Source organism: Lytechinus variegatus, chromosome 18, assembly GCF_018143015.1.
Source record: "Lytechinus variegatus isolate NC3 chromosome 18, Lvar_3.0, whole genome shotgun sequence".
Lineage (NCBI taxonomy): Eukaryota > Metazoa > Echinodermata > Echinoidea > Temnopleuroida > Toxopneustidae > Lytechinus > Lytechinus variegatus.
This window is the reverse complement of record NC_054757.1, coordinates 11,360,409-11,416,326: the sequence shown is the minus strand read 5'-3', so window position 1 is coordinate 11,416,326 and position 55,918 is coordinate 11,360,409. Positions and strand designations below refer to the sequence as shown.

The following is a 55,918-nucleotide window of genomic DNA, read 5'->3' as shown; positions in this document are numbered from 1 at the left end:
ATATCCATAGCTGGATGGAGCTGTTATGGATGCATGCTCACTCTTTGAGGCAGAGGAATGACAGTGACATTTTAGGACCAAATAGACAAAGGTGATTTTGACAACCCCTTCGGTTGAAACCCTTGTAATATGCTTAAATACGGCATATATAAACAAAGTAATCTATGCTGTTTTGCGCTTTTGCCACAAAACTGACAAATTCATGCCTGTCGCCATGGTAAAGCACCCTATTTGAATTATGAGTCCAGAGTTTGAAGAGTGTACTTTCAACCATGGCAACAGGCGCCAACTTGGCGCACACTGATCTCTTATTGATAAAATTAGCTTAAACCATGGGTTCAACCGATGGTTTTCAAAACAACCTTTGTGAATTCGGGCCTTAAAGAACTTTTATTGTAGTCTTGCATGTGGAAGCTCTATCCATGGATCTACATATATGATTATCAACCTTGATTTTCTTATAAAGCATTGTTTGCTGCAGCTAAGATCAAATCATTGTTTGCATTTGTAGGTGTTGATGAGAGATAGCCAAGGAGCCCCTGGGAGATTTCTCGAAGGTTGTCAAGTGAAGGTAAGATTCATGTATGTAGTTATACTCTGTAAGGACTGGAAATAAATTCACATGGCTTGGTGTATAGATTGTTCTATTTACATCTTGTCAAACTGTACTTTTGTTGATAAAAATAAAATTCCGCCAGCTTGCTGTGAGAGGCATTTAGTAAAAAATATCCGGACGTAATTATATTTCAAATGATTATCTGGAAATATTGACAGGTAATCAAAATGTTTTCATGGCATGATGTTGGAACCTTCCAAAGACCAAACCATGTGACTTTTATTTGTCCCCATATGGATGGAAAAAATTACAGTTTCACTTAATTTCCTATTCAAATTAGAAATATATTGTTAATCCATAATTTTAGGTATAGGTTTTGCCAAAATAGTTTAAACCAGGTTATAAAGATTAGATGAAATATGCGGTGTCCGGGTCATCTACAGTTGAGGCCAAAAGTTTTCATACACCCATGGAATCGAGTGAAATTTGATCGCTTTCCAAACATTGCAAAATTTACTAGATCTCCAGAAATATAAATACTACCATGACAAATTCGGTATCAAATCACAGAGCATTTTAAGCTCTTTCACATAAGGTGGAATTTTCTTTGAATAAAAAAGCAATATTCGTGCAAAATGTATTCTATCATTATTTTTACTTGTTAACCCGTTCGCGACGGCATAGTAGAATAGGTTCTACCACCCCAAACGAGATTAATCAGCCGGCCATGTCAAGTTCGAACAGCTCCATTGTTCCGTGCGTGCGAGCTGGATCGTTGATTACAAAAGCGTGTGTGCGATCCACGATGAGTGAATTGATCGATCGATAGTTTTCGCGCATGCGTAGTTCATTTCCTGTTTTGGCTGCACGGAGTTCAGAGCTCACCTGTCGCTCCAGTGCTATAATTATGTCCGTACAGAGTGACTTCTTTGAGAATGTATTGTTGGTGATGTGGGTTTTGAAGTTCTTCTTGGACTTCTTCTTTTTCGATATTACTATTATCATAATATTCTCATAATGTTACTATTATCATAATATTCTCCCTTCCTTTCTTCTTCCTTTTCTTCTTTTTCGATCTTCTTATTATTATCAAAATTATTATTCTCATTTCTTTTCTTCTCATATTCTTCTTTTTCGATATTCTTCTTATCTTATCATCCTCATTTCCTTTCTTCTTTTGTTCGATCTCTGTCTCATCTTTTTGTTCTTATACTTCCTATTTATAGACCCCCCCCCCCCCCCTCTCCCTTGATATAGTCTTGCTTTGTTTCCTCTTGCAAATGAAATCCTTGTTTTTTTCTTCCTTTTTTATAATGCTCCCTTTTCATTTTCTCCTTCTTCTTCACTGATAATTGTGTAATCCTACACCTCCTCCATCTCCTAAGTTTTCTCTTTCTATTTCCCTTCTATTTATTCTTGTTATGAATTTGCTTGTGCTTCTTTTTTTCGCCTTTTTTCTTCGTCGTCTTATCTTCTCTTTATACCTATTCTCATTCTTTTACTCCCGTCGTCCTATTTTGCTTACTTTTGTTCTCTCTGTTTTTCTCTTCATGCAAAATGAAAAAAATGAAGAATATGATATTTCCTTTTAAAAGTATGCCCCCCAAAACATGAATCTTCAAAATATCGTTATATGCATACAAGTAATAATTTCTGAACAAGAAATCATAATCTTCTCGATTAAAATTTGCAAGGTGGTATACGACAATTATTATGAAGATTATTTATCATTTATCATCCAATTACTTAAGTTAGCCCACCCCATCCCCCATGATCACCATTATCTTCTCCCTTCATCTTTTTTTCTGTTTCGTCTGCTTTTTTATTTTATTTTATCTTTTTCTTTGTCTTATCATTATTATATTCATAATCTTAACCATTGTTGTTATTATTATCAATATTATTATTATTTTTTTTTATTATCCGATTGTTATATTTTCTTTTATTATTTGTTATTATCATTGTTAGTGTTGATAGTAATGTTTATAATTGTTATCATTGATATTATGTAAACATTTGAATATTTTACATGTAAAGAATAAAAAAAAATAGTTTAATTCGATTGAAAATATTATTGTTATTGTCATGAATGCCATCCCCTCTACTCTCTCTAATCCCCTTACCTCTAGTCAACCTCTACTTATATTCTCTCTCTCCTCTATTTTCCCTTTACTTTTTTCCCTTCTATTCAATCAGTAGCTTACGCAGGGGGGGGGAGAGGGTTCAATTTCATACGAGGCGCTTTTAATCGAAAAAAATGTACTACAACACTGCGCAGACAAGTGGGTTATGCTCTCTCTCTCTTCTTCATCTCCCGTTCCGTGCCCCCCGGCCCTCTCTCTATTTTTTCCCTTCTGAGTATATTCTCGTCATCACAGAAATATGTCCAAACCCGGCCCTCCAAGCCCAACCCATACTAAAAAATAGAACCTACATTAGGATAGGTGCCCGGCATATTCGACCCATAATCAATTTCAAATGATTTCTAGATTTTATACGTCGTCGAGAAATGTTAAACAAAAACCTCCAAATTATTTCCTTAATTCAAAATCCAACGGAGACGTTGGCCGGGACGTTGCCATGTATTTGTGTAAAAAAATGAATATTATGTATCAAATGATTCTAGTAATTAAAATTGTATTAAAAACAAGACATTGTGCCTTTCATTATCCAAGAATATACAATAAGTCCCTGCAAACCGTTTTATTTATTGTGAACTTACTCAATTCTCAGTTTATTTCACTAGTTTAGAACGTGTGTGGTTATTTTTCTTGACATTTATGTGCAAAGGATTTAATGGTCAACAAATGATTAGTAATTCATGCAAAATGCAAGAAAAAATAACTTAAGTATATGTTGGACAATTTAAAATGGAAAAACATGAGTGTGACCAGAAAGACATTTTCGGTTTTGCTGGTAATCTAGTTGTCAGAGATCGGCGGTGAACCAAGGAATATTTGGTGGAGGGGACTACAAATGCGCTACTTTTTCTTTACTTTTTTCTGACAAGCAAAATAACTGAATGGACGTATATGGAATCACAATATGCTTTATGCCGTTTTTCTCGCACCCTTCTAACAAGCAATTAACAAAAATTAAACGAGCCGCATGATGATAATGATTAATAATTTATATAATATCCACTAAACATTGTGATCAAGGCGCTCTACTTATTCATTACCCGGCTTACATAATTTGCTCCGTGAAAAGCATTATAGGCCTGTTTGCAGACATAAACATAAATATTTTATTTTAAATAAATTCTGCTTTTCATTCCCTCTATCTTCTCGAATAATATATCCATGGAATGCATATTTACTCCATGCTCTGGATTCCTATCGCATCACATTTTTTTTATATGCAGGTCAAACCAAACCACGATAACATACTCAGTCAGAATAAAATCAATTGGGGAAACCTTTGATTTTTTTTCGAAAATTCATATGAGATTACTGATATGGATAAAACATGCTTCATATACTTTGCACATCGTAAATAACACATATTAGTCTTCATTAGCATGATTATGCCTATGTCACGGCGTTTATCACTCTTTGGTGTTAAACCAAACTGACAAAGTGTGAATTCATCCGTACATCCTTCCCTTTCAAGTCACTCTTTTACATTGTTAGTAAGTGGCAACTTTATTGACCTTCGCTGGATGCCCTTTTGTGATTTTCAAAGGAAAGGGGGCCATGCCTCCATCAATTACCACATCCGTATCGTTAGAACAAAATAGAGTGTACGTACGATCCGAGGTATTCTCAATAGCCAGCTGTATACACTTTTTGTTTAGGATTATAGAAATCGATATCAACTTAAAGTCGTGTACTCTCTTCTAGTTTGATCTAGCTTGATCAGTTCATGAAGTTGAATATTATGACAGCCATTTTCAAGAGGCAAAATAATGCACCTAAATGAAAGAAGAAAACAAAAATCGATGTGTTATAAACTGAAACCATGATTTTTCTTCCTATATTTTATCAACGGCGCCATTTTTTTAAAAAGAAGTGCACACCTAGTTAGCAGTAATGCATATAGCATTTTCATTTATTTGAAAGCAGGATAAAAGAGCATTGTAGATTAAATGCCTTGCTCACGGGCATAGGTGCCGCGGCCGGGATCGAACCCCGGACTTTTTGAAACCTCACAAGCAATCTTATAAAGTATCGATCGTTTTCGATCTATCGTTGATCATATCAGCGCACGCACGCAGCTCTGCGTGCGTTTTGGGTTGCATTTCGCTGCTCCCATTGTTTTCCCTCACTTTTATTGATTACGGTATATACGTGGTTCTGCGAAACTGAAAATCGTTGAAATCAAGCTTCCATCGCGGCAATGCCCACTGTACGCCAATATTGGACTCTCTTCGAAGCATAACTCGTTTTATAATGCTTTATAAACTATAGAAACAAAAGGTAAAAACGTATGACTTTCTGGAATGTGTAGTTTAATTAATGGACATTGTAATTATAACACAGAAAAGGCAGAAACATAGTATGAAATTGTATTTTTAAAGCCTGCAAATGGATGCGAGTAATAGCCTTTGGGGAACCGACTATATACGGCTCCCGTACATGAATAAGTTTTAGGGAACCGTATATATCCGGCTCCCGTTGGCAACGGGTTAATGATTGGAAAATTGCCAAATATTAGTAATAAAAAAAGTTTTAAAAATCTGTACTAAGGGGAGGGGGGCCTATGATCTGGGCCGTCGATTGCGGGATCACAACAAAAATTTTGCATAAATTCCATTGCTAAATTTACCGTATTTTCCGGAATATAAACCGCGGCCGTGTATTAACCGCACCCCCAAAATCAGGAGACTGTAAAAAAAAAAATTTGGCAAACCTAGTTTAATAATTATTTAGGTGAGCAAATTCTACTGATGGATTATGATAGACCAAAAGATATATTACTAATTTTTGTGTTAAAAAAATGGTTACTTTATTCTTAATATAATAAAGAAAAAAAGATCATGAAATGGCAGTATTGTATACCAAACCTATATTCTAACAAGGGGAAAAGGAAACAAAAATGTTGAAAGTGAGGGGGAAAAAATGAATAGAGGACATTTTTTATTGCCTAATTTCTAACCGATTCCGATCGATTACATGCCTATTGTAAAGCATTTTCAATGCACTTTTTAGGTGTAAAAAAAATTATGGTATAAAAAGGGAAAGGACATTATTTATTGCCTTTTTAATAACCGATTACGATCACATGCCTATTAAAGAGCATTTCCCATGCAATTTTAGTTGAAAACTTTTCATCACAAAACAAATCACATTTTTTTATTGATAGTAGTTAAAGAACATTTCGCAAAACAACAAATAATTATACATTAAATAGAATATTTAATTGTTGGTTCTAATTATTATATAATTGTTGGTTTGGAGTAAATTTATGTTATTGACAAAACATAGTCAATTTTCTGACAAAATTTTGTTGTTTCTGGGTATAAACCGCACCCAATATTTCAAGATTATAAAGCGGGAAAAAAGGCGTGGTTTATACACCAGAAAATATGGTATGCGTAATATCAAAAGTTTGCTCTTATTAACTAAATAATGCCCCTGAAATGATTATTTTTAGTTCACAGACTCTTTATAGGAATCTGTTCAAATGTCCTTTCAAATATTTCAACATCACATTTATTTTCTTAGGAAATAGTCAGGGACTATATATTTTGACCATAAACAAGGTCATTAGATTTGTACACAAATCCACGTTTTTGTGGAATCTTGGGTCTGCATGCACTTACAAAATGTGTCATTTCAGAACCGCATACCAGGGGGTTGCAAAAAAGGAAAGTCTGTGAGTGACGCGTTAAAATAAAATATGCAGTGAATCTATCACAAAAAATGACAAGTGGGGCTGAATGAGCCCCCTCCCAGTCTTATGAGGGTAAAAAACATTCTATATGCCTACTGATTGTTTCTAAATATATTTGATCATAATTCTTGAATTAATAAAAGTGTAGTTCAAGAGCTTTACTTAAATCTTTTGCATTTCATGCACTAAAATTGGTATAATTGATTTACAGAAAATTGCTATAATTGATTTACAGAAAATTGCATCATTCGTTGGAAAAAAAACGTTTTAATACGGTAGCTATACTATTGTAGTGGGCGTACAGACAGTATTCACTGTAGTATCATTGCAAATTATAGGCAATGTTTTTACAGATCGATATATACATTGAGCATACCTCGAAAGAAAGAGAGTCGATGAAACTGATGGCGCTGTCTGTATTGAGGCCTATTAATTATGCCTAGTTTCCTTTGGTGAGATAATTTCATGAAAAATATTTTTTGTAGGTTGAGTATATTACGTATAGGATTGCGTTTAGATTGAAATTTTCGGCAAGTGTGCGTCCGGATAATAGAGAGGTCGGACTGTACCTTGAAAGTAATTCTGAGATAGGACAGCTAAGAGACATTTTGTTCAGGATATTTGAGTTGGTAGTATGAATTAAATGTGAGGATGATTAGAGGCCTGTAACACATAGCTTAGCAATCATCGTAGTATTACCATCAATCATGAAAACCAAGTCACTAATCTTCTGATCTAGCCCTGTAAAATTTATGCCAGAGAATAATTTAATTCTGGCTACTGCGGTGTGATGTGGTTATACCATTTCTCTTTAGTTGTCTTCCTTTTTTTTTCAGCTTCAACCAGATGACAACTGGCAAAGAGCCGAGGTCAGATCTTCTCAGGAAGAAAGAAGCAACTGATGCATACAAGCAAGATACTATTCGCCTTGCTAAACATTCTTTACTTAAGCAGTATAATGGATTTCCAATGTTTACAATATACTTTTGCAGCTCACATGGGGGGGGGGAGACAAGATCTTACAAATAGCAGGTGGGTATTTATCCAAAGCACCTTACCATCACGTATGCCATTTTCAAGGAAGCAAGTATATATTAGTGTTCATTAAATTATTCTGATAATTGAAATGCACTATTTTAACCTCCTCATTTATGAATTGTTTTTGTGGATCATGAGAGACAGGAAATATGACGCTACTCAGGGGAGTGTTTCATTTACATTGTTAGATCTGATAACTCCTCGATTCTGATTGGCTTAGGAGCACTGTTATACTGTCAGATCAATCTCTTTCTTGAAACACTCCCTTGGATATAATGATATACTATACACCATAAAGTATATTTTCAATAATATATTTTCAACCCACAGCTGACACAAACGAAAATTAGTAAAAGCTTGTTTTGATACAAACACTCTTTGAATCCACATGTGTTGAAGCAATAGTCATAAAAAAAAATTATATGGCAAGTTACATGAATTTTTCAGTACAACCAATGCTTTAATATCCAACTTTACTTCAAGCTTAATAAAGTCCTTTATAAATGCCAGTCGTGGTAATGATCTCAAAATGACTTACAGTATCCAATATAATGACCACCCAATTGCTGAGAAATAAGTGCTGAACTGTGTTGGCAATCTTGATCACATTTTTAAGCTTAAAATTTTATGATTTCACAAAGTTCAGTTTATGTAACTGTACGAGATCTAGATAACTTTGGTTTTACTGCAACTGCTTTCATTTAGCTTTAATCTAAAAATCATTCACCCACACATTTTGTTGAGCTGCGGAATATAGGACAAAATATCATATGTGATGCTGAACGATTTACAAATGTGACAATTCTTTGTGATGTGAATTTTCTGGACAGTCATAACAAGATTGTAATACTGAATTTATTCTCTTTTAGCCCCCTCCCCCCAAAAAAAAAAAAAAAAGGAAAAATAAAGCTGCCTTGCTCAGATAACAAGTGTTCAAAAGTAAGACAATTCACAATTGTTGTGCAACATGTGTGTTGTAGACTTCTTAGAAAAGATAATATGGAATTCCATTATGATTGGATGAGGGTGTGCACAAAAAATTGTAACTTTTCAAAAGGGGTATGTAATTCATTGTTGCCTTGCAAGAACAAATAATGCCTCAAACACATTTTTGCTTGATGCCTCATATCCTGTTCACTTAGTACAGAAATATCACAATGATGAGCTTTCTCATGCCATTCCTGAGCGAGAGCATTAACAAGACCATAATGAAACATCAACTCACAACCATTATTTTGCTGGACATGGCATGGTTTTTAAAGAAGAACACTTACTTTGGATAGCAAAAACTGGAGTATTTACAAAACAGGTACATAAAATCACCAGTTACTTACTTCAATCTGAAATTTACAATATGTACATTTCAATCTCTCTTCGGCCATTTGCTGTACCATTGAAACTGGTTGGATTTAGCTTTCTAATTGCAAACATGCATTGAATTCCATGTGGAAAAATAGGAGAAAATTCGCAAAATGTCTCTTGTAAACAAAGGAAAACACAGCGAACTGTCCATTGATCCGATCAATCATAACTCTTTGCTTGAATTAAAACCTAAGTTAAGAACATGGGCAGATGACCTTAAAGTTGCATAATGATGGTAAATTACAGATGCTACATTTTTTCAACATAATACTTCAAAGTTCATGACAACAGATCAAAAGGAATATAACCATTAATCTTTGGTTTTTCGACACAGTAATTGTTAAATATTTAACATTCAATATCTATCAGGATGATGAGATTTTTTTCCACTTTCACTCCTGAAATATGACCAGAAAATTCACAATGATATTATATAGTATATTTATGCAGAAAACCTCAGGAATACCTAAAAAATTTTGGTATTTACATGTTACTTTTGCCTTTCCTTCAAATAAATTGTATTTCAAATCTGTTCTACTTTCAAGCTCATGATGTGTGAGTAAAATTACTGTATATACCATACAGATAGCATACAATTTTTTGCCTTGTTTTCTACTAGGTGGGACAGTTTGTGCCTGTATAATTTCACAAGATGTTAGAATTTCTGTGAGTATATATATATATGCCAACAGTTGAGGATAAAACATGAAATTACTAGCATAGTACCGGTACATATCAGGTATTTATACATGTACATAACATTCTCATAGGAACATTGATGGATTCATGTTTTATTAGTAATGATTAATACATAAAGGGTGAAGAGTTTTCTTTTCATTTTGAAATTGGTTGAAATCTGGGGCCCATTTGTTGAAATAAATCTGTACTGACAGGTTAAAGTTAATGAAATCATTTGCTGATAGTATGTAGGCATGTAGAATTTGTGTATCTGTTAAAAGAAGTCTTCAGGACACGGGATGCTGATGTAGGATCTAAACTCTCTTTCGAGTTCACACTACCTTCAAACTCTTCATATGTTGGTTTTGTGTCATCCAAAAACTGCTTCCATTATTGAAAGAGGGGGAATGGGAGAGGTGGTAGGACAGAAAGATACAGTGAATTAGAGGATGAGGAAGAGATTTTAAGAAAGAGGGAAAGGGAAGGCGGGTGAAAAAAAAAATGGCATGATAGAAAAGAACGACAATGGAGAGATATACAGTTCCTGATTATACATTAACGTTCACACAACCAAGTATGTATATTTATCATACATTACACATTCTCTGATATATAAAACAAATTCAACCAATACAAAAATATCTTCTCATTGAAACCATTTCCTATCCTGATACATATTCAATGCTTTGTTGACTATGCCATACTTCATACACTCTACTGCATCAATAATATAATCTGCTGCTCTTATAAGTCCATCTATATAGCGCAGCTGAAATATCCATATTCTCTGTGCTTTAATTCTTGGTATCATATTATACCAGGCTGTGGCTGAGCTGCCATATAGGTGCTGAAGCATACAAGGAGTAAATCCTACCAGGTACACATTCACCTCACCAGGGTTGAGTGCAGCCAATACGGATAAGTTTCTTGCTGAAGAAAAATAACGCCTGGAGTGGGATTTGAACCCATGAGTAAAGGCGAGAGACAGAACCACTACACCATGGTGCTTCTGCATTGTCACTCCTGTGAAATATTTCTTTCGCTTTCAAAAAACCTTTCCTCTCACTTTGCTACACAATCATGAAAAGGACTTCCAATCATCTTTCTCTTTTTCCGACCGTGTGCAAACATAAAATGATGAATAAAACTGGGTAAAATCATACAATGTGAGAGATAATCGATACTAGACCTTAATACAAAAATGCACTAACCCTAAGTTTGATGAGATATGGAGAAAGGTGTCTGCAACTGTACACAGATCACAATATACATCACAGAGACATGGGGGAAATCCCCTAAATCATTAGGGGGATTTCCCTTTGAGAAGAGTAATGACATCATAGTAGAATCACATGCATTAGTGATATTTCTTATCTAAAAAGAAGTGCCTCGACGCACTTACGAAAGGTTATGAATATACATGCCAGATACAGCTGATGGTACGGTCTGCATTGTGCAATGAATCTCAACTGCAAACTTATTCAATGCCTTCACCGTAATCCTCAAATTGGCAACTCGGTGCTGCTATTCCACTGATCCCGTACAGCTACGAATTAATCCTTGGTGATGCCAAGCCCGACGGTGCATCGAATGTTCATACAGAGCCAATCAGGATAAATACACATAGGTGCAAAAGGCATACATGGGTTGGATGACATCACCTCCTCTTGTTACGAACTCAAGTGCAGACATTTGAAGCGGCGACTACGAGTTGCTGGTCGGCGTGCTGGTGTAGGTTGGGTTGGTTGGCTTTACGAAGCGGTCATGGTGGCCGGATGGTGAAGGACCTTGCGGCCTCATTCTCTGTTTTGGTTTATAAGGTAGAAATAATGTCAAAATGAAGCGAGTGATTCTAACTTTACGATGAAATATTCTTTGATGTTACATAAAAGGCCTGTGGATTTGTTCTAAACTGCCAATCAAATTCTTCTCACCAGGTAATTGTATCCCTGATTCTTTTCTTTTCTATTCACTTTTCTTTCTTCATCTTTCATGTTTTGTGTGCAACAATATTTCCTTCTTTCTTTAACATCTCATTTCATCCCCCATCTCTCTTACTCCCCCTCCCTTAGCAACCTCTAGTAGATCGACTACTTGTAGACAAAATAAATATCAAATGTGACCAGCCACCCCAAACCAAAAATAACTTACCACAGAAGTTTCTCTGTAAATAACCAAAATAGTAAGATACAAGAATTTTCTTTGACACTATTTTTGCGAACTGCTTTTAAGTTTCAACGAGACTGCACGGTGTGAACATCTCATGCTTGGGTGAACTTCAAACCTTGTTTTCTCCCCTTATTTTATCAAACTCGTGCTGAATTTCATCTGAATTCAATTGAGTATTTGTGTGGGTTATTGTGTATCAATGTTGACAAGTTGTATATCATTTTAAAGCTTAGAACATCTTCTTGGAGCAGAATAAAATCTGAAAATTCATAATTTGTGGCTGCGTAGTTTTGGTTTGGGGTGGCTGGTCACAAATCATCTCCGTAGTACAACAGGTCATCCGTCCTGCATAACTTTACAAGCAGCTTTATAAAACAGCCACCACAGCCCGGAACTCACCATATGAGGGTTGAGTGGTGCTGGTCCCACTGGTGGTGAAGTGCCAAAAGGACTAATAGGTGATGGGTGACTGGCCGTCGAGCTGGCGAATGAGGCACCCCGGGTGGCTGGGGACGGGGGAGTCAAGGCCGGGTACGCTGTTGGAAAAAAAAAATTTTTTTTTCTCGAAAATGATGCAGTTATGTGAACAATTATCAATAGTAATCTGTTTAATGATGAGGACATATTTAGTGCGCTGGTGTGGACATGTGCTGAGGAGGGATGACGGGCAAGTTCTGAAGGGGATTTTGTGTTCAAGAAAAGGATGGCCAAAGAAGAACTGGACAAAACTATCCATATTGCTGGATTCAAGATTAGGGTATGTCACCCCTGGTCAGGCTGGATTAGGCAAAAATGGGAATGTGGATGATATTGCCTTTGACCTCAGAACCACAGCAGTCTCATTCAAATATCTCTAACCATTTACACTGACCAAAATCATTTTCAACAGGTGGGTGTTTCATAAACCTGATCAAAAGTTACAACGGACTTTACAAATGACTGGTGATCCCTTCTTCAGTGCTAATTCAACATCAATGAAAATTTGGTGTGTATCATTTACCACTAGAAAGTATCACCACTTCGTAAAGTCATTCACAACTAATGAAGAGCTTAATAAAACACCAACCAGTGGGATAGGCTTGGTTGGTTTTGTGACCATCAGTCAAGGATTGGTATATAAAATTGTTCCAGGTCTTGAGACTTTTAGCCATCTCTCTAGTATCAACACTCATAACGAAGAAGGGCCAATAAGGCACCCTGTCATAAGTCAGAGATTTTTTCCTGCATGTATCTTTCCAGTGGCTTTTTACTAATAATCCTCACAATTTGGTGGATTCACAATACGGTGCACCACGTATCGGTTGCAGCGGACAGGCCAAAATTTGCAATGCCTCATGGGAAAAAATTAACATCTGCTACGCATGCTAGTGCATTATGCTGTATGACCCAGCATAATGACCCAGCATAATGGCTCAGCTGTTTTGCATAAAATTACGCTGTTTACTAGGGTCTAGGAGGTGGGAGAGAAATATGCTGCAAATTTCTTTGGTAAATTTCGACCATTTTCGGTGAATTCTTTCTCCGTTTATTATAATTATGGTTTTCATTTTTTAGGCATCTTTACACTGCGCCGGCTGAACCTGGCTCGCATGTGATGCCGACCCAAGAGTTAGAAATTGGCCTGTCCGCTACCAACCGATAGAATGCACACCGTAATGTAAATCCTCCGAATTCATGGAAGACAGAATAATAGGGAATGCAGGAAAGTCACAATATAAAGAGCAATAGCACCTTCATAGCGGAATTACTGCCAAAAAATGCACAACCGACTTGTGACAAGTTGCCTAACAGTTTTTGCCATGTGAGACATGCCTAGAGCTTCTCACTACACTACCTTTAATCTTCTACATCACTAATACTGGGGCATGTTACAAAAAGATTTGCAATCAAGAACCAAGCCCGAAATTTATATGCAACCTACAATTTAACCAATCAGATGCACCCATTTGGGGTTTACGTTTGATTTTATAGTTGCATTCAAATGCATATGTTCCTGCAACAGGCCCTTGTTCTCTTACCAGGGGAGATAGGCCTGGCTGGGTTTGGTGAGTAAGGGATCGGTGATGATATCGTCCTTGGTCTGAGTCCTTGAGCCATCTCGTTGAACTGCCTCTCGTCATCCATCTCCAGACTTGACTCACTTTCTGACAGGTGTCTGCTTAGGGCTTCTCTCCTCTCCTGCTCCAGGAGGAGCTTGCGCTGGAGACGGATGTTCTCCTCACGGACCTCCCTCTCGTCCTGCTGAATATGGACAATTCTCTCTTGGTCTAGAAAACAAAAAGGAGACAAGAATAATGAGTTCTACAACTAGAAAACTTTGAAATTTTTCACACGAAGATACAGTGCATAACCTCTCTACTGCTCCAAAAGGAGCTAGCGCTGGAGACGGATGTTCCCCTCCTGGACCTCCCTCTCATCCTGCTGAATATTGACAATCTTATCTTGATCTAGTAAACAACAAGGAGACAAACATAATGGCCCGAATTCACAAAGGTGGTTTTGAACCCACGGTTAAATCCATGGTTTATGCAGATTTCCTGTATAAATTAGGCTTAATTTAGCGCGTATCAGGCGCGTGTATAAAAATATGTCTACTGCTGATGTGCGCTTTTGTCACAGTGCGCCAAATTGAGGCATGTTACCATGGTTAGATACGCTATTTTACTTATGGGTCCACTGATTAAAGTGAACTTAGGAACAAAATAGTGTGGATAACCAAGGCAACAGGTATCAATTTGGCGCACTGTGACAAAAGCGTGCATCAGCATTGGACATTTTGTAATATACACGGTAAAATGAGCGTAATTTATAGGAAAGCTGCATAAACCATGGACTGAACTGTGGGTTTTCAAAACCACCTTTGTGAATTCGGGCCTATGAGTACTGCATATGTCACAGCCTGAGCACAAGTCCGTAGAGTGTGTACATCTGAGCCCCCATGTGAAAGACCTTCCTGAAATGATTTGTCTCAATTTTCCAGTTCAAATGAAAAATTGGAATACCCTCAAAATATCAAGTGTTGGGCAGTTCATAAAAAGAGGGAAAACTTGACAATAAATAGGTCAAACAGACCAAAAGGTTGTTACAACAAATTGCCCTGGTAGATATCATTCGCTGTGTGAACAAAGACCTTTATTAAATGGGACTGCATGATGCTTTTGTTCACATGACCTCCTATACATTGTAAAACACATTCATCTGATTTTGAAGGTGATGATCAAGGGTCTATTGAAGACCTTTCCCGATCACCTCGCCCAACCTCTCTTCCCCTTTTTATTCTTCCTTCATCTTTGTGCAGTGCATCTCCAAAGAACAGTAGCCAAGTGCAGTTATAAAAGATGGAAACCTGAACTCACGTTCCATCTGCGTAGAAAGGAGCTGGTTCTTGAGCTTGCGGACCTCGTTCCTGAGCTGTTCCACATAGCGGGAGAGCGTTTCCGTTGTCTCGCCATTCTTGATCTCACGAGGGGATGGCGGTGCTGACACGGGCTCGTCCAACTTTTCCTGTAGATTTCTGTAAGGGTAATATTAAGCAATAATAATCAGTCTTTAGTGTCTTTGTATAGTCATTTTTAACGTGTAAAACCATGTACCATCCAGGCGTCATACTTCTCAAAACCCTTTATGATAGGTAATCATAAAATGGAAAATAAGGATTATTTCACAAATCAACAAAATTTTCCACTAGTGATGACCCATCATTGAATTTGTACACCCTCCTATAAAGAACAGTATTGACTGCAAACAGTGACGTGAATGGAAGAATGGATTGGTGAAGAACGGAACACTGTTAGGTCTGGGGGGTGTCGCAAGAAAATATTTGCAATCAATCGCAAATGTTCTGTTGCAATTTTACAATTGACTGATCGCTTTCAACTGTAGAGCAAATCATATTACACTCCTTGTTTCATAGAGCAGATTAGCAATCAATCGTAAATTTACAATTAATTACACAGCATATGCTTGATTTCGTGAACGGAAATTGACTTGCAATTAATCGCAAGTTTCTAGCAACGCCCCATTACTCCAGACGCGCAATCTCTTGAATCTGTTCGAACAATATGAACAGGGTCATGCGAAAAATGTCATTGTCTACAGCTTGTCAAGTCCATCACCATATAAGAATATTCTCTCCATATCTACTCAGCATATTAAAGTCAGTAAAGCAATTAAAGTTTGATTGTTTATTCTTCGACTTCAATGGCAGACATGCGCGCCAATGTCAACAGAATAGATATCACATGAAGGTTCACATCCAAATACACAGCGGGTGTCCACTGATTACATGCACTGCTGTATGGTTTCAAGTTCATGTAATGGGTGACTTAAGATATTGTAACAGAATACACAGACACCTTATAACACCAGGGGGTGTTTCACAAAGCTCTTTGTCAGTTAAGAGCAACAGTATAAGAATGACTGGTGAACCTTTCTTATACTCTATATACCAATGAACATTTAATGGTGAATATCATTAACTACAAGAAAGGATCACATGTCGTTTTTAAAGTCGCACTTAATACAAACAATTTTATGAAACACCCTCGGGGCCACATACAGTATTATACCTGGCCCACATAACACATAGAGATAGAATTGATATTTACAATTTATTGTAATCTTTTGCAAATAGTTTGCCATAGAGTTACATGTACAATTAATTGCATTTTGCAGGGCTCCACACCTACCCTTTCTTAACTACTGGTCCAATCAGTTCATGTCAGACCAGTAGATACCCAAAATTTCTTACTGGTCCGAACCTAACATATACTGGTCACCCAAAATAAAGAAAACATTAACAAAAGTTTAGTTTATAATTTCACTCTCTTTTTTTTTTGCCCCCCCCCCCAAAAAAAAAGAAAATCAGTACACTCAACACAATATATTTCAATGTTGGAGAGCCATTCTTTAAGATAACAGACCCAATTTTTGATTCACAAAAAGAGGAGAAAATATCATTTGTATCAGTTTTATATATTTTTACTTGTTATGTTGGACCAGTAAATCTGGCTATATCTGAAAAGTTACTGGCCCGACAGCAATTTTCAATGATATGGGACCGTCGGACCAGTGCCAGTGTCGTGCACTGCATAATAATGCCTTCCTCACTGGTTTATTAGGTGGTTTCAAACCGCCTCGATCACAAGAATCCCCGTTAAATTACGGGAACTGTTTTCGGCTAAAAAATACCCATTAATTATTCCTGCATTCACACCGCCCCGAAACATACCCTTAGGGATAAGTTCCTGAAGTTACGAGCATGCGCATAGTATGGTCTGATAAGCAGGCAAGGCGCGAGATTAAAAATCAATAGCCCAATCAATCAATAAAAATCAATATCGGGGTAAACTTCCCGATCAGAGAATACCTGGAACTGACGAACTTCGAGGCGGTCTGAAACCACCTATTGTCAGCCTCAGCATGAAAGGTCATAATACACCCATTTGTCTGTGCTCATCAGTGACATTAAAGATGACCTCCAATCATAATACAGAATTGTCAACAAAATATCCCTTTTTTTCAAAATCATGATTTTATGAGTTTGTTTTTGCAACTTTCGACTAAAATGTGTAATGCCAGATCTTTGTAATCAGAATATTGTACGTGATAAAACTGTTCATGTCTGAAACTATGACAAGCCTTGCTGAGCATTGTCATCATATCTGAGCAAGATTATATGGTATGCGTGGTGTACAGGGTGGAACCATCTGGACCACATGCTACATGGCATAATGATTGATCACTCGACTGATTTTGACGATTGATTGCATTGACTATTGTGTATGATCAATCGTAAAAATCATCCCTACGATCAATCGCTATGTTATACGTCACAGGGTCCTGAAATGACTGTCATTTACTATTTATCATGGCCTCACAATCAATCTGTCATGATCATAATTCTCACAAATTCAACCAAGGTAACTCCTTACCTCAACTAACAAACCTGCCTTTCAAAGTGTTTAGGAACGCTGTACAAACACACATGAGGTGGTTTCAAACCGCCTCGATCACAAGAATCCCCGTTAAATTACGAGAACTTTTTAAGGCTAGAAAATACCCGTTAATTATTCCAGCATTTACACCGCCCCGAAACACATCCTTCGGGATAAGTTCCCGAAGTTACGAGCATGCGCAGTGTGGTCTGATAAGCAGGCAAGGCGGGAGATACAAAATCACTAGCCCAGCAGCCACCCACGCCGCCGCGCCCAACGACACGCTGGGATAAAAGTTCCCGTAATTTGCTTTCACATCACCAAAATACCTGCGACCTTGGAAAAATCCCCACGAAAGTTCTCGTAATTTCGCCAAGTACCTACTATTTAGCGGGTATTTTCTTTCGGGGATATTACGCGTAGTTTGCTTTCACATTACCAAAATACCTGGTATTTTCTGATCGGGGTAAATTTCCCGATCAGAGAATACCTGGAACTGGCGAACTTCGAGGCGGTCTGAAACCACCTATGTATGTATATAAAGCAGGAGAAATTATAGGGGGCTCATGATGATGCTCAAAAGAGCCCTGGAAAATTAAAAATAGAGCTTGAAAATTCTAACCAACTGCAAAGTTAAAGCTTATCCAATGTTGCATAATGAGGCACATAAGTTTTGAAATTGAAAAGCAGCCCACCCTCCCCCCCCCTCCACTTTTTCACCATCTGATATAAGGCAAATGATGCTGGAAATTCCTTCTACCAACGCACGTCCCTGACTTCTTTTATAATTGATTATAATCACCATTCAAGCATTTTATTCTCTCTTTCTTTTTTTGTTGGGGGGGTCTAAAATGCATCCCCTCTGAAAGTGCCATAGGAGCAAACACCTACAAAAAGATACTTTGCTCAATAATAATCCAAAAAACTAGTACAAAACACCAAAAAAGGTCAGAATTATCAAGCTGCTCTAAATATGTGTGTAAAAATACAAAGGAAAATGGATAGAAATGAATGATAACAATATATTAGCAATGTATGTGAGCTCGACAGTATATGGACAACTATATCAAAGTGAACAAATTAGAACAGATGGAAAAATAGACCAAAGGTGGATTTTAGTAATATTCACAATATATCATAAAAAGACAGTCTCATATCAACATGTCTTCAACTTGTCTGATGAGTAGTTTATGAGCATTACAATATCCATATGTAAAAAATATTGTTAAGAAAGTCATGAAATAGTATTTGCATTTAGATTACCATCATCAATCATGGCACTATGACAATGAAACTTGAAAACAAGTAAAAGCATTCTATAATAATGTTATAAAGGATCTCCAATAACATCGATGTGATTTTCTTACATACATGTATCTCATTTCTAATCTGATAAAAAAAAACTTCTTGAAAAACTTGATCATTTCAGGAGATTGGGGATAAAAGAATTAATATACGCACAACAAAATACATCAAAAGGGTCTCTTCTTTTAGGTTTATATGGTCTTTTTTCTTATCAATCGATCAACACGATGCAACTTACTAGGGCTTCAACATCCACAATCTGAAGAAATGAAAACATATCAAAAATTTCTTCAATTTCTTGCCGATTTATCTAGATATCTACTTCCTCAGAAAACATCATTTGGAAAAAGGGATAAGACCGATTCAGTTATCAAAAGTGAGATTTTAATATATTTTACATATTTAATAACTTAAGTTTCAATAAATCTTGGTATGATGGTAAACTGAATCTTAAAAATGTATAGCAGTTCTATTAGTCTATTTCTTCTTCGATCATATTTATTTTCTAATATATCAAGGGCATGCTTCACCAAGACTTTCGCTTTCTACGACTACCCTACGAATGTTTGGATCTACTCTCAAACAGGGGATCATGGTAGAGGTTGTGGCGTGTTGTGCTAGACCGTCAAGCATGATATTTACTACAGACTTGCGCTTTGTCCTTTTTTGCCGAAAATGTTTGGATCTAATGACTGACAAAGGAAGACCTGCGGTAACCACAGCAACTCCAGATTTTTGGTAGGTGTAAATGGGCTAATAGCATGATCTGAACCTAAGACGAAAAAAAATGTTGTTTAATGTGCCTCCTAAACAGAGAGCAAATAGTAGATTTCGATGGTCTACCGAAACCGGGAATTGAACTTTAAAAGAACATGATACCAGGTTGGGGCCCTACTACCTTGTTAACAAACATACGCTATCACAAGATTAGCCCATGGTCGCAAGACAGCAGCATTGTATTACATTAAATGCCTCCAGCATGTGGTTTTAAATGACTCTCAACCTTTTACACATGATAGCCTCTCCAACATCTCCTTCAGTGTGTGCATGTATTTAAAGGGGAAAATAACCAACTATCAAAGCTTGATAATTACTTTATACCCAGGGCAATGGAATGAAATCATGGCTGTATGCAGAATAGGGGAGGGGGGGGCAAGGGGCAATTGCCCCCTCCCCAAGAAAGTTTGAAAACTTATAGTTCCACCAAAAGTGTGCAAAATCCTTCAATTTCACTTGAATAGAAAATGCAAAAGTGCCCCAGATAAGCTCGGTCGCTTCACTTCCTCGCTGTTTTAGTTTTTTTCAAAATTGTTTGTGTTTTGTCACCCAAGGAAACATTACTGCATACAGCCATTTATGAACTATGTAATGAATGAAAATGAACAGAAATTATTTTTTATAAATGAAATTAAATGGGATTAATCAACAAATTAGTGGACAGTAATGATAAAATCAATGGATAATGACACACAAAAGAATGAAAACAAAAGATAAATGAATAAAAAAAACACAATTGAATGAATGAATAAATATGAAGATAAATTGATTAAAAGGGGTGAGTTGAACTGACTGTACAATATTCAGCATTGTAGCAAATATGTAAGCAGTAAATATTTCCAATTCAAGACTATGCAGACATTAAAAAACTTCGACTTAAATGAAATTGACAGATGAACATTTGTTTTAAAACAACAAGTGAAACACTTTACCTCTTTTCAGCTTCTAGTTTCTCCATTCTCTTCCACAACCTATTGACAAGGGCTTCTTGTTCTTGTTCTAAAGCATTCTCCAGGTCAATCTTTTCTCTTTTCAGCTATTAAAAGGAGGTGGGTATGAGAGAGAGAGAGATAAAGATTCTTATTTACAGATGATGTACATGAGATGTTATTCAACAAACTGAATGTGATATCCATTTTAGGGGGGGTATTCTGCTTTTACAGCCCCTATCATGATGGAACAAAAAATTTTATTCACTTTTACATAAAATCTGGCCTTAGGATTCTGGCTGTCCACATAAAGTGTGTATACATGCACAATCTCCACTCCCTATGGAGTATTCCTGCAATGAGCATACAAGTGCTCAGCCTAACAACAATGATGTACTCGCATCCTACCAGGTACCCTTCAACTCCTGGGGCCCGTTGCAGAAAGAGTTCCAATCAATCGTAACTCTAAGAATCATGCGTAACTCTAAGAATCATGCGTAACTCTAAAAATCAGGCGCAACTTGATTTTCAACCAATCAACAGCGCGCATTTGGGACTTGCGATTGATTTTCTGACTTGCGTTTAAACGCAACTCTTTCTGCAACAGGCCCCTGGGTAGAGAGTGGCAAAGTGCAGACCGATGCCTTAACTGAAGTTGGAGTCCAACCCGCAACTCTTTGATAACGCAGCAGAGAATCAGAACCACTATGCCACAACACTCGTTTTTCATAACATGGTAATGGAGATTCAAAGTAAATATACATGTAGCACTATCTTCATTTATTTTGAAATGCCACAACACAACCAAAATATGTTTATCTTCAGAGGTAATGCAGGCATGAACTTTGTATCCAGCAGTCTTGATTGCTTCCTGACACAAAGGTGCTTCCAGACTCATCCTATCAAAAAAATACATGTAACCCAACCTATCACAAAAAAATACATGTATCTTAGAGTTTGCCAGTGGGAAAGCAAAGTACTTGTAAGATCCCTTTAAATTGTAAAGTAGGTATTTTTCAAAATTCTCAAAATTACAGGAGTTATCGCAGGGACTTATCCAAAGACACAGAAATATCAGAATTTTTTGTGAAGAAAATTACAAGACCTTTAGATGCAAGGCAAGACTTTGAGTCTTTTTGCCCGCTTAAATGCTTTTCACACTGCATTTTTTCTTAACCCCATACTCTTCCTTAGCCCGGACTATCCTTAACCCCTGACTATCCCACAGCTCATGAATATTGATGAATACCATACAGATCGTGATTAATGTGCAATTTCAACTTCTGTGATTGACTAATGCTTAGCCCCCTTTTCCTTTAATAGCCCAGTTTCGTTTCACACTGCATCTCTTAGCACCACAATTGTGCTCGCACCACAATAAGCCGGCTTACCCTGCTTTTTTGCAGGGCCAGATAGTACTGTACTATTTACAGTGCTAGCCCACTTTGCTAAAACGTAGTGCAAAAACGAAGTGGGCTGAGCTTAACCCTGGGAAATTGGTGGGGCTAAGGGGGGGGGGGGGTCCTTAGCCCCACAATTTCCCAGGGTTAAGGGAAAAAAGTACAATGTGAAAAATATATCATAAGCATGTACACTGTACACAGTAAAAGCGCTGTTTAAAAATTTATACAATGCTGTTTACTATCATTAACCTTACAGTAGTTGTTTACAGTTTAATCAACTATGCTTGAGAATCAAATATTAAGAATTAAATTTTGTTGTTAAAAAATGTTAAACACTTGTTTAAACAACTACAGCATGGTTCAAAGAGTAAACAATATTGTATACAAATATCAAAACATAATTTTTACTGTGTAGTAATTGATGCAAAATGTAACTTTTATCTTTTTTTTTATGTGAAAGTGAAATATATACTATTAGGTATTATGATGTATGAGCAATCCCCACATTTCCCACAAGTTACAGGTATTTTTAGGACAGGGTGGGTGTGAAGGCAACTCAAGTGCCAGACACATGTGTGCGAGAAAAGAAGGAAAATAACAATTAACTCTTACAATACAGGGACGTGAACACAAATAGACCACAACATTGTCAGCTTCCTTATATATATCATTTACCATGTCACCCAGCTCCTTGTTTTGAAAAATGATTTTAAAAACAATCGTTGGAAGCTGTGGTTTATGAATCAGTGGGTGAAGAATATCAGCAGTTTATCTGTTTTGCTCACTATTTCTAAACCAACCAAGTGCTTGCTTGTAGCAGGTCCATGCTTGTAGAAACTGATTGCCACCCCACCTGAACTATTCAAAGTCTATTAAATGTAATGTATCTTTATTATGGTAAATTTCAGGTCTCATGCTTTCATGGGTAACCAAAATAATAAACTGAACTTATTAATCATTCAAAGCTTTTATACTTTTGATTAGTGACAAATTTTTAGCACAATGAAGAAATAAGCCAACCAGAACAAGAACAATTCAGTACTAGTATTTTAAAAGCTGGAAATCAATATTTTGGTGACCATATAAGTATTTTTATAGAAATTGCAAAAGGACAACATAAACATGTATAAGTTTTAACTGAAAATTTAGAAATCAGTATTTGCATGCAACCATCAGTATTCTTCTCATTATTCAGCATTAAATACTAAAACCACTTCTTGGCAGCTCAGACTACTAATCTAAGTTTAATAATTGTTACTAGACACATTTTCAGAAGATCACTTCTCAATGAATTCAATACCTCTTCTAGTTTTCGTTGCTTTCCTCCCGTATCGTTTTCCAATCTTTCTATCTTCCTCATGAGTTTGTTGACCTGATACTCTTGTTCCTGTTCCAACGTTCTCTCCAGCTGAAGCTTTTCATGTCTCAACTGAATGCAAAAAGACAAAAACAAAGAACATTCTGAAAACATGCTAAAAACCTTTAAAATACTAAAAACTTTTAAAATAATCAAAACATATAATAGACATACTGTACTACATGTGTAAGTTGCTAACAGTAACACATACTAAAGTCACATTAAAAAGCATACCAAAATATACCTTAAAATTATGAATAAAATGATATGAATTCTTTTCCATATTTTTCATAAAAACAAGTTGTCATTTTTCATCCCTACAAATTGCAGAAAATTTCTTTTGTCCATTTTCAACCGGCTAACATATCCTTGGGAAAGGTCATTTCTAAGAAAGATATAATCCAGCTTTATAAAATCTCATTTGGTCTAATTTGAGCCAAAAATACACAAGGTTGTTTATGCATGCATCCATCATATCAACAGCTTTGAATGTTCAAACAAACAAAAGACCCTTGTTTATAAAATCATTAATGGATTTTCCAATCTAATTACATTGTATCGTGCTTCTCATATTTGCTTGTTACAATCATTTGTTCTGGAGTTGCTCCATACACAAAACACAATGATAAACCCAAGTAAATAATTTACATGTGTACCGTACAGACTTTTTGTCATAACTACATGTGCATGTTGATAATTCGAATCGAAAAAACAAACGCCATGGCAACCTATTGACTGTCTTTTGTAAAATCAGGTCATACTGCTCTGATTTAAAGCAAGCGAGGGCCTCAAGATATTTTTCATTAAAAATGCATTTCTTGAAGTATGTCTTTGTTTATCTCAAGAGTACATCATGCTTCCGCTTCCTCTGCGCTTCTTCTTGCCTTGATCTAGGTCACGATGTGAGGGATCAAATAGAAATATATCCTTTTCACATTAAAGATGAATGTTAACTTGACATGCGTCATTCAAAAGACATCATTTGAATGATGACATTAAAAAAAAACATCTGAGCATACGTATGGTCTGTAATACAGCAGTTGCGAAATCAGAGAATTTGCAGAAAATTTTACATATGCATGTACACATATTTGGAGGAAAAAAAAATCAAATAATAAAACCTTTCATTGTTAACGTCCAAAGGCAGATCATTGTTTCTAAACAGTAGTCAGGAAACAAAGTTGAATGTTTATTTCTACTTTCTAATAAATATGTTTCATTCACATATGACTAGTCACCACTACTAGTCACCACTCTAGTCACTACTGGTGAGTGACTAAGGTACCGTTCTCACTACCTTTCTAAAAATAGTTTCCTAGATACTAGTTTAACGTGTACATGTAGTGAGAACGGTCGAAGCGATCTTCCAAACCGATTCAAAATAACCACCTCACGATGTAGTTTTCAAGATCGCTTTGCCTCATTTAACTGGTTTGAAAACCACTTTCGTGTGATCAAATGGGAGCGCTAGCAAAGCGATCTTCCAAACTGGTTTCCTGAATCGGTTTTCAGTAAACTAGTTTTAGAAAGCGTAATGAGAACGGTGTCTTATTTCCCTTTATAGTGTGATTATGTAGCCCCCTTCTTCACCGGCTACCTCACGATCACACTCATTCTGATCACGTCGTTATTAAAGTAGAACAGTCTATTCGGACACTCTTACAATGCAAAGGCAATACCTGTATGTATCCTTATTTTGCTATGCCCAGAATAATTCATGATGGCAAACCCACATAATCCTCAAAAACAGCCAACACCATTCCCAACTCACTTTTGGCTTCCGCTCCAATTTCACCATATATTCAATTTATGTTTATACTGATACATGATTATAAACATGCTTTGCTCCATCTACATGAGTTGAATATGAAAGAAAATTGGTTACATGAGGCCTGTACTCCCTCAAGGAGTGAATATGAATAATGGATTTTGTTACATACATATCTTTATGTCTCTCTCTTTTACTCAACATTTGAAAAGTGTATGGTTTTGTCTTATCATGCAACTTTTGCATATCACAGATTAATTTATTTTATATTATATCGAGCTTGTCTACAATGACACTTTTAATTATGGGACAGGTGTGACTGCTCCATTTTGATAATTCAAAAGTTTGATTTCTTTTATCTATAAAATCATACATGATAACCATAAGAGATTAGAGCTGATGTAAGATTGGATATAAAAAGGCTGCCTCTTCATTTTTCATTTTTATTTCTTTTATTTCCTCTTTTGTTTTGTTTAATGATACAATATTTTGTAAATGTTTTGATTGCTTGTGATTGTTTGTCATTTGTTTTGATTTGTTCAATACAAAAAATATAAAAAAGTCACCAATCCCAATACCCATAATCTATTTTTACTATCATGTGTCTCTGATCAATTTAATTATCTCATTAATTAATGTTGTGTTGATATTTTTTGTTCTCAAGTGCTGTTTTCTGTATTGGGGGCACCTAGTCTCACAAGCATAACCTTCTTGAGGTGCCACCCATTTTATAACCTTTGTACATTTTATATCATAACATCTGAAATAAATAAATGAATTTAAATTAAATTGAATCATACACACGCAAATAAAGAAAGAGTTCAGATTCAAGTTAAGTACAAGAAATTTTGTCCTCTTCAGCGGCATACTGAATGCTTTCGGCCAATGTACGACAAAGAAGTTGAAGTAATTTGCACAAATTGCTTTTTTTTCAACCAATCCTTTGTTTTTGCCCTCAGGTGATACAAAGGAAGACAAGTAACAAAATGAATTAATAATTTCAATCAGATTGTCTGTTTGCACAGTCCAGTACGGAAAACAACCAGTCGCATATATCCTCAGGACAACATCTTCAAAGTTGGTTCACACTGCTAATATCACATACATGTTGGCCTACATGTACAGTAACAAGTAAACCCAAGTAATCCCTCATCATCACCCCCCCCCCCCCTTCCCTGAATCTAGAGAGCAATACATGGCAATGCATATTGGCCTACCGGTCAGACAACATAAAAATGAAATAATTTTTAAAAGCTTTTATCAAGATGCAGTGAATCTTCACAATCAGATGGATCACAACCTGAGCAAGATGAACATCTTCAAACTGAAAGATGAAATGTAAAGAGCACTTCTTCCGAGCTCGTTTTAGATATCTATAATGTAGTCAATTAGCTATATAGCCCTAGTCTACAAGCACAGACCCTGACTGAAACTTTAATCAACAAGTGTGTCTCCACACAAAGGCTAACACATAGCGAGAGGATCTTCAGTACGCAAGGCATGAGTAGGCTGCACATTCAGACCCTTAACTCGAGTGAAGGGTTTGCACGGCAGACTAGTATACATGTACATAACCCCAAGGTTACAGTTACAAGTCATATTGTATCAAAACAATTCAAAGAAATGTGTTTTGGAAACAATGCTCATGTATGAAAGCCTAGAGATATTCAGACTAGCACAATTAATTGGAGCATATTAACCATGCGTACACGTGAACATTTGAAAGTATAAAATGCACACTCTCCCTGATATAAATGCAGAGGAAACTTTTGCCAAGAGAAGATAGAGCCACAGGAATACATTTTTTATTCTGTCTTTATTGGTATGAACAGAGGCGAGGTATTCTGACCTTGCGATCAAAATGGAGCCCAAGCCCGGCAGGTGAACATCTGCCAATTCACACTTGGTCAGTACGCAGCAACCCTGGGAAAACAGTAGGAAATTAGGGAGGAGAAGAGGGACCCCTGGGCATCGCAGTTTCTTTGAGATTTTCCAGACTCGAGGAAACAATCAAAATATTGATTAACATCTTATGCAAGGGTAGCTACTGCAGCCTATCTACATGTAAGCTTAAACTCTCCCCAGAGCTTTCTATCAAGGGACATGGGCATTTTGATAGGAATGATTCTAATACTTAAAATGCTAACTGTTTATATTACTGACAATAATGAAGATGGTGATGATGATCATGATAGTGACGATTATCTGTGCTGGAATAGTATCACGGGCCTATTCTCAACACCTATCAACCCCTCGAGCCATCCACATTGTCCCTTCTATGTTTCTACATTGACTGTCAGCTTCACAATCTATCCACCATGTTTGTATTATTGGAAAATCAACCTTCTGTCTTGAACATCAGATAGACAATTGGACCGGGTGAGGCAAATGAACCTCGGCACGATCCTCTCATTACAGCCCACAGGTCATCTGTCTTCTAAGAAGACCTTATCAATAGATATTACATCTTGGATCGGTGGGCAAAGGCTTTCCTCTGGTCACAATGATCATCACTCCTGGGACTCCATGAACTGTACCATTTGTCTGGAGACACAACGACCGACCGCAATGTCTTTAATATGTATTCTTGTTCAGAATTAATGCTGTTTGTGATCAGGAAGGATATCATTCCCTTTGGGTGATGACATTTGAAATAGAGCATGATCTATGTACATGTATGTGCATGTATTAATAGAATTGTGCTCACTTGCAATTTTATACACTAAAGGAAAATAAATTATGTTTCTATTGCCACTGACATAATGTAAGTTATGTACAAGTTGCTATTTTAAAGATAAATGCCAGTTGTGGTAATGATCTCAAAATAAGTTTTAATAGAATCCAACTACCCAAGTGTATGGATGTATTAAAAAAAAATGTGCCAAATGACTTAGAAAAATAACCACCATCAGACAAGTATCCAACAATGGCGTGCTCCAAGCAGACAGCTCGCAAAACTACCGGAGGTATTAAAGGCTCCCCGAAAGCAGTTTAAGAATAATTGCTGAGAAATGAGCAAAATAAGCACAGAATTCCATTAAATGTCAGGTATTTCTCCAAGTTGTATTATTGAATGCACTGTCCCACTCCCACATCCATGCCTTTTGCATTTAGTGATCATCAGAATTAGAGGTTTTCAATAAAAGGACAAGTCCAACCTGACAAAAACTTGATTTTATTTAATAAAAAGAGAAAAATCCAACAAGCACAACACTGAAAATTTCATCAAAATCGGATGTAAGATAAAAAAGTTATGACATTTTAAAGTTTCGCGTTATTTCACAAACAGTCATATGAACATCCTGCTCGGTATGCAAATGAGGAGACTGATGATGTAATCCACTCACTATTTCTTTTGTATTTTATTATACGATATATGAAATATTCTAATTTCTTCCTCATTGTCAAGTGAAACAGTGATTAATTCTTCCCTGAACATGTGGAATTAGCATTGTTTAATACTATATGGTTCAGTCAAGTCGGTCCCTATGGTCAAATCTGTAAAAAAAATGAAATATTTGTATCATTCAAACAATAAAAACAAAATAGCGAGTGATGGACATCATTGACTGACTCATTTGCATGTCACTGAGTTGTGCATACCACTACTTTGTGAACCGAAACTTTAAAATGCCATGACTTTCTTATTTTACATCCAATATTGATGAAATTTGCAGTGTCACGCTAGTTTGATTTTTCTCTACTTATTCACATGAATATTTTGCTGGGGTAGACCTGACCTTTAAGATATTATTATTTCAGAAAGATAATATGGTGGCCATCAACCTTGATTTCAAATAGACTTTCTCATGAAATAATTGTTTGCTGCAACCACTTTCTTTTACCTTGAAGATCCATACTTGAATATTTCAGTCTTTTATTGTACATTGAACTAAAATTCTGAAAGAATAAACTCTTGTGCTCATTTGATATGGCTTTCAATACATTTTGCTGAAGGAAAACCTTGTAACTTCCCTTATCACTACCATGCTTTTGTTTCACCCTTTCTACTATGCTTTTCTCACTGCACTTTTTTCCTTAAACCCAGGAAATTGGTGGGGCTAAGGGGGGGGTCTTAGCCCCACCAATTTCCCGGGGTTAAGCTTAGCCCACTTCATTTTCACACTACGTTTTAGCAAAGTGGGCTAGCATGGTAAATAGTACGGTACTATCTGGCCCTGCAAAAAAGCAGGGTTAGCCGGCTTATTGTGGTGCTAGCACCACAATTGCGGTGCTAAGAGATGCAGTGTGAAAACCAAACAGGGCTGGGGCTAAGCATTAGCCAATCACAGAAGTCGAATTGCACATTAATCACGCTCTGTATGGTAAAATCATCAATATTCATGAGCTGAGGGGTAGTCTGGGGTTAAGGCATTAACCCCCGGCTGAGCAGATAGTATGGGGTTAAGAAAGACAGTGCGAATCAAAAAAAAGATAGTATGGGGTTAAGGATAGTATGGGGTAAAGGAAATGCAATGTGAAAAGCATATATTTTACACATGTAATATTGTCTTTGATAATTGTCAAATTTGTTTTATTCGTGAAAGCAAATTGTCTGCACTTTCGATTTGTAGTAAGGTTTATACATGTAGTCCCATGGCATACATGTACACACAAGACCCACATGGACATGAACTTTGATGAACTCCCTGGATCGAGTATACTTAATACTGACATGGGAGTCGCGATTACACAAGGATTAAAGACACTCTGAAAATAATTCCAAGAGAGTTCAAGCCAAGTGCAACCGTGTCTCGTCTCCATTCGATCTTTACAGTTTATACTAGGCCTATACACTCATTTCACCATTGACACCAACTCCTGCACAGAGTCTTCACGATCGATCCCATCAATCACAACTATGGAAGGCCAACAAGGTCAACATCTATTATTCATGTTATTTTATGTATATTTAATTTATACACCCGATGTTTTCTTTAAAATTCAGTGTGCTTCCTTTTGTTTACAAAGGACTATGTGCAAATTTCCTATGACAAAATTATGACATTGATGGATTTCCATATAGTTGAGGTTGATCAGGTCGTTCATAAATCTTTGTACAGTCAGGGTCAAAGGCTCTGTAATACAAAGGTTTGCGATTAATTGCCAAATTCTAACGACCAATTAAGATCATTGCTACACGTGCATTTAGTTTAAATTTCCGAACACAGATTAGCACCAAGCAGGATTTATCAATTTTCTTGCTTGAATTTCATGTCGGTCCATAAATTTTACGATCCCAGTGCACGGGTGCAGCCATTTAGTTCTATTTGCGACATCTAGTTTAAACCATACTCTGCACAAGTGCAGCTTTTCTGCGGTGGACGGACTATTAAAGACAAGTCACAAACAAGTGAAACGACCTTGTCAAGCCCCTGCAAAATGATCACAACATCACTGGACGATAAATATCCTTTTCTTGATCAGTTCGGTGCGAAAGCACCTTCTAATGACGATAATATTGTGAAGTCTTCCTGGCTTGCAAAAACAACCATCGTTACATATACATGGAGGTAATTAGCAATTATCCATGTAAAGGATTCACACCTGGAATGCAGTCTGTTCAAGCTATTACAGTCTAGACACAACAGCACCATGGAATCTTATTCTACTACCAGGAGCCCGTTTCATAAAGGAGTTACAACTGTTGTAACTTTGCCATTATGGCAACTACCATGGTAACAGGGCTCAGCAGCCAATCAAAATCAAGGTGGCATAATGGCAAAGTTACAGCAGTTTAAAGTCCTTAATGAAACAGGGCCCCAGGACTAGGATTATGGAGGATCAAAACAAAATTCTTCTTCCAATCTTCTTTGACAACAGCAAGATGAGAACCAGCAAGGAAAAAGGGCACCAGATACCCTGCAAGCTGATCAAGAGCTCTGTAATATCTAAAAAAAAAAAGGTCAATAAAAATATAGGCCTATATACAGTAGGCAGGACTACCATCCATTTCACAGGTGAAACCAGCAAAAAAAAATTAAATACTTGAAGTTGAGGGGTTATTATTGTGATTTGCCTCCAAATTGTGAAAAATAGACACCATTAATTGCCATTGGCTTCAATACTGTTCAGACCCGGGGGGGGGGGGGGGGGGGGGCCACTTCCATTCACGAGTGGATACCATGCGCGACCATGGGGTCTCGAAAAGCACCCTAAAGACGTAATTTCCATATTCTGAAAATGCACCCCTTAACAAGTATTGGCGTGTGAAACCCTACCCTTAACAAGTATTGGAAACAAAACGATATACTCTTGGCAAATATTCCCAGAAATGAACCCCTAAACAAGTACAGGAATGTTTTATTGTTACGGGTCCTTCGGTCGTCGGCTTTACCTTATTTGGTTTAGTACGACCCCACCTTCTACACCTCGCGCAAATAGGACTCTAAACACGTAGTATTATTGGGGCAAAAGGACATCCTTTATAAAACATTTTAATTTTGTTTTATCATCCCCGCAAATTCGACCCTAAACACGTAATTTTCCTAGCGAAATAGATACCCTTTTTTCCTTATTTTTGTGTTTTTGACACCCTTATCACGTTACGTACGTAACGTGCCCTATCGTGAAAAGGACATCCTTTTTACGTGTTTTTTTGGTCGCGCATGGTATCCACTCGTCAATGTAAGTGGCCCCCCGGGTGTTCAAAGTATCTTCTGGAAAGAACAAAGTACATGTAGTATATATGTAAGAAACCTTCTGTTGGTCATGCAACATGTACATTTACATGAAGGTAAATTGAAAGCGTCCTCTGTATTGTTGTTTTGGGTTTTAGACATGCACCAATCATCAATATTTAGCCCTACATTGGAACTTACTTGTACTTCTCTCCAGACCACTTTTAGGGTCTGTGCTTATAGACTAGCCATCGTCTGTCTACAATTACATGTAAGTACCAAATATGGCCAAGATATTACCGTTTAGAAGCCATTTGAACTAAAAATCTGAGTCTGAAAACAGCAAACTACACAATTAATTATGAAGGCCTATACAGTGCGTCCCACAAAAAACCAAAACAAGATTTATCGATGATTTATCATAACTTAATCACAAATAAAATAGACAAATGACCTACTGTTGTAAAGCTTAGAATCTCCTCTTTCATCTGAAATAACTTAGATTATTTCTCATTCACGCATGAGTGAGCAAAAATAATTTGAAGAGGGGATACCAAAAAGTCATTTGGTGGGCTGTATCTGGGTTTAAAAAACCCCACATTTTCAAAAAGTTCAATATCTGCTCTTTAATTGATACCTCAATTACAGAAAATGGTCAAGAAATAACAAAGTTCTGGTTATTTGAAATAAGGCTTGAATTTCAATAATTTCATAAAATCAAGAGGTTCTACAGGTTAGCGTTCAAACTCACTTGACACTCAGTTTTGTTGACGATCAGCCATGAATTCAGTCTTTTGTTAACCATGCGACCATTTTTTGTGATTAAGGTACATCAAATAAAAGAGCAGATATTGAACTTTTAAGGCATGTGATTTTCTTTTTAAACTTCAGATACCCCCGCCAAATGAGTTTTTGGTATCCTTTCTTCAAATTGTTTTTGCTCACCCATGCGTGAATGGGGAATAATCTAAGTAATATCAGCTGAAAGAAGAGATTCTAAGCTTTACATTGGTAGGTCAAATGTCTAGTGTATTTTTGATTAAGTTATGATAATTCATCGCTTAATCTCGGTTTTGTTTTTTCTGGGACGCACTGTATAATTCAGAAGATAATTCATATCAGGACAATAGAATAGACTACATGTATGCTATGCAATACAGTACTTGCTGAGTGGGCTACTTTTGCCCCTGTTGGACCTCAAAGTAGTTATAAAAATGATAGCTCTTTAATATCTATATGATGGATTATTCTTGGAAGCAGTACTCCTTGATGCGAGGAACACCCGGTCACTGACATCCCCTCTGTAGCTCCATGGAACAACCCCCATCCTGCCCCTTACAATGTAAAATGAATATGGGTAAGTACATGTACATGGTGGCATTTTCAACATCCCATTGGCTCAATATAGTAACTGTAGGCCTATCAAGTAAACAGGAAAATGTAGGCCATACATTGTAGTACATGTGAAAGTTACATAAATATGGAACATGCATACAAGATTCTATCTGGGGCCATCTAGCAAATTTATTTCAATCAATAAATAGAAGATATCAAAATTAGCAAAAAACATTAAAAATTTCAGCAAAAACAGACATAAAGGTAATTGATATCATTTTCAATACCAATAATTTATTCTAAAACAAAGTAATGTCGTCATGGCCAATTGATCTGCTGTGCAAACCCTTCACTAGAGTTCAGGGTCTGAATGTGCAGCCTAATCATTATGTGTACCAAAGGCCCTCTCGCTCACATCAAGTTTTGTATGCGTTAGTCTTTGCGTGGATATCAAGACCTTGATTGAGACTTTGTTGATCAAAGTTTCAATCAGGGTCTGGGCCTGCAGACTATTGGCCAATAGCCAATGATCTCACACACTCACTACTTGTTACAAGAAATTTCAAATGCTTTCAATTTTTATTATTAAACAGAATATCAGGCTGATATGAAAGCTCTCCAATCTTTCACAAATTATAATGATAAAGTCTTTATAAATGAACAAATTCTGATAAAGGAATTAAAGTATGATTGATAAAAACGTGCGGCTGGGAAAGAGTGCTGAATCTGACTACTAAAGTGAACTTTGACATTTCACATACAACCATACAGTATAATGATAACAGTGAGAAAAATGCAAAATATAAAGTACTGTTCGTACAAAAGCAATTTGTAGTGAAATTATTGAACCTAAACCAACACCAAGTTTCATTATGTACATACATGTATGGTAGTGACAATATTGATCTGTATTTGTGGTAAATATTCCATGTTTACATACAGCCCTGGAAATTACACTGTGCATGCATGTTTTTTACATTAAATTTTCCCTTTGGCTTTGACCATAAAAAAAGAAACAATATGCAATCATGTGTTTCAGACTACACATTGATCCGTATAACGAGAGGTGACAGTTGGCTCCTATCCGGCTATTTTTCTGTTCAATGTCATCCAACAAGCCGTGTGGCAAATCATATAGAAAGTTCCCCTGGGCCAAATTATCATAATTCATAATCATCTAGGAATTACAATAATACCTCCTGCCCTCTGCCAAAGCATGTATACAACAATTTGTATGAAAAATTCTGGCAATATCTTTTCTACTTCTAATGAAGTATAAAATTATATAGAAAATTGTATACAACTGTACATTTCTAGATCAAGGTGTTTTGTATTGCTTTTGGGTTCTCCTTCTCTTTTTTGTATCTAACATCGCAGCATTTTATTTTACATTTTGCTCTTTTGCATAAAATTCATTCAAATGGAAGTCCACCACTGCATGGCATTTTGATATCGTTTATCATTAATATGATTGGGCGATTTCAGTAACAATAAATCTGACAGAATGGGCTGAATGCTTGTCATGTTTGGGTCAGTGCCCTTGAATTCTCTACCAATGGTGATTGAATATAAATAAGGATTTTAAAACCATTATCTTATGATTTCATTGCCAGATTGAATTGAAAATTCTCTCCCAGCTCAAACTAAAAAGGTACACGGGTACGACTCTGCTGGGCAGACCGAAACAGGTTCAATGCACAGATACCGCAATTACAGCACTAGATCGGGCTATCTTATCAAGGAGAATGAGGTCTGCCTGTATCAGAACAGGAGCTTGTTGCAAGAAGAGTTTATTTTAAATGTAAACTCCCTAAATAAGTACTAGTGCGCCTTTGATCGGTTGAAAGTCAAATTGTGTTTCATTTTTGGATTTACATTTGATCTCAAGTTCTCAACTCCCTCTCTTTCTCTGCAACGAGGCCTCTAGCGATGCAGTCCGAAGCAAAAATTGCAAGCATGATGATAGAGACTCAAACACAAAGGGTGGATGGTCACTGGTGAATGTTCACTAATTTTTAATGTAATTTTTTCCCCATCAGTCTAATATCATATTTCAAGCCCACCCACTGTACTGTTTGACCCAGGATGTAAAGGTCAACTTGGAGTGTAGACCCAGACAATTCATATCATACATGTATGGCCCTTAGCTTTGGAGAATCCCAATAACAATCTCTGCTGCATTCAATTGAATTACAATGTAGTATTCCGCAGTATGGAGATTCCAAACTGACATTTTGTGCTTCATGCTTGCATTTTGAAAGATATTGGTCTTTATGATGGACAAAAAATTGATTAGACACAAACATGATTTGAAATAAATGTCTCTGAAAAAAAAACATGTTATTGTTACAGGGTCAAATACTGTTTGTAGTTTGGATTGAACACAGCCTATCTCCGTCTGAGCCTGTTATTCCAATTGATACAGAGTGTATTGTTTCATTCCTGGGTTATAATATCAGCATCGTGGTTGCCAATAATACATGGTAACATCTGTTGACACTGTCAACTGACCTCATTATCCAACAATTATATGTAGAGGCATATGAAACATAGGTAATAGGTTAATGGCCTGTCATACAATCCAAAGATATTGGTTGTACAGGTATATGTTCACCAGATGTAAATACATGAAGTCAACTAAAAGTATATTAGCAGGGTCAATCCACGTCAAATCAACCAATTTTCAGACAATTTGTCACCCGACCCCCTTCGTTTTTCTTTAAACTCGCAACAAATGTTCCCCCAAGTGTCTGACGGAAAAATCTGAAATATTTTGCCCCAAGGTCAAACGGTTGCTAAGGGAGGCCCTATCTTAGCAACCAATGCGTGGCCAAACAACCAAGTTTTAAAAAAATTTGCTATTTTTGATCGACTGCTGCAACCAAGTTTGATGAGGTAGAGTGCTTATTTTCTGGAAATTGGAAGAACTTTTTAGTCTTAACATGCACAGTATATTATGGCACGGATCTGACCAGCCGTTATTGCGCACGAGGTCGCCGAAAATGGTGTTAAGCATCCAAGTCAGTGATTTCGGGTGCATGTTTGGAAGCTCATAACTTCCAAATTCAATTAGCTTCTAGCCCAATATCATGCATATTTGAAGACTATCACTTGCTCAACAGACCTACAAAAAATTGGCCCAAACGTGCACGTCGATTTCTTGTAGGGCGCCCTCAAAGTTGGATTTTTTCTAAAAGTTGCCAAGTTCAAGGTCACAGATCACCCCTCGTCCCATCGAGGAACAACACCAATTTCTGTATACTGATAGACAATTACCTATATTTTCATTGGATACTTAAAATTGTTTGTGACCGAAATGTTTAATAGCTCGTTTACGCATTCGAAAATGGTCGTAAACACCCCAAGACCAATGCAAAACGATACATACAGGTTTATCAGCACAGTTGACATTGCAATAAATCAGAAATGAAAACCCAACAAACACTGGTATTGACTGTAATGGTAGTCTGTAATTAGTACTAAAAGGATATGCATCACAAATAGTTTGACTTATTGGCAATGACCTTGAAAAATACAGCTGAAAATCATTATAAACAATAAATCAGGTCAATTTTCCATGATGATAGGGCACTAAACTGTATTTACACGTACTTTCACTTGTGTGTCATTTCAAAACAAATGATGATTTCAAGCTGATAATTGCAAATCCTGTTCCTTTCAGGTTGTATTTTAATATCCAAATAATACATAAAGTCACATCTTTATCTTTTGACCTTGACATTGATCTAAAAATAGCTGAAAATGCCTTAAAATTAGCATATTCACAACACCTGTGAGTTTTACAACACATTTCAGAATTGATTTTCTCACAGACTAAAAGTCTGATCATGTTGATATTTGCAGTACTTACTGATAGTCCATAATGAGTACTTGGATGATCTTTTATTAATTCATTCTTTTTCACACCACAATGACCTTGAAAAAATGGCTGAAATTCACCAAAAATCTTTAATCCGCCAATATCCCACCATTAAAGGTTGTTTACACCGACTTTCACTTATGTGTCATTTCAACACAAATGATGATTTTAGGCTGATAATTGCAAATCTTGTTCCTTTTAGGTTGTATTTTAATATCTAAATGATACATAAAGTCACATCTTTATCTTTTGACCTTGACATTGATCTAAAAATAGCTGTATATGCCTTAAAATTAGCATATTTACAACACCCGTGAGTTTTACAACACATTTCAGAATTGATTTTCTCGCAGACTAAAAGCCTGATCATGCTGATAATGCAGTATTGGTAGTCCATAATGAGTACTTGGATGATCTAATATTAATTAATTTTTTTTACAACACAATGACCTTGAAAAGATGGCTGAAATTCACCCAAAATCTTTAATCTGCCAATATCCCACCATTAAAGGTTGTTTACACCGACTTTCACTTATGTGTCATTTCAACACAAATGATGATTTCAAGCTGATAATTGCAAATCTTATTCCTTTGAGGTTGTATTTTTAATATCCAAATAATACATAAAGTCATATCAGTCACAGGCTTTTAGTCTGTGAGAAAATCAATTCTGAAATGTGTTGTAAAACTCACGGGTTTGTGAATATGCTAATTTTAAGGCATTTTCAGCTATTTTTAGATCAATGTCAAGGTCAAAAGATAAAGATGTGACTTTATGTATCATTTGGATATTAAAATACAACCTAAAAGGAACAAGATTTGCAATTATCAGCCTAAAATCATCATTTGTGTTGAAATGACACATAAGTGAAAGTCGGTGTAAACAACCTTTAATGGTGGGATATTGGCAGATTAAAGATTTTGGGTGAATTTCAGCCATCTTTTCAAGGTCATTGTGTTGTAAAAAAAATTAATTAATATTAGATCATCCAAGTACTCATTATGGACTACCAATACTGCATTATCAGCATGATCAGGCTTTTAGTCTGCGAGAAAATCAATTCTGAAATGTGTTGTAAAACTCACGGGTGTTGTGAATATGCTAATTTTAAGGCATACAGCTATTTTTAGATCAATGTCAAGGTCAAAAGATAAAGATGTGACTTTATGTATCATTTGGATATTAAAATACAACCTAAAAGGAACAAGATTTGCAATTATCAGCCTAAAATCATCATTTGTGTTGAAATGACACATAAGTGAAAGTCGGTGTAAACAACCTTTAATGGTGGGATATTGGCAGATTAAAGATTTTGGGTGAATTTCAGCCATTTTTTCAAGGTCATTGTGGTGTGAAAAAGAATGAATTAATAAAAGATCATCCAAGTATGCATTATGGACTATCAGTACTGCAAATATCAACATGATCAGGCTTTTAGTCTGTGAGAAAATCAATTCTGAAATGTGTTGTAAAACTCACAGGTGTTGTGAATATGCTAATTTTAAGGCATTTTCAGCTATTTTTAGATCAATGTCAAGGTCAAAAGATAAAGATGTGACTTTATGTATTATTTGGATATTAAAATACAACCTGAAAGGAACAGGATTAGCAATCATCAGCTTAAAATCATCATTTGTTTTGAAATGACACACAAGTGAAAGTACGTGTAAATACAGTTTAGTGCCCTATAATCACGGAAAATTGACCTGATTTATTGTTTATAATGATTTTCAGCTGTATTTTTCAAGGTCATTGCCAATAAGTCAAACTATTTGTGATGCATATCCTTTTAGTACTTATTACAGCCTACCATTACAGACAATACCAGTGTTTGTTGGCTTTTCATTTCTGATTTATTGCAATGTGAAGTGTGCTGATAAACCTGTATGTATCGTTTTGCATTGGTTTTGGAGTGTTTACGACCATTTTCAAATGCGTAAACGAGCTATTAAACATTTCGGTCATTAAAAATTTTAAGTATCCCATGAAAATATAGGTAATTGTTTATCAGTATACAGAAATTGGTGTTGTTCCTCGATGGGACGAGGGGTGATCCGTGACCTTGAACTTGGCAACTTTTAGAAAAAATCCAACTTTGAGGGCGCCCTACAAGAAATCGACATGCACGTTTGGGCCAATTTTTTGTAGGTCTGTTGAGCAAGTGATAGTCTTCAAATATGCATGATATTGGGCTAGAAGCTAATTGAATTTGGAAGTTATGAGCTTCCAAACATGCACCCGAAATCACTGACTTGGATGCTTAACACCATTTTCGGCGACCTCGTGCGCAAAAACGGCTGGTCAGATCCGTGCCATAATATACTGTGCATGTTAAGACTAAAAAGTTCTTCCAATTTCCAGAAAATAAGCACTCTACCTCATCAAACTTGGTTGCAGCAGTCGATCAAAAATAGCAAATTTTTTTAAAACTTGGTTGTTTGGCCACGCATTGGTTGCTAAGATACGGCCTCCCTTAGCAACCGTTTGACCTTGGGGCAAAATATTTCAGATTTTTCCGTCAGACACTTGGGGGAACATTTGTTGCGAGTTTAAAGAAAAACGAAGGGGGTCGGGTGACAAGCATTTGTTGATTTGACATGGATTGACCCAGCAGCATTAAATAGGCTGTCCAAGAACACTGTAGTCTATTCCCTTTATAACTATTTTCACAATTTGTGAATTATGGTTACGGTAATTCATCCATGAGTTGTTAATTTATCATAGGAAATAGGAATACCGGTACCACTGACTGAGATTTGTGATTGCTTTTTTAGACAGAAGTAGTTTTATTCAAATCTTATAGAACATTCCTAGCCAAAGACAATTTTGTATTAAAGGGGAAGTTCACCCTGACGATAAAGACATAATTTGATAGAGAGTAGTGAAGTTTTCAAGATTAACTGCAAATGTACATGGATACGTAGGCTACTTTCTATAAAAAGTATTTTTAAAAAAAGTAGACTAGTATTATGATAATAATCAGTCTATACAGCAGCAATGAAAATAGAAAACTTTAAAAAAAAATTAAAGTTTTCTTAATACTCTGATGATTTGAATTGTTCAACAAACTTCAAGTCAAGTTGAAATGTACATTTCACCGACACCGAAAGCCAAATCTATGAAACAAATGTAGCACTTTAACAGTGAACTTGAAATTATACTTTAAAGTCTACACGCTGTAAATTCCATTCCAGGATATGACGCAGTAAAATTCATCATATTCAGAATTCAGAAGAGTATATATTCCTGCCTGATGCATTTCCAAGAAATTTCAACGGTGAAGAGTACCGCTAAATAAAAAAAAACACAGGAAAACATATTGACGATCCAGAAATCCCCTCCATACCCTATTTATTTGATGGGGTGCACTTTAAATATGCGCATTGACAATAAGTATCTGGTTCAAGAAACATTAATCTAACGATGCTGATAATAATTGCTTGAAACAAATGTCAGGGGAGTACATGTAGTATGCGAGTGTGGATGGCCAAAAGGTTAACAGGCAAGGGCCAGACAGGCATGTCAGGCTATGTTTTAGCATACAATGTAGGCAACATTTATGTTCAAGTTATGTTCAGAGCCTATTCTCTATCTTCATCCATATGATTACTATTCAGAGAGTCCGTTAATCTGGATAAATTCAAAGTTTCCAAGCAATTTTTCAAAAACTTATCGACTTGTGGGACAATGAACACCGAGCAAAATTTCATTTCAATTCCTTCTAGTCTGTGATGTCACAAAGTCAAAATTTTAAAAATTCATGACAGTCCCATTCTTTGACAGATTTTCATCAAAGCTTCACCAATGCTTCACCAAAGCTTTCATCAAAGCTTTCATCAAAGCTTCATATATTTCTCTATTTTTTCACCTGTAAATTATCGTCAGTGTGATCCACCCTCAACAGAAAGCTGATTTGAATAAAAAGAGAAAAATCCAACAAGCAGAACGCTGACAATTTCATCAAAATTGGATGAAAAATATTAAAGAAAGTTATGATATTTTAAAGTTTTGCTTAATTTCACAAAGCAGTTAGGCCTATATGCACAGATATCCTGGTCAGTATGCAAATGAGGAGACTGATGACGTCAATTCTTTTGTATTTTATTATCTAAAATATGAAATATTCTGATTTTCTCCTCATTGTCAAGTGACACAACAATTAACTCCTCCCTGAACATGTGGAATTGGCATTGTTTAATACTGTATGGTTCAGTAAAGTTGGTCCCTATTGTCAAATCTGTAAAAAATGAAATATTGTGTAATTCAAACAATAAAAATCAAAAAGATATCGTGAGTGAGTGACATTATTGACTGTCTCATTTGCATTTCACAGAATTGTGCATATCACTGTTTTGTGAAAAATAAGCAAAACTTTTCAATGTCATAACTTTCATATTTTACATGTACACCCGTTTAGATGAAACATTCAGCGTTATGCTATTTTGATTTTTCTTTATTTATTCAAATCAACTATTTTCTGGGGTGAACTTCACCTTTAAGTATTCAGGATGGTAGGGATGGTCTGCCTCCCAGACATTCCCCATGCCATCCTCATGGATGAGCAGCAATCATATAGACAGATCATTTACAGGTGTCTTCACATATATATCTGCAACTCTAGATCACTGTTTAAAAGACAACCAGGGGCAGGGGCCCTGTTGCAGAAATCTTGGACCTTTTATGCAGAAACAGTATGGCAAGTTCCCCCAACTCTGCGCAGTCCCCTTGTCTGCGCACACGCGTATCTGCGCGATTCTAGTAAAAGAAGATACGCAACGAGCACGAACTTTACACATGCAATAAATAGACATGTATTCATAAAAAAATCTGACTCAGAATGGTAGAAAAAAAATGATAGGGCATTTAATGTGACGGCCTCAAAATGCAGCATTTCTCATCAAAATCACTGAATCGTGGGCAAAGTGAATGAGTTTTTTTTTTCAACCTGAAAATGACTTCCCAAGGTTTTTCAAGAAAATCCTATATTTTCTTTCATTTTTTAATGAGAGATTTGGTACACTTACTCTTAATAATATAAGGAACATTATTAATTGAAAGATGTTGTGAAACAAGAAGAAATTCATGTTAAACCTTAACTCAAATTGTTAGGTCACAGACTTGGGGCCCACCATCATACATCTCAGAAATTCAAAGGCAACTCCTGGTTGAAGCTGTTTGTATAAAGTTAAGGGTGACTTTAAGAACGACTGTTGATCCTTTCTTCTGGTACTGATATGCACCATTCAATGTTCATTGGTGATAGTTTAGCATGTAAGAAAGGTTCTCCAGTCGTTCTAAAAATCGCTCTTAACTTACGTGTACGAACAGCTTTATGAAACATCCACCAGAATGCCTGTTTTTGATTGGGGGGGGGACAGAGGGTGAACATTTTCAATGAAATTAGATTTTGATGAAAGATTTTGACACAAAACAATGTTCTGCCAAATCTTTTCTTCAGAACAGAACATCCCTTTTATTCAACTCAACCCAACACAATGAATGCATAATTTGAAAGAATTTGGGTTTCTAAATACAAATAATTATTTCTCTCTCTTCCTACTACCGATCAAAGAATGTGTTATCATCATATTTTTTAAAGCAATAGTGATTCAACCACATGGATCAAATTAAGGTATTATTATTGTAAACAATGATGGCACTGGCAGGCGAGTGTGCTAATGTTTTGAGAAGGCGTGGACCCAATTTTAACACTGAAATACACATGACCATTACTCATTCCATCCAAGTTGAGTCATCAAAATTCTAGCACAATGAGTAAAAGGGTATTTCCCTTTCCTTGAACTTGTAGTAGGCGATCATAGCCTTGTTTCACAAAATCAATCAGTGTTCTACATAATATGTAGATCACTGATTGATTTTAGATTGAGTTATATTATAACTTGCTCTTGACCAATCCTATTTCACCATTTCAGTAGCTTATAATAAGAGTTGGTTCTTTTTTTCCACTAATAACAAGTTTTATTAAATTACTCACATCAAGAAAACTAGTGTATGCATTCCAGAAAGAACTCTACTTCATTTTATTGACAAGATGAAAGAATTCTTGTTTTAATTCTTGCATTGTGTAGGTCAAGTACGTGTTTTATTCAAAGAACCTTCTATCAATAAATTAGATCCTACACGTATTATTTATATAATCAAGCTTTATCAGGGTTTTGTTACCAGATTGCTTCAAATTTGAAATCATATTCATTCAAAAAGCTTGCTCAAATAAGATAATTTCAGAAGTATCAACAAATCCTCAATATATTCAGCATTTGAAACAACTTGCACCTATCCTCCCATATAATGAAGCGTAAAAGTGCGGTAAATAAAGTCTCTTTTTTGTAAAGAGAGAAAGGGGAAGGTTGATTGTATGAATAATAAATTTACCCCCAAGAGAGATGTCTTTTACACTTTAATGCACAGATCTACATGTAGTGAATAAAAAGAAATAATTTACTAGTATTAAAGCCACAGAGTGGATACAGAGTATCCATATTGTCTGCTTATCCATTGTAACCATGTAGATTATAAAAGAGAAGTCCACTAAAATTGAAGTTGGTTCCAACAAAAGCAAAAAACTACACTTACATGTACATGCAACGCAAGTTTTGTGAAAATTCATTCTTTAAGAAATCATAGATGAAAATAAACTTCCCAAGTAAGTCCAGATGATCAGATCTATTTCTATTCGTAATTTGTTGTATTTCTTCCCGGATGAATCAAAACATACATCAGTTTCCAAAGTTTTTATTAAATAAGACATATTGTAAATTATGTATCATGAAAGTGTTTGAATGCTATATGTACAAACATTCGGTACATGTAAATTCACACTCTTATTATAGGATCATAATGTAAAGTTCTGATTGTATGTGGTAAAATTGCTTATTTTCTGAGAAAATGACACTATGGAATTTATACCATATGATACAGAAGAGCTGCATAAAGTACCAATGAAAGTTATTTAAAAAAGCAATTAAGTGACTTGTTTTGTTTCTTTTAATGTTCTTCCATGGATTTTCACCAAACCTTCATGTAGATATTTCTCTTTTTTTCTGCACTATTAGGACGGCAAGACACTAGGGTAATACTATCCTTTCAAAATATTTGTAAAACACATTTCATAATTTGTATCTTGTGCTTTCATAATCATACCCACACTCGGCTTTTAAGATTATATGATTTCATAGATCTCCAGTTCCAATTCACTCGCACAATTTGCCTTGGTATTTTCTCTTTCTCTTTCAATACCACCCTACACATTGTATCATGTTTAATAATGTACATGGAGGCCTACAGACATGATCTACATGTACATGTACCTTCCATCTCGTTTGAACTGTACATTACATCACTCGCCACCAAACATATCACACATTCATTGGATAGCATTCTGAAAAGTAAACTCAAATTTAAGGGAAGACTGTACTCCAAGGAAGTCTAACAGGTTACAGGCGCGGATCCAGGAGGGGGCCGAGCCGGCCCCAGCCCCCCCCCCCCTATTTTTTGACAACCTGCAGAAAAAAGTGCACTCTTTAGTAACTACGAAAAACAGAAAGAAAAGTAAGAAAGAGGTATTATACCCATTATGTGCAATTTACAGCCTCGTAACGGCCGGCCCGACCCCAAAAGGAAACGAGAAAAAGATGAAGGAAAGAATTGAAAAATAGACTTTATATAAAAATTTTCGCTCGTGCTTCGTGCTCGCATTGCCTGTGTAATGAATCCCATTTAAGAGGATTAAATGACACTTCATATATCCAGTTCTGAAATCAATTTGCACACAATATTTTAGCTCTCACATTAAGCTTTCATTATTTTGTTTGATTTACACAAATTGTTATATCAAAATTTTCAGCGCGCAGCTCGCATTGTTTGATTTGTGAGATACCTATCCTGTTTGGAAATTCTTGCCAAAATTTGTCAAAATGCTTCTTTATTATGTCAGTATAAAAAAGAATTAAGCTCGTGCTTCGCGCTCGCATATAATTGTTTGAGACACACAGCTTACATGTTGTTTATTTAGATAAAAACGCGCTTTGACTGTCCATTTTTCAAGTCGGAATATCAAAAAATTTTGTGCTCGCGCTTCGCTCTATCATTATTTAATTGGTGATACTTGTATCCTCTTCACTAATCACAAAAATCAGTCCTAATCGAGTCCCTTTTCACTTTACTATATTAAAATTTTGGCTCGTGCTTCGCGCTCGCATTGTTTAGTTGGATACTTATCTTTGTTCATGATTATAAAAACTGCTCAGAATCTTTAGTTTTAAGGACATAAAATATCAAAGAATTATAGCTCGCCCTTCGCGTTCGCATTATATATTAAGACCACATGAGATACCTTATCTTGTTTATAACAATAAAAACTTACATATACTTAAGACTTCAGTCATTAGTTAGGATTACCCCCTGAACCCCCCCCCAAAAAAAAAATCAGATTATAGCGGTCAATCGAGAAAAATGTTGAAAATATTTTTTCGGCCCCCCCTATTGGCGAAAGCTGGATCCGCCCCTGGGTTACACATGCCTAATTACAAGTTTACTGGAAGGCAAAAGATATTCATTCAAGCCAACCCATTCTCAAGTTTTAAATTTGATATTGCTGATTGATAAAAATGAATGAATATGGTTGACAATCTAACACTGATTCTAGGGAGGGTAACTACTGAACTTCCTTTTTCCAAATTGGGTAGATACATATCACCACTTTGGAACTACTTTTTTACTGGCGGAAGAATTAGGGCCATTTTACTGTCTCAAGTGATGAATTTGATCCTGTCAGGTGTAGTCTTCACAAAAATCGATTTATTTTTAAAATGAGTTGGTCGAGCTACACATACCCTTTTCTGGTCAGATATGGAATGTCAGACATATATCCTATCCCCTGGTAGTAAACATTCAACCCTCAAATTTCATCCTTATTTTCAATAAGTTTTTTTTAAAGTGCCACTTTAACACCCGAGTCTATGGGAAATGTTTCAGAGAACACCCTGCCATGTGCCAGTATGGTTCAGGAGGATACACTTTTAATACAAAACAATCAAAAACACTTTGGGAATCTGGGTGTTAAAAAGATATATAATAATCATTAGGCCCTTTAATTCCAATTTTGGGAAGCAGAGGGCAAATATTGCCTCTTGGTAAATATTGTAATGTGGAGCATAAAGTTTATTCCCTTGGACTGATGAACAGGCATAGTCCTACAAGCATAGCAAGTATGAATGATAATGGTGGAAGATTGGTTATCATTCAAGTGGACATACTTTTTTTTTCGAGACTACAGGATTGAAATGTTTCATCCTGGGTATTTGAAGTACTGTATACATCATCCATGAATGAGCTATATGGAAAAATTTTGTATTGAGTTAGTCACCCTAGAGCTGTTCATATTTGTATCTCTAGCACAGAGCTGCCAACCTGAACAAGAACATTTCAGTATTTTTAAAGCTGAAAATCAGTATTTTGGCGAGGAAATCAGTATTTTCAAAGAAATACCTTAGGACAGCACATAAAACTGGAACTTGAGAAATCAGTATTTTGCATGAAACAATCAGTATTCTTCTCATTTTTCAGTACTAAATACTGAAAATCTGTACTACTTGGCAGCTCTGCTAGCATATTGGATTCTACTTTTGGACAAAGTTTGCCTTTAGATATTATGAGTTTTTAATCATTGCTTACAGTGCCACCCATTGCCTTTTTATTTATATTTGCTCACATTAAGAAATTGTAATTTACTGAATATTGTTTTAGAAATTGCTTGGCAGCTGCTCTTTTCCATGAATACAAAATGACAGGGTTCATTGACAGTGCCATTGATATCCAAGTCTTTGTTAGTATCATTGTTCTAACGTTAACTCTACCAAAAAGTCACGTATTATGCATTAAAAGCAGCAAGGCTCATGATACATTGAAGTCACTGAACCGAGAACGAACCATTTTGCAGTTTCATTCTATACATGAGAAAAGAAAATCATTTGAACTATAAATTGTGATGTGGCTTCCAATTAATGAAAAAAGTAATGATTAATGTGTGTATTCCTTTACACTGCTTCAATTCATAATTCATCAAAAATAATGTAATGTCTAGTCATGATGGACAAGGAGGCCAAATGATAACCAAGGCAATGCATTCAAAGTGCACAAGAAAGATGCTTTCCCCAGTGCTCATAGACCGTTGATGACTTGATGTTAATGTGGGTCCAATGATACAAAGCATGAATGATCAAAGGACTGATTTTCACAACTGAAAGTATAAAATCATGTGAAATCAATCACAAAAATCGTTTGCCTTGCTTTGTGTTGCGAACCCAAGGCCCTAGTCTAGCAAGCACTGCCTTTCTTCCTTCAACATTTCTATATGACGTTAACTGGCATTAACTGATTTTATTGTATTACTCTATTTTTAAGTATTTCTATTTTATCATGCTGGTGTGATTTGTTGTTGTTCTCTGGTTTTTATAGTTGCTTTCACTGTATGTTGTATGTAATGTTTTACTCTTTTACATTGTATGATATTGTAATATGTTTGTTTACATTTAACAGGGCTCTCTTGCAAAGCAGTTGTATACTGAAGAGACTACCCTGGGTAAATAAAACAAAATAAATAAAAAAATATGAAAATACATAGGCCTGTACACATTTTTTTCAAATGCAAAATGAATATATTATTAGGGCGCATTACTCATGAACATAAGTATTTATAACATTTTATGTGACATATTATATACATTTTTGGCTGTTTTTATTCAGAAATCAAAAGAAGAAACACTAATCTTGTAATCTAGAGGGAAGAAAATGCAGGAAGTCAGTGTAATCCTAGCTTTGCTTGGATTGCAAATAATTTGAGTGCTTGATCAGCAGACCCTTGTTTGGTGATTACAGCCTGTTCATTGATTGAAAATGTTTAGACTCTACATGTAGTTGAATTTAATGTTTAAAGCTAAACCTAATTTTTTTAAGCAACAGTGTTCATATTCGAAACTCTTCATCAAACTGCCAAAAAACATGTCAATGACTATGAGCATTGAACACTAGCTAAATTTCTCAAGTTTTATGTTTTCATGGTTGAAACAAGTACCCTTTTTGCACATGCTTCTGCAGTTTAGGAATTATAGGGGACCTCTTTAGAAGTACAGACACACACAGACCAAGAGGCTTCATCAGTTTCTTCTTCAAAAGAATGCTAAGGAAATATTATATTTAGTAATATATATGTTAGTATGTTTCATCATACTAAACTGTTTTGTTTGTAAATGTCAAGAAACATTTCCAATTAGATGCCTTCCCATCCATTTATAAAAAAAACAAATCATTCCTTGAACTGAAACAAGAATTTCAGCCTCATCTTTGAAATTGAAATGAACAATTCCCCTCAGCTCACTTGTTTAGAGTCAATTAGTATAGACCTATATCATACCAAGATCAACAACTCTTTTTACTCACTACATGTAATGTGCAGTTCAGTTTTACAGACATTGTGCAACATAAAAGTTCAAATTAGAATATTTCTATGCAGGGAAACAAAATTACACTGGGCTTGGGGCAAATTTGCCCCTGAAATGCTCCAAAGACCCTGGAAAACTTAAAAAGAGCCACTGAAATTCACACAGGGTCCACTGTAAACTTTAATACAATGTGGCAAATTTGATCTTGTGAACTCAAAGTAGCCCCAAAAAATAAATTATTTTTTTCTGTGTCTATGAAAATGTTCTGATAGTCGTTGCTGATGATTTGCACAGCAAAACCACTTTGGAAAACAAGTTTGTTTGAGTGTGAACATGGGGCTTAATCCCTTGGTTATCATACCTGGTGGGTGTTTCATAAAGCTGTTCGTAAATTAAGAGTGATTTTAAGAACGACTGGTAATACTTTCTTATGGTAAATGGTATATTCATTGGCGATGGTTTAGCACATATGAAAGGATCACCAGTTGTTCCTGAAGTTGCTCTTAACTTATGAACAGCTTCATGAAACGGCTTCCTGGAGAAAGAATATATCTATCAGTGTTCTGACGGTCGTTGCTGATGAATTGCACAGCAAAGGAAAACAACTTTTAGTATGAACATGGGGCTTAATCCCTGGTTATCATACCTAGAATTAGAATATTTCTATGACAGTGTTCTGACAGTCGTTGCTGATGATTTGCACAGCAAAGAAAAACAACTTTGTTTAGTGTGAACATGGGGCTTAATCCCCTGGTTATCATACCTGGGTTAATTTCCTTGACAAATCATTGGTGAGATACTCTTCTTCCTGTTCATAATTAACAGCCAGTTTCTCTTTCTCTTTCTTCAGTGAATGGATCTTTTTCATCAACGTGTTGCTAATGAATTCCTCCTCTTGTTCTGCTTGTGCTTGCTGAATGAATAAACAACAGAAGAAGAAATTACATTTCTCAGTGAAAGCAAAACATAAACATGCAGCTCACACAGTATAACATACTCAAGGATTTTCTTTCAATCGATCAGAATCTTTAACAGTAGACAGGTCTATAAATACTTTGCACTTGACAAATTAAAAGCACAAAACCAAAATTAGCTGGTACAGAAACCCTGGCCCTTGTGCAAGTTCGCATGCATGCATGAAAACAGAAATATGAAAGAATTGGATCAACTGCAGTTTGAGAACAAATGGACAAGCAATTAGAAAGTAACAAGCATTAGACAAAAATAATTAATGGGAAAGTTGTGAACCCACACATTTTGCTTTAATACAATGCCCAACATCCCTACATGTAAATCAATGGCTTTGATGTTGACATCATTGCATGAACAAAATCTCAATCGCGAGAAAAAAAAATAATTCTGCCAATTTCCAGTTTCTGTTCCTTCCATATATTGTACTATCAATTTAATCTTTATGGAGTATTTTCAACATTTCATGAACCGAGTAACTCCTTTCCTCAATTTATTGTTGTTGTTACTTTCAGTATTCATTTTCACTGTAGCTATTGTGTGAACAAAAGTTGGCAATATGATAAGACACTATAAAAAGTTCAAAATCACTGTTTTTCAACACAAATTGGTAAATATATCTAACTTTCTATTAAAAAATACTTTAAAAAGCAATATGTAGCAATAACTAACAGAAAAAAATATCACATATATGAAGTTATATTTTTGTTCCCATTTTGTGATTAGGTCCATGATAAATCAAGGCTTCGATCATTCCATTACGTCCTGAATAATCTTTTCAAGTGCACCTTCAATGTGCAAGCTTTGGAATCCACCCCAAATTAAAAGTAGTTTTAAAAAAAAACAGAACAGAACAGAAAAGCAGATATCTATACTGGTTATAGTTTGACAAGGTAATACACTTATTATTTCAATTTATATTAAGAAAGTTATGTCTTTTTAAACCTCATTTCAAACAATGTAATTTAGGATAGAAAACTTCCCCTTCAATACATTTTTTTATTAATTTTTTCAATACTTTTGTTACATTTACATTCTTTTCACCAAATACAATTTGAGATTTATATGAATGTACATGTAGGTCTGAATGTACTTTTTTACTTCATTTTTCAAAACTTTCTTCTTTATTGTCTGATTTCTTTCAAACTTTCAGTTGAATCTTCATTCTATACTTTTGTCCTTTGAAATTTGCACAAATCATTTAATTTCCAAGTTTGGGTTCCTGATTAAATTACTTGTTTTGTTTCTTTTGGTTTGTTCTTCATCCTGTAAAAATTAAAAAGTTGTTGTTCAGTTTCACTCTAGTAGGCCTAATGTTAAGGAATTTTTCAAAATGTTACTCTGCTAGATCAAAGGTTTTTTCAAGGAACCGCAAGAAATGTTTGCAGATCGTTGCAGCAAGACAAGAAACCATGTGATGTTTTGATTGTCTGGCTGAGTGATCGGCTCACTTGATCTGTTCCTTAAAAAAATGTGGTTTATACTAGGCCTAGTAGATGTATACAGCAAAGATAGGTCAGGTTTTGAATTTTAATTTTGTCAAAACATGAAGAATGATTATCACAAATGTTTATGTACCACCTGCAGCTGTGGGAAATGAAATTTCCAGACCTTGTTTAGTCTTCGGTATTTGCAGTTATTTCTACCACATGTCATGTGATCTTACAAGTGCCATAATTTTAACTTTATTAGAGCTTATGCCCTTTTTACACAGGATTTTCTTAACCCCGGACTATCGCTAACCCCGTACTATCCTTAACCCCGTACTATTTTTTTTCCTTTTTACACATGCCAAATTGTTATTGCTAACCCCGGATAAGGAATGCTTGCTTTTTACACACGAAACTCGCTAACCCCGGACTAGTGGTTTTTGTCGATCATTCGTAGTACAAGTGCTTCACTCGTACACTTTTTACACACGCTACAATTTCCTTAACCCCGTACTATAGGTGGGGCCAAATTGCCATTTAGCCCCACCTATAGTACGGGGTTAAGCTTAGCCCACTTTCGTTTTACACATGCGATCTTAACCCCGTACTATTGCATTTAGCACCGCAATTGGTGGGATAACCCTGCTTTTTTGCAGGGCCAAATAATCCCGTACTATAGGTGGGGTTAGCCCACTTTGCAAAAACGTTGTGTAAAACGAAAGTGGGCTAAGCTTAACCCCGTACTATAGGTGGGGCTAAATTGCCATTTAGCCCCACCAATAGTACGGGGTTAAGGAAATTTTAGCCTGTCTAAAAAGGGTATTAGAGGATTAGCTCAGTCAAGTGTAACCCAGGGGCTTACCGTGTATTTGACCATACTCACGGGACTAGCGTGATTTATGGTCTAAATATTTCTCCAAATGAATTGTGAAAAGAGAAATTATGCACTTACCATGATTGTATGGATGAAAAACGAAAAGTTCTCTCCTACCCCCATTTCGATCGGCCATTTTGTTGCAATTCTTAACAAAAATGGCCGATCGAGACGGGGGTAGGAGAGAACTTTTCGTTTTTTGAGGTTCCAGTCTGTGCCCAGATGTCAGGAAAACTGCCACTCATTAGACCTTCATCCATACAATCATGGTTAAGTGCATAATTTCTCTTTTCACAATTCATTTGGAGAAATATTTAGACCATAAATCATGCTAGTCCCGTGAGTATGGTCAAATACACGGTAAGCCCCTGGGCTCCCTGGGTTAAGTCAAGTGAATGATTTAACATTAAATAATCTCCAAATGCCTGGCTAAGTAATAACACTCACATGTACTGCGAAGTTAGTATGCTATACTATTCTCGCAATACTAATGCAAGGTTAGTATAGCATTTAATGATCATAAAGTGACAGACAATGGCTGGTGCTGGCTGCCTCACATCACACCAGGCGCGTACGCAAGGGGGGGGGTTTCGGGGGTTCAAACCCCCCCCCCTTTCGTTTCCTTTTTTTTTTTTTTTTTTTTTTTTTTTTTTTTTTTTTTTTTTTTGCTTGTCTCGATCCCCAGAGGTCGGTCTAGTCAAGGAGTTATCTGGCAAGCGCTTTGATAACTCCTTGGTCTGGTTACGGACAGTTCCCCTACCCAATAATGTATATGACAGCAATAATGAACAGAATCTCATGTTTCCGACGAAAAACACAGAAAAAATTTCCGCTCGCTTCGCTCGCTCCATTTCATTATATCTTTTATTTCCGCATGTCGCCGACATGATCACGGTATCGCCATTTACAAGGCCATACATGATTATCATGATGTACATGTATACTTATGAATACAAGTGAACCTAGACAAAGACATACGTTTTCTTACAAAATATGTTTTACCAATATGAAAACCAAAATGACGGAAAACGCTAAAATGTCGGTTAGCTCGCTCCGCTCGCTCGTAATAATTTATGAAATTCCATAAGTATCTAGTCTCCTGTTCAAGGCCGTATTATGAGTGTTACGAATAGAAGGACATGTAGCATCGACTAATACTTGATTTACTAACAAACTATTGACAAGAAATGTATATTTTGACGGGAAAACGCGAAAATTTTGGCTCGCTCACTCCGCTCGCTCGTAATCATTTATGAAATTTCTTAAGTTTCTAGTCTCTTGATCAAGGCCATATCATGAGACTTACGAGCAGAAGGACATGTATCATCAACTTATATGTAATCATTACCAACAAGCTATTGAGAAGAATTGTATGTTTTGACGGAAAAACGCAAACATTTCGGCTCGCTTGCTCCGCTCGCTCGTAATTATTCATGACATTTCTCAAGTTTCTAGTGTTCTGATCAAGGCCATATCCAGGCGCGTAGCCAGGGGGGGCGGTCGCCCCCCAAAAAACGTCCCCAAAAAGAAAAAAAAGAAGGGAAAAAAGGAGAGGAGAAAAGGAAAAGGGAAGGAAGGAAAGGGAAGAAAGGTAGCTTTGTGTTTTTTCTATTTATTCTTTATTTTTTTCTCAAAAGAGAAACTCCTTCACTCTTCTTGCTTTAAATTCATATATGAATTTTGCTTCCGCGCTGTGCGCGGTTAAATGACAATATTGAAGTTCTCCATTGTTCCCCCACCTTTTCTCTAACCCTGTTTTTCCACCTCAGCTATGTGCTTCTTGCCAGTTAAAGTTAAAATTGTATACATTAGGGCATGAATTTGAGTAAGGTTAGGCCGAAGTAAATGTATGAAGTTATCTTTTTTTTTCAATTGATCGTGCAACTTCTGGTCTGGTCGGCTCCGAGCGGGTAAAATCTTTATATCAGTTTCTGCCGTCACCTCCATAAAGTCAGCTTCTCCCGCTTTTCAGCTCATTACTATAAACAACCATAATTTGGGGGCAAACAGGTTCCTAATTTAAAAAGAGGAAGGTATGGAATTCGTGTCGTATTAAATAAAAAAGTACAATATTTTTTTTATCAAATTGTATTAAACTTCATGTCATTTCCCTGTATACATTCATCTCCTGTCCTGTTTTGCGCCCTCAGTTTGAAATTTTGAATGACACTTAAGTTTCTTTATATTCAAAATGAAGCGCTTCAGGATAAGTAAAAAAAATTAATCATCCTTTATTATATAGATAGATAATTTCAATAAATCACAGAAGTTTCAACTTTATGCGCACTATTTTCCTTGTAATGAAGTTCAATAATCTTAGAAAATCAATTGAATTAGAGACGATTGGGTATGAGAGATATCTACATTTGATGAAACGTCCGCCCTTTGAAATTTCAGTTTCATTGCTCATCGCGGGGAGGAATATCTTCCTCTACCAATCTTCTCCTCTGTTTTGCGAGTTAAAAATATGCACTGATGCTAAATTGTTTGTAATCAAATCTGATCTTTCCAAAGAAAGTTTCAATATATCTTTGAGAATACCCTTTTCTCGGGACCCTTTTTTATGGCAAGAAAAATTGATAAATCACTTTAGCTTCCGCGCTTCGCGCGGAGTTATTACCATTTTGATTCCCTCCATTGTATACCTCTTTTGTGCGTTTACAATCACTTTTGAAAACAAGGTTCAAAATCGCAATATAGTCAACCGAATTGGAGGTACTAGAGACAAGAGAAACGGCTCCTTTTCATTTTAATTTATGAAACACTAAAAGCTTCGCGCGGGAGGGGGAAACTCCCCCTCCCTGCACCCACCCCCTAGGGAGCGCGCTTTGCGTGCATTTACCGCCCCCTCCAAAATGAAATCATGGCTACGCGGTTGGCCATATCATGAGTGCTACGATCCGAAGGACATGTAGCATCGACTATGATACCAACAAACTATTGACAAAAAGGTTTATATGTTTTCAACGCAAAAACGAGAACATTTCTGCTCGCTCGCGGGTCATGACCGCACTGTTACATACCCATCCCCACTTAAATGTTATTGTCTTATTTGCAGCGCTGAAAAAAAAATCATCACCTCCCCCCCCCCCCCGCTCATCACTTTTTAGAGACTAGGCGGGAGATTAAAAAAAAAATCAGCTCGAAAACCCCCCCCTTTCAAAAATCCTGCGTACGCGCCTGCATCACACAATATCCAAATTCATATTTCATGTTAAAAAATTTTTAGGAATAGGAACCCAAAAATATCTCACAATTATTCTCACGAAATCTCTGTCTTCTCACTCTCTCAGATCTCAGTCGTATCTGTCTTATTAAGTATCATTCTACACTGTATGTTACACCTGTTTATCTTTTTCTTTCTTTTCTTTTTTTCATGCCATTACATTACATCATCGGGTATCATCACAATTTACATTGCACTGCTGCAGCTCGCTTTGCATGCCTTTGAAGTTTGATTTGAGACAACTCCCATACAAAACACACACAGAGTCACAGGCACTTACGATGTTGACGCTCGCCTTCCGAAGTTCTCGATTTTCGGCCACCAAAGACTTGCATTTCATCTTGTACGTCTCTAATTCCATCTTCAAAACCTTATTTTCCTGCTCCAAACTGGCGATTCTATTGAAGAGCTCCTCCCGTCGAGGAATTGGAATAGACATCTTGGTACTATCCGTGTCACTTTCTATCTCACTGGCACTGGCGCTGTCTGCCATGTCGGTAGCCATGTTGTCGACTGTGATATGATCGGTATGCTAATTTTTATCATGAATATTTATCCGACATCTGCTAGAGCACGTGATACAAGTCACAAGGCCGACCTGAAATAAAATCAGTGATAAAGTCGTTGTTCTCTTCTTTTGAGAATGATAAATTTGGATAAATAATAAACCGAAATGGATAAATTTGAAGTTCAAGTTTGGAAAAACTGAATGGTAAACGGGGAAAACGTGGAGGAAATAAATAACCTTTCGGGGCATTATGAATAATTCATGAATACGTCATATTTGTCCACATGCTTCTCATGTGAGAAACACCTGTTTTTATTAGTCATTCCCATTTTAGGTTGACTAACATGTGTTGCGATATATTGGCATCCTTTTTATCATGGAGGTAGAAAACCTCCATGTTTTATCATAGAAAAGTGGTTAGAGGATTGGACTCTTAATCGCAAGGTTGTGAGTTCGAATCCCAACTCTGCCATTGTCTCCACTTTGATAAAAAGGCCCGAGAG

General features: G+C 36.1%; 1 protein-coding gene across 1 annotated transcript; it reads right to left on the bottom strand.

Moving 5' to 3' along the window:
- Positions 1 to 9,297: 9,297 nt before the first annotated feature.
- LOC121431598 (coiled-coil domain-containing protein 6-like) lies at positions 9,298 to 55,450 on the bottom strand. Its single transcript, XM_041629158.1, has 8 exons — positions 55,188 to 55,450; positions 49,172 to 49,321; positions 23,289 to 23,417; positions 20,589 to 20,692; positions 14,995 to 15,152; positions 13,657 to 13,905; positions 12,038 to 12,174; positions 9,298 to 11,272 (listed from the first exon to the last, which is right to left on the bottom strand). The coding sequence occupies exons 1-8, from the start codon at positions 55,410 to 55,412 to the stop codon at positions 11,174 to 11,176; spliced, it is 1,251 nt and encodes a 416-aa protein (XP_041485092.1). The 5' UTR covers positions 55,413 to 55,450; the 3' UTR covers positions 9,298 to 11,173.
- Positions 55,451 to 55,918: the final 468 nt, after the last annotated feature.

What these genes read in the sequence shown, in the direction of transcription:
- LOC121431598 (XM_041629158.1), bottom strand. Translation starts at nt 55,412, where the DNA reads ATGGCTACCGACATGGCAGACAGCGCCAGTGCCAGTGAGATAGAAAGT. An exon ending in AAACTAGAAGCTGAAAAGAG is followed by an intron (nt 15,153 to 20,588) that starts GTAAAGTGTTTC and finishes TTACCCTTACAG; the next exon opens with AAATCTACAGGAAAAGTTGG. An exon ending in CCTTTCTACGCAGATGGAAC is followed by an intron (nt 13,906 to 14,994) that starts GTGAGTTCAGGT and finishes TTTGTTTTCTAG; the next exon opens with ACCAAGAGAGAATTGTCCAT.